Below are 72,089 nucleotides of genomic sequence, written 5' to 3' on the forward strand. Positions count from 1 at the left end.
ACTCACGTAACATTCTTTCTTCTTCTTTTTTTTTTTTTTTTTTACTTCTCTCTCCTCTCATCTCTTCTTTTGTTCCATTAACCTCCCTCTTCATTTCCTGTCTCTTCCCTTTACACTCCTCCCAAAATCTCCTCAGAGAAAACCATAACGTTCAGGCGTCCATGTATAAAAAAATTCTCAATCATTCTGTCTCATCCCCTTTCAAAATTATAACATCCAGGCACATGCACACGCCTCAGCTTCATCTTTCAGTCTTTCTTCTTATTATCATTCTTTCGTATGAAGCACACATTCCCTGACGATAACATTCCCAGCAGATCCAGTCCTCCGCCCTTCCAAACCCGTCTTTTCGAGCATACAGGAAGCAGAGAGACGCACATCTTAGCACTCCCCATGAGAGGGCAGATTCCACCCAAATTACTACGTGTGCTTGGGAATCAATCTTGGTATTATCATCATATAGATATACTTCGTGTCAACAACTGTGTGAGCAATTTTGCCAGCTGAGGACACCCAGCCAACCAAAATGGAAAAAAGACAGAGCTCGTACTGACCGATCTTTGGGTATGACTCACACTACACCAGAACAGAGGGGTCATAATCTCTCGGTTTACATCTCGTACCTATTTACTGAATGCTAGGTGAATAGCGGCTGCACATTAAGAGCCTCGCCCATTTGCCTTGCCGCGCCGGAGATTCGAACCCGGATCTTCTTGGTTGTGAGCCGAGCATGCGAACCACTACGCACTACGCAGTGTGTATGTCTGTGAGAGAGAGAGAGAGAGAGAGAGAGAGAGAGAGAGAGAGAGAGAGAGAGAGAGAGAGAGAGAGAGAGAGATTTACAGTGAATATAAGTAAAAATACGATTGCAATGTTCTTTTTGGGAGAAAAGGGGAGAAGGGGGAGGTGGACAATGAACTTATGAAGCAATACAAGTTATGCGAATAACGGCAACACTACAGCAGGGAAGCGACCTGAGAGGGACCAGCTAATGGGATGCATTAGTGATAAAACCGTAGGAGTCGTTGTCTGAAAATGAAGGAACGTGGGAATAAACAAATAGATAAATGAAAGGGATCTGAATTCATGGGTATGGGATTAGCTCTCACCGTTCTGATGTTTGATGGGCACCGTGTTCGCAATCCATTTACATGGCTGCGGAAAACTATCACTCATATCACGTAAGATTCACCAGATGTTACACAATTGGAAATTCATAAACATTTTTGTCTTAATACGTGATGTTGTGTCGCTTAGGCTAGATGAGTCCCAGGTGAGGAGAGTTTGTTCGTCCTCCCCCTGCTGAGGAATCCATATATTAGCATGCCGTGTGCACTGACATATTCCTCAAATGTGGTATCGGGGCTCATGTCCGTCACAAGCTGTTGGTCAATGGGAAAGTCACGGCTGCAAACACACACACACACACACACACACACACACACACACACACATATATATATATATATATATATATATATATATATATATATATATATATATATATATATATATATATATATATATATATATATATATATATATATATATATATATATATATATATATATATATATATACATATATATTCAAAACATGTCAAGCATATTTACCACAGTACTTATGCTCTTTTCTCGCACTCCCAATCAAGTGATTCATTGTAGATACAAGAGGCAGTTTGTCCATTACAGACATTATGAGAAACACAGATATGAAAACATTCCAGTCCAAATACAATGATTTTGATCTTGATGGTACAGGTGGCTTGGGATCGCTCTGGAGCCATGCCTTTGGATGGGTAGCTCCTGTAGAGGACAAAAAGATACAAGCAGTAAAAAAAAAAAAAAAAGTAGTATTCTCTTCGTTAATGATCCTTACACCTCGCTCGCCACATTCTCTCCAGATACTCCTTCACAGCCTCCATCATCCTTTCACTCATCTCTCTACACAGTCCCAGCAGCAACACCATTCATTCCCTTCCTGATTACAAACACCCTCGGCCTTGATCTTGATTTTGATTTTCATGCTATAGGTGGCTTAAGGTCGCTCCACAGCCAGGCCAGGCATTTGTATCAACAACTCGAAAAGAAAAGAAAAAAAAAAACGAAGACGGACACAATATTTCACATCACAGATTTCTTCATCTAGCACACATTTCTTCAGAAAATCCTTCACAGTTTCAATCATCCTATCATTCATCTCCCCACACAATCCCATTCCCATACTGTCTTCTCCACTCTGACATTCTATAATTCCCTCAGCATCACATGCATCATCTCATTCCTGTCTCTGGCATACCTCATACACTCCACCATCGCATGCTCCACCGTTTCATCTCCCATATCACACACCTGGCGCACATTACTGCGGGACTCTGACAATCTGAATCTCCTTGCATTCACATCCATACACTGTGCCTTTGCCTAAGATATCACCACCCAGGCTTCCTTCATACCATTTTCCATATAATGATGTCTCTTTCTTTCCAAAATACTCTTTTCTTCCATTTCATTCTTTCATTTATACATGTCCCACGCTCTTCACTTGTATCTCACTTTTCCGTTACCTTACACATCACTCGAAGTCTTTTCCATTTCTAATAGTCATACTCTGGTCACTCCCAACATGCCTCCCCTCAAACCGCGGAAAAAGCCCAACTAGTTTTCCAAGCCACTCTTTAATACCATCTTGACACACTTTCTCCCCATCTCTAACTCCTAACATTCCATAGATGTAGCTTTCTCACTAGTCATATTCCATTGTCCATTCTCTTTCATATAGCCTTGCAATCTTATAAGTAACACGAATATCACATATTACTGCTGCAGTCATGAAAATAACTCTGAAAATTGAAGATTTTTTGCCACAGAGTTAGTGAAATGTGACACGTTCTCCACGTAGACTTTTTAGTCTCCCTTGCCCTCCCCTGGAAGATAGCGCAGCTAATTGAAATTAGCTTGTATATTTTCCTCTATTCTTTATCACATGTAACTGATACTTCTACTATTTCAATTACTCCTACTACTACTACTATTACTACTGGAATTAATGTAAGGCATGTTTTGTACAGGGCATGCCACATGTAGGACCAATATTTCTCTCTGCATATAGAACCTCCATTTCATACAAATTAATTTCTATCAGATCTATAATTGCCTATGAATTATAAGGATATGAGAAAATAATCTGTTGCCTGTCAGTCAGTCAAGCTGCCTTTCTTTCTATCCCTCTTTCTATCTCTAGCTAGTGTAGCTGGCAAGTTTTGCTGTTTGGGCATTACAGTTTATGAGTGTCAGTAATCAATAGTGCACTGGTAGCCTTTTTCTTTCAAGAAATGCTTACTTGTTGAGTGAGTAAGCTCTTTTCTTGGCTGTGGATGAGAGAGAGAGAGAGAGAGAGAGAGAGAGAGAGAGAGAGAGAGAGAGAGAGAGAGAGAGAGAGAGAATTATGTGGAGTCCTGGCTGATTATATTCCCATTAAGGATGAACACCCAAGCCTTAGTTTTAGAGTGGTCCCACTATAATACTACTATTACTGTTACTACTATTATTACTTTAAGTACTTTTAGAGCTGTTGTTTCTCCAAATTCTCGAAAGCATTACTGTACACAGGGTGTTGAATATCAAATAAAATTTCAAAAATAGTTAATGCAACATTCCAAAGACAATAAGTACATATTTCCTGCATTTTAGCCATTTATTACTTATATGTAGTACACTAGTGCCTAAAATACTATGAACACATCACTACTGTAAAAGTGGTACTACACAAGATTGCATTGTTCATTAAGGAATAATTGCATTGATATTGAGGCACCTGGTGAGAATACCTGAATTGGGCATATGTAACATTAAAAGTTTCTGTAACTAACAAAAATATACAATAAGATTTCCTCTACTAAAATTAAAATAAAAGTGCACATATGAAAATAGCAAAGTACCATTTGTGTCACAAAATGGGCAGGATGATGTCAAGCTTCCAGTTGTGCGGGAGTGACCCATGCTCATGATAGGTTTGGCTCGGATTTTCGATTCAGAACAGGGCTCCCTTCACAAGCCGGCTTCCACTACAGGTAAGATGTGCTGTGATCTTTTCAATTACAAACAAGTTTCAAAAAATACTTTACTGACTGACAACAAAAGCTGAAAAGATCCTTCTCTACTTCAATAAATGCATTTGTCTTGGTTTTCATAAATGTATCATCTACACAAACTGTGTACCACGCTGCTTGTTGATCTGGTAACCCACTGGTCATGACAAGCTGAAAACTGAAGTAAGTACACATCTGATAGGTGAACTGAAATATTAATTGATGTAGATCTCAATGTTTCACTTGACGTTAGGATCTCTAAAAGGCTACAAAACATTTCTGCTGCCTTAAACCATGTCCTTAATTATCTACAATCAATAAAGTTATACAAAACTCGTTCAAAATGTGTCCAGAATTTCAGCAGTTGCAAAATAATGTAGTTCACACTCCAAACATAAGGATCATTGCCTCTGAGTTTGATTGTCACCACGAGGTTCCATTGAAAAATCACAAAGAAAATCTATAAAGTCAAGGACACAGGAAGTCAAACCAAAACTTATATGTACAACAAATCTTATGCAATCAAACACCTGTCCATTCTTTTTCTGCAGCCTTCAAAATATACCTTCATTCCCCACACTGACATGTAACAATGCCTGGCAACAAAACAAAACTTGCAAGTGTATTCTAACCTATTACACAAGATCTCACCATTCCAGTGTTAGAACAATACTTATGATACAGAATATTATGAGTGGAGTTATTTGACAGATGATTTTAAATTACCAACAAATTAATCAGATCCAACTTTGAGATCCACATGAAGATGATGAAAAGAAATGAGAAATACATAGATATGTTGTTTGTCTCTATGAATTCTGGACACTTAAGAATCAATGCTGTTATACTAATTTTAAAATAATCAAATATATCCATTTTTTCCATATATCACCAGCAGCCTCTCTATTATCCCTTCAGCTATTTTTTTGCAACTCCTCTACCTCTTCTGTTTCATTCTCCTATAAAAGTTTTGAATATTCACCACTACAACCATTCAACTATAACCATTTCATTAATAATTTAGTTTATAAAAACATTTCATATTCTTTCAAATGAAAATAAGAAAATCTATACCCTACACTGTCTGGATAAAGGTTAATATCATACATTTTTGCAAGTTTCTTCATATGTATGAACTTCCATTGTAAAGAGGAGCACTTTATTTTTTATAGTCATAACTCCATATTGTTATCTCCATGTGGAGAATTAGCCAAATGTTGGTCAACAACTCCCTTTTTCCAGACACACACACACACACACACACACACACACACACACACACACACACACACACACACACACACACACACACACACACACACACACACACACACACACACATCACCAGAAATGCCTACCTGCTAACACTGAGGGATGCTGCTCTCAGGTGCAAGTAAATTACCTACAGTAATAGAAAACACAAGTCATAACACTTAAGCAATTCATCTATTTGTGAAAGCTACCCATATTGTAACAAAAACAGTGGCATTGCAGGGGACACACTTCTTTAAAGTTAAGTTCTCTGTATCAACAAGTTGTACTTATTTTTCCAATATCATGTGAAAAAATTCACAAAAAATTTCCCAAATCTTAATCTTACATTTAAATAGACCAAATCCCAATTTTCAACACCTATTCTACATCAATATTTGTCAGAGAATTGACTGCTGATGAGTTGATGATGCTGGTTTCATGATACAGCATCAAAGTTAAAGACACATCCTACACCTTTTCCTTTCTTTGAACCTTATTCAGTAGACTCTCAAAATAAACAACATTAAAAACAGAGAAATATAAAGATCTGAATTATAAATGTATATATACTCTATATCATATGACTCCTATAAAGCTTCACTACATATGCCTTCCTGCCACACAGTAATGGATCATGTAATAATTGTGTAAGTGTAGGAATGCATGTATGTTTGCTGCATGTGCAGGAAAGATATGATAATCAGAGTTAAAAATAATATAGGTAGTAAATCAGAGATTTCTTATGACTGCACTTATCCCTCCTCAATGCAGTGCAGCATATGCTGAGAGACAGGAGTGTACAGTGTGACAGCCACCAGCTGGGTCATAACTGCTCACAAGGGACAAATAAAAATAAGGATTTTACCCTGTAAAAAGAATAAAATAAAATAATAATAATAAAAATAATAATAAAAAAATCAAAGTTAAAACCACTATCCTGTGTAGTCAAAACACATGGGAATAGCAAATTAAGCTGCTCCACCATCACTCACATAAAATTCTGAATATCAGTATTTTACTCTGAAATTCATTAAGCCTTAGGTTTTTTTTTTTAAACCACAGGATACATGGAAATTTAAATCATAAAGAGTGGAGATAGGCATTAAAATTGATCAGGAGAGGACTCAATCCTCCCTACACAACCACAAAAACATATGTAACATCTCCCTATCATATAAACTTATGAACTTAATCTGAGACTTGAGTGGTTGTCAAAGTCAAGCAGCCCCAAATTCTTCACAAGGTCCACAACAAGTCAGTTCTAACTTTGTGTTGTCATTATTTCTTGCCTACTGCTTCAAAGAGATTCTTCATGTCACTGAGTGCCTTCTCTATCTGACGGGCAAATCTCTTCGAGTCCTGGAAAAAACAAAATTGCACTGAAATACAAACAAGATAAATCCTAAGGTCCATACCTAATACCAGGCACTGTTCCTAACAATGCTACATATTAATTCCATATTATGTTAATCAATGGAACCTGAAGTCATGTTTCATACACTAGAAATAATGTAAAAGTAGTTGTGGTCATGACACACTTCATCACATCTATGTACAAAAATTGAAATGCAATTTAAAACCAGTAACTGAGTCCTCAGAGATGAATCCAATATATAAACAATTAGACAAAAAAAGATCACCAAGCAAACTTTTAGTACCCTCAACTGTTTGGCTATCACACTTTCATATCTTATTTTTTGCTTCCTAATTTTCCTTTTGGAAGAGGTCGCTGGATAATAATTCACTTCCTAATTTCCTTTTAAGGAATGTCTGATAGCTTTCCTAAATGCTTAGCACCCTGTGTTATGTTCCATTCCTTTCTGCAAACTGTGATTTGTGACATTTCTTCTGTGACTATCACATCTCTTCCTCTGGTACCATTATTTATAGAGTAGCATTAACAGCACCCAAGTGTAAGAGGATGTAAAAGTCGGGTTTATACTAAGAGCATGAATCCAACAATTCATTAGGAGATAACCAGCAGAGAAATGAACATTGAACAGATACATTCTATTATAAAATCTTTAAGATGAAAAAATTTTGCATCTTTCACACATTAACTTCAAAACAATAATGCAATAATACTCTCAATTTAAATTAACCACAATTAGTCACTAAAACTCACTGTGACAGGAGAGCTCTTCTTGCTTGACACGTGGAAGAAAATGGTGTCTTCCCCAGCAATGATGTATGACACTCCATAACCATCGTCTGCTACAGGACCAAAGCCTCCACCAGCACTGATGCACTTGGGGTTCTTGACAAGGTCCATCTTGCTGGTCTGACCATGGGGGGTCTGTGATGTGCTGAGGCGCCATGGCTCTGACAGCACCTCCTGTATCAACAACAAAGGTGTGAATGTTGAACAAAAGTATTTTCATATCAATATTCTTCTATTTCTCATTTAATTGGCCCCTTCAAAATGAAGACATATTTTGTATCCTCATAGCGCTTGTGACATATCCGAGGACATGCATACTCCATTATGACTGCCTTCTTATAAAATTATGTATTATTTTCCCTTGATACTGTAAGAGGTCTTTCAAAAAGTAGGTCACATATGATACAATGCTTACTTGACTTTCATCATTATTACAAAAGAGTATGATTTGCTTATACAGGAAATTTTCAATTTATGCACGGGATACATTCTTGAAGGGATCACTTAATGTAAAAATTGCATAAAGTGAACATGATTATTGAACTAAACTGTATAATGTTTGAGGTTTCACTGTGAACCAAAATAATTTTTCCCATAGGAATGAATGTAAAACAGATTAATCCGTTCCTAGAAGGCCTGCCTCTGAGAGAGTGACTCAACAAGCATACCACACTCTCTGCAGCACGTACCCTATATAAAATGTTTTTGTGCACCTCTAAGCTAGAATAAACGTTGGCTCAGCATTACTATAGTAACGGCATCTAACTGACAGTAAGATCTGATCTCCCTGACAATGTTTATCATGCACCACTAGCTGTACTGGCAGTGAAGCACCTCTGTTGTGCTGTGATCACCAATACCAGCAAAGCATCTTCACATCATGTTATTCTAAATAATCCACGTAATATGAAAATGAAACAACTAGATTTCTTACCTCATGTTATTCCAAAATCGCATATTCTAAACACACATAAATCGAGAAATCCCTGTACCAGGAAAGGCATCGATGCACCCAATGACAATAATTCTATTATTCTTTTATGGAACCAATATGTAAGTAAAGAACTTATCACGATTAGTTTACCATAAAACTTAACTACTTTCAGCTGCTTTCTGCAGATTTTCATTTTCCAGAAAATTGCTGAAAGCAGCCAAACCATTAGTTTTTTTCTTTAAAATTTGTGTGGGTATATTTCATAATGTATGTACCTAATATGAAAAACTATCATCATTCTTATTTCTGTTGAGAGAGAGAGAGAGAGAGAGAGAGAGAGAGAGAGAGAGAGAGAGAGAGAGAGAGAGAGAGAGAGAGAGAGAGAGAGAGAGAGAGAGAGAGAGAGAGAGAGAGAGAATGTATTTACCTAGTTGTATTGTACAGGGTTCAAGCAGGGCTCATAGTGTCCTGTCTCCATTTCTCCAATTATCCAATTTTTCCTTAAAGTTTTGCACATTATGTGCTGGAACAACTTCATTATTCAATGCATTCCACTTCACCGTTCTGTGCAGAAAGCTGTATTTTCCAACATCCTTCACACACTGTCTCGTCCTGATTTTTTTTACATGACCTCCTGTCCTTCCATCTTTTTCTGTCAACAGCACTAGGTCTTCCTTGTCTATCTTTTCAATGCCATTGACTATCTAGTACATTGTTATTTGGTCTCGTTCTCTTCTGTCTTGTAAGGTTGGTAGTCCCATTTCCTTCAACCGCTCTCCATAATGCTTGTAAGTGACACCTGTCTGTAATTTAATGGCTCAGTTGCCTTTCCCCCTTTAAATATTGGTATTACGTTGGCTCTTTTCCATTCTAGTGTAACTTTCCCTTCATTTAGTGAACTTGTATTTATATCCCAAATTGGATTCAGTAGTTGCTCTTAAAATTCTTTCAGCACCGAGCCTGAAACACCATCCAATCCCATTTCTTTTCTGACATCTGAATTATCCAATAATTTTCTAATATCTTCTTTGTGCACTATGATTTCCTGTGATCCTTGGCAATGTAATATCCTATTTGGTTCTGTAAGACCATCTACAGTGAACACCGTTCTGAAGTTCTCATTCATTATTTCACACATTTCCTTCTCTGTTTGGTATGTTTTCCTCCTTTAATTATTATTTCTATTCTTTCCTTGTTTTTCATTTTGAATTTGCCTCTTTACTACCTCTGAAAATTTTACTTTTTCCTCTTCTTGTTCTTGTTTCCATGTATTTCATAATTCCTTCAGCTTGTTTTCACTTTAATCCACCTTCAACCCTGTCCTCAATCCCATCCTGTACTTTTACATATAAGCTCCTTAAGGAGTTTTCGTAGTCTTGACATTTTGTTTCTTTATCTCCTGTATCTCCTCCTTTAATCCTTGATTGATTACATTAATCTTCTCAAATTTGACTAATCTCAATCTCAGTTCTGTGTTTTCAATTGTCAGTCTGTCCTGCTTGTCCATTACACTCAACATCACTTCCTTCAAGTATCTCAACTCTCTTTCTATGTTGAGCAAGCTCCTTATATTTCCTTTTTTGTCCCTAAATCCAGAAAATTCTTTATCCATATTGTCCTCAGTCAGTCTCCTGAGTCCTACAGGTGTTTCAATAAGTCGCAGATTTTCAATCGGTGGTGTTTGTTTTGAATGTGCCATACATTTGGCCACACCACTCAGTTCCGCTTCTCTCTCCATTTTCATCCATCTGTACAATCCAAAAACTTATTTATTATAGAGATAAGAGAACCCTAAGGCCCTCTACTCCCCTATACATACATCTAGTTGAGGCTCCAACGCCTGTTGTAGCTAGTTCCCTAGGAGCCATTCAGCATGTCCTCTTTGCGCGATGTGTGTGTGTGTGTGTGTGTAATTCACTGTTTGATCTGCTGCAGTCTCTGACGAGACAGCCAGACGTTACCCTACGGAACGAGCTCAGAGCTCATTATTTCCGATCTTGGGATAGGTCTGAGACCAGGCACACAACACACACCGGGACAACAAGGTCACAACTCCTCGATTTACATCCCGTACCTACTCACTGCTAGGTGAACAGGGGCTACGTGAAAGGAGACACACCCAAATATCTCCACCGGCCGGGAATTGAACCCGGCTCTCTGGCTTGTGAAGCCAGCGCCTAACCACTGAGCTACCGGGCCGTGTGTGTGTGTGTGTGTGTGTGTGTGTGTGTGTGTGTGTGTGTGTGTGTGTGTGTGTGTGTGTGTGTGTGTGTGTGTGTGTGTGTGTGTGTGTGTGTGTGTGTGTGTGTTTGTGTGTGTGTTTTTGTGTGTGTGTGTGTGTGTGTGTGTGTGTGTGTGTGTGTGTTTGTTTTTTTTTTTTTGTTTTTTTTGTTTGTATTTTTGTTTTATGTGTGTGTGTGTGTGTGTGTGTGTGTGTGTGTGTGTGTGTGTGTGTGTGTGTGTGTGTGTGTGTGTGTGTGTGTGTGTGTGTGTGTGTGTGTGTGTGTGTGTGTGTGTGTGTGTGTGTGTGTGTGTGTACCTAATTGTATTTACCTAATTGTAACATACGGAAAAGAGCTATGCTCGTGTTGTCCCGCTCCATATCTATTAATGTCCAGCTTTTTCTTAAAATCATGAATATTCCTTGCTGACCACTTCCACGCCTAAACTATTCCATGCTTCCACCCTTCTATGAGGGAAGCTATATTTTTCACATCTCTCCTATAAGTGGCCATTTTAGTTTTTTCCCATGCCCTCTCGACATTCTTCCATTCCACATACACAGATCTTCCCTATCCATTTTTTCCATGCCAATCATCACTCTGTATATTGCTATCAGGTCTCCCTTTCTTCTGTTTTCCAGGGTTGGAAGTTGCATTCTTTTCAGTCTGTCTTCATAAGTCAAATCTCTTAAGTCAGGCACCATTTTCGTTGCAGCCCTCTGTACTTTCTCTAGTTTCCTTATGTGTTTCTTTAAGTTCGAGCCCACTGTATTGTTGCATATTCAAGCCTCGGTCTTATCATTGCAGTAATTATTTTCTTCATCATTTCTTCATCTAGATATACGAACGCCACTCTTATGTTCCTCAATAAGTTCAATACTTCTCCAATTATTTTGTTTATATGTCTCTCTGGCGATAGGTCATTGGTAATTGTCACCCCAAGGTCTTTTTCTTCATGACTGGTTTTATGTCTTCATTTCCTATCTTGTACATACTCCTGATTCTTCTTTCACTCTTGCCAAACTCTATTTTCTTGCATTTTGTCGTGTTGAACTCCATTTGCCATGTACAGCTCCATTTCCATATTCTGTCCAAGTCTTCCTGGAGTAGTTCGCAATCTTTGTCACATCTCACTTTTCTTAACAATTTTGCATCGCCTGCAAATAGGCTCACATAACTGGACACCCCATCCACCATGTCATTTATGTAGACTGCGAACATTACTGGTGCCAACACTGATCCCTGTGGAACTCCACTCTCCACCAATCCCCATTCTGATGGTCTGTCCTTAATTATTGTTCTCATTTCTCTTCCTACCAAAAGTCTTCCATCCATTTTAGTAAACTGCCATGCACTCCTCCTACCATTTCAAGTTTCCAGATCAGTCTCTGGTGTGGTACCTTATCAAAGGCCTTTTTTAAATCCAGATATATTCCATCAGCCCAACCATCTCTTTCCTGTATTACATCTATCACCCTCGAATAGTAACATATCAGGTTTGTCGTGCATGAACGCCTTTTCCTAAAACCAAATTGACACTCACAAAGTATGTCATTTTTCTCCAAGAAGTCTGTCCATCTAGTCTTCACCACCCTCTCACACATCTTAGCTACCACACTTGTAAGTGACACTGGTCTATAGTTCAATGGGTCTCTTTGTTACCTGATTTATAGATTGGGACAATGTTAGCTCTTTTCCAGTCTTGGGGCACTACACCTTCCCTTAATGAGGCATCAATTACTTCACAAACTTTTTCTGCCAATTGCTCCCTGCATTCTCTTAAAATCCATCCTGATACCCCATCAGGTCCCACAGCTTTTCTCACTTCTAAACTCCCCATCATGTTCTTGATCTCCTCCACAGTTACTTGAAACTCCTTCATAATCCCTTTCTGTTCCATTACCAGTGGTTTGTCAAAAGCAGTCTCCTTTGTGAATACCTTCCGAAAGCATCCATTCATAGCCTCTGCCATTTCCTGGGATCTTCACTGTATACTCCATTTACTTCTAAACTTTCAATACTTTCTATTTTTGATGTTGTTGTTCACATGTCTGTAAAAAGCCTTGGTTGGTCTTTACATTTATCAATTATATCCTTTTCTTGTTTCTTTCTTTCTTCTCTTCTAATCAACACATATTCATTTCTTGCTCTTTTGTAACTTTCCCACTGCTTAATCCGTCTTTTCCTTCTCCACCTCTTCCATGCATCCTCTTTTCTTGTTCTAGCCTTTTCACATCTATCGTTAAACCAGTCCTGCTTTCCAACTTCTCTATGTTGTCTTATTGGTACAAATTTTTCTCACCTTCTTTGTATATTTTTATAAATTCCTTCCACTTTTCATTTGCTCCTTAGCACTCTTGAATTTCATCCAATTTGTCTCTTGAAAGAATTTCTTTAGGTTTCCAAAATCTGTCTTGGCATAATTCCATCTTCCCACTTTATATTCTTCATTTCTTCTAGATTTCTCTTCGTCTATCACCTTGAACTCCAAAACTGCATGATCACTCTTTGCTAAAGGGCACTCCACCCTCATCTCCTCAATGACCATTGGCTCTGTACTAAAGACCAAGTCCAGTCTTGACGATGCTCCCTCTCCTCCAAACCTAGTATCTTCTTTGACCCACTGAGTTAACACATTTTCCATTGCCAGTGTCAATAGTGTATTTCCCATGTTGTCTCTGATCCTTCCATTGACCAGTCCTCCCAACACACCTCTTTACAATTAAAATCTCCCATCATTATAGTTCGTTCACAGCCACCCAACATTTCTTCCAGACATGTTCCTGTATCACTTATCATTTCTTCATATTCCTGTACTGACCATGCATTTGTCTTAGGTGGTACGTACACCACTATGTAGTGCCTCTTTTTTCCTTCATTAGTTTCTGCTCTGATCTTTAGCACTTCTGCCTTTCCCATACCTTTTTCACTTGATCCACCTTTATATCTTTTTTAACCAGCAACATCACTCCTCCTCCCATCTTACCTACTCTATTTCTTTTCCAAACGTTATATTTCCCTTCTCCAACCTTCATCAGGTCTTCTCCCTCTCTCAGTTTTGTTTCAGTAAGACCCACAATATCTGGGTTCTTGTCCCTCAAGTAATCGTTGAGTTCTAAAATCCCGATATCACTCCATTTATGTTGGAATACATTACATTTCGCTCATATGTAAGTTTCTTTAGTCCTTTCTTGCTGTACTTTTCTGGGTTATGAACCACTTCCTCAGTCTCATATCCAAGATTCTCCAGAAAAACTCTTTCTTCTCCTCTTCTGTCCTCTCTTCATTTTTTTCAAAGCCTCCTTTCTCAACTCATTTAACATTTCTCTTTCCTTTTCACCGAGATCTCTTCTCAACCAAATCTTCCTTGTTGTTTCCTGCTGGGCTAGCCTCCATGACTTCTCCACCAATTCATCTACATCCTTTTGTGACTTAAGTTTGATTCTTATTGGCCTCATACCTTCTCTTGTGAACTTTCCAATTCTATGGAAGTCCTCTATTTCTTGTACTAGGTCTTTTCCTCCTCTTGCACCACATTAATGATATTATTTATCACCTTTTTATGTTTTTCTCTCTCCATTTTACTCGGTGTCTTATCCTCCTCCACACCAAATATCACCACACATCTCTTTTTGTCTACAGTTTCCCTCACCAATGTCTCATTTGACTTAATAACCTTCACCACTTTCTCAGCTATCTTCTCTTCTATGATCTGTTGATCTATAATTTCAGCAAGGCCCAAAGTTTTCTCCCTGACTCTTTGATTTCCTTTTCCAGACTTGCAACTTTGTAATTTACCTCCTTTCTTTCCACTTCCTGACTTTTTTCCATTCAGCCTGCTTCTCCATCACTTTTCCTAGAGATTCTCCACATTTTTCGCAATTCACTTTAATTAGCTTAACTTCCTTCAGTGCTGCAGTTTTGTGTGTTTGTGTGTGTGTGTGTGTGTGTGTTTTTTTTTTTTTTTTTTTGTGTTTTTTTTTTTGTGTGTGTTGTGTGTGTTGTGTGTGTGTGTTTTTTTTTTGTGTGTGTGTGTGTGTGTGTGTGTGTGTGTGTGTGTGTGTGTGTGTGTGTGTGTGTGTGTGTGTGTGTGTGTGTGTGTGTGTGTGTGTGTGTGTGTGTGTGTGTGTGTGTGTGTGTGTGTGTGTGTGTGTGTGTGTGTGTGTGTGTGTGTGTGTGTGTGTGTGTGTGTGTGTGTGTGTGTGTGTGTGTGTGTGTGTGTGTGTGTGTGTGTGTGTGTGTGTGTGTGTGTGTGTGTGTGTGTGTGTGTGTGTGTGTGTGTGTGTGTGTGTGTGTGTGTGTGTGTGTGAGGTATCCCTCTATCACTTCCCAACCCTGATACAGTGCTGCGGCCGTATTCTATTGGCCAGAGTGAAGACATTAAAATTTAATATAAAGTTAAAAGGCTATTTTTTTTTATCACAAATTTTTTTCGTTTTTTGTAAGAGTCATGGTGTTAAAAATTGAAAAAAAATTCAATTAAAAAATTCTATCTGATAACTGGGATATGTTCTTTTACTTAAAGAAGTACCGTTGTAAATAGTTTAGATATCATTTAGAGTTCTTGGAAATGAAGCAGAGATAATAATAATATTTTGCTTCAAAATAAAATCAAGACACTTAAAAATACTTTTTTGACTAATAATATTCTTTTGCTATTCCTCATTTAGCTATCAGTAACCTTAAGAGTAAAAATCTTTATAAAAAAAAAATTATTATTTATACAGGTATGGACCTGTGTTAGAAGTTCTAAAAATTTTAATTAAAACATTCTCCCTCATAACTTGGATATCTTCATTTGGCAATGCCTATTGGCCATGTGGCACTGCCACACTCCCAGGTCACTTCCTGCTGTCCATGGTCAGGTCAGGTCACTCCGAGACTGAGGTGGCAATAGCACAGAGGAATACAGCCAATGCACAAAGTACCAAGTTTGGCTGGTTCAACTATGGTATTTATTTCGTAACTTAAATTTAAAGGACTCAAAAACATTGAACTCACATTAAGGAAGGGGCTGTCTACCTCCAGGTACTTGGAGACAACATAAAGGCAAAAGAGGTGACGGTCAATACCCTTGCCACACATTGCATCACGATAGCCGGTCTGATGCTGATTGCAAGCCGTCTTCAGGAGCTCCACACGAGTTGTATTCTAAACAAAGAGGGGAAATAAATAAATAATTAATTTCAACACACACAGAAATAGCAAATAAATAAGGAAATTCATATTTTCTGCTTATTTTTGTTCTATTGTAGCAAACATTCAAGTTTCATATCCAAGAATATTAGTTTATCTTTTCAAACTAACCTCATTTGTGGAACCAAAACCAGTTTCACTATAGACACTCTGGGTGGTCAACAATTTCAAGACAACTCAAATGACTGATCAGCTTTTACAAAGTCTATCTATATAAAAGGCTAACAACATCTTGACAAATGGTGAAGCACACTCATGTAATCACACACACAATCATAATCACCTTCAGTTCTATGGAGAGACAACAGAACCTTACTGATCATGCTAGACAAATGTCACTTGAGCTGCATAACCACCATTATAAATTATTTACTCCAGTTGCACCATAATGTACTTAATATCTTTTCTGGATCAGACCAGATGTAGGTGAAATTCCTACTGAGACTTGTGAGAGTTAAAATTCTTATTAATAGGGTAAAAACACTTACTGGGATGGCCTTGTCCTCCATAGCCTTCACCCAAGCACATGACTCAATAGTACAGGGACGAACAGTCTCAGTGCGGCCATCACGGAAAAGACGCGTCATGCTTGCTTCGTAGGTCAGGTTGAATTTCCCAGCATCCTAATACATGAAAGAAAAATTAAAACAATATAAGAAATTAATTAACAAACCAGACAAATATGGAGTTTCTCAAAATCAAGATAAAATTATGGTGTTATCAAGCACTTACATCTTAAGCACAAGAAATATCTTCCTATATGTAGCAAAGACCCAAACATAATACTTTGCAGCTCTATGACAAAAGCCATGAATTTTAAATATGTGATAACACTATAGTTTTTTCTTTTTTACTTCTTCAGAAACTTTGAACTCAATAGCTCTTTCAGCCAAAATTTAATGTTCTCATGAAATGGACACTGATAATAAAAATGTCTTTTGTACATAAATAGTACAGGCATCCTAAGATGTATTTATGTCCAATGTTGCCAATGTCAAATCATTATGCTTGAATTAATCCATTCACAGCTCTAATAGGTGTTTCCTTTCTCCTGTCCTTTCCACTCAAGCTGACTCACCCGATAGTAGGCCAGCTGGAGAGCCATTTGAGTGTAGGCATCTGGTGAGAGGCGACACCCCTTCATGAAGCCCTTGCCATAAGCTGTGTGCATGTATAGGCGCAGGTCAACATCATTCAGGAGGGCATCTGCAACCTGGGAAAGAAAAGATAAGCTACATATCACTAGTTGATAAGAATGCTAGACTATCATAAAAATTACAAGCACTACTAAAGCATCATAAAATAAATCAAGTAGCTTGGCAAATAACAGTAAAATTCTAATATACAGTAGTACCATAGATTACGCCCATTCTAGTATACACACAAACAGGTTTACACCCTTTCTTGATGCCCAGAATTTGCATCAGCTTGCATCCATGAGCCTGACTTGTACCCGCGATACTGATGGCACCACACCATAATGTCCCTGCAAAAAGCCTGTCCCACCTAACCTCATGCTCACTCTGTACTATGGTCACACACTACTAACATTTCTTGGCCTGATTATTTGACCTGTGTGTCATACCATGTCTTCCATGGTTTATCTCTCATTCAGGCTCTTCAAAACTGAGATTCCCTCCAAAACATTTGAGAGACATCTGCCCACTGGATAGGTAATGGCCCTATAAAAACATCTCTGCTTTCCAGTCCTTCTATTGCTCATGTAGAAACTTTAATAAGTTCGACACACATGACCGTCCTGTCTTGAACCCAAATTGTCTGTTCAATGACTTCTTCCAGATGTTTAACCCATTTTTCTTTGACAACTATTTCACATAACTTTCCCATAACACTTGTAAGTGACACCTGTCTGTAATTTAATTATTAGCACTCCTCCTCCCCCTTTATCCTTCTTATCTCTTCTCCAGCTATTATATCCCTCCTCTTTAGCTAACACGAATCTCCTCTTTTAGATTTGTTTCAACGATGCACATTTTTTTCAAATAATCTCTAACCTCCAACACGCTAGCTAGCAACCCACCTATATTAGTACAAGTCACTCTTAATTTCTTGCCTCCTCCTTCTTCCATAGATACCACTTCTTTAGATCCTCAGTAGAAATTCTTTTTCCCAATCTCTGTCCTTTTTTCATTTTTTTTCCTTAGCTTAATTTCTTAGCACTGTTTCCTTTTCCCTCTCTTCCAGGTTCTTATCTCTTTTTATCCATATATCTTTACATTCAGTATCATTGGCCAGTTTCCCTTTCCTTGTCATAATTTCCTCCACCACCATCTCATTCTCACTTTCATCGGTCTCTTACCCCCTTCACTAAATCTTCCCAACCTAATCACTTCCTCCACTTCCTGGTCCAACTCCTGTGTGCTGTCCTGGACCTGTTTGATAATAGTTTTGGCCAATTCACTCTCTTCATGCTCTCTCATGAACTTGTTTGGATTCTTTTTTTCCTTTATCACAAAAATTAAGAAACATTTCCTCTTATCCACTGTATCTCTCACTAGATGTTCTTTCTTCTTAATTATTTGTATAACAGCGTCTTTTGACTTATCCTAAATCTGCCTCCTTACTACCTCTGAAAATTTTACTTTTCCTCTTCGTTTTCCTGTTTCCATGCATTTTGTAATTCCTCCAGCTTGTTTTAACCCATTCCATTTTCTACTCTGTCTTCAATCCCATCCTGCACTTTTTTCTGAAGGCTCCTTAAGGAGTCTTCGTAGTTGTGACATGTAGCCTTTAGTATATCATTTTGTTTCTTTATCTCCTGCATTTCCTCCTTCATCTCTAGATTCATTTCCCTTACTTTCTCACATTCCTCTAATCTAAGTTTTAGTTCAGTGGTTTCTGTTATCACTTTGTCCTGCTTGTCCATTAAACTCAACATCACCTCCTTCATGTATCTTGTCTCCCTTTCCACGTTTATCAGCCTCCTTCATCTCTAAATCCAGAAAAGTCCTTATCCATATTATCATCAGTCAATCTTCTCAGTTTAACAGGTGTTTTGATAAATGACTGATTTTCACAATATATCATACCTCTGGCTGCACCACCAAACTCTCTCTCTCCATTTTTTCCATCTATATGGTATCAAAATCTTATTTATTATGAAGACAGGAGAACCCTATGACCGCCTTACCCCCTCGTACATATGTCTAGGTTAGGCTCCAAAGCCTGCTGAAGTGCTTTCCCTGGCAGCTGCTTAGCAACTGGCTGAGGATTAGCAGATAACCATAGGTGAATGACAAACACACACACACACACACACACACACGAACACAGGCATAGACAACAAAGGAAAAAATACAAGCTAACTCTTATTAGTTCCTTTAGCTGCTTGGTCTTACCCTGAAGGAGGTGTCAATGGCCTGCAGACACTCTTGGTTCAGCTCCCACTTCAAACGGCTTGGTACTGGAGGGTTACAGGTTACTTTGCCCACACAATTACCGTCATCATCATATCTGAGGCAGAACAGGTAGTGAATGACAGACAGCTCAATGTGATACAGTAACTATCTATTGTTCTTATAAAACTTAAAGTAACTTTCATAAAATATAAGATTCTCAACAGATATTGATGGATACCTATTTTAAATATATTTTGTATCTGACGGTTAATATTTTTGTATAGCTAACTATCAGTTTAACATTCTACAAATCAAATCACCTGCAATTGTCTTAAAAAAATATTTCCTACAGTGTTGCACTTACTTTCTGTCAGTTCAAGAAAGCATGAAAAAAATAATGTGTTAGTAAAGATATCAAATAACAACATTTTATACCACCAGAGCAACCTGCAAACTGACTGGATGAAATCAGAACAGGGAGTTTTTGTGACTGACTTGGCATAAGCTTCGAGTATTTAAGTACAAGTCAAACAATGATTCACTTTAACTCACTTGATATCAATTGAAGAAATCAACATCCACACATACAATTTCCTATTAAATATGCATAGGCAATTTTTTTTAGTTCACTGACATGAATTAGGATATTGCAAGGCTCCAATTTTTTAAACACTAACTTCATGCCAGTTTTCTTTCTGCAACTGGAATTATAAGTAAAAAAATTAAAACTGTTTACTGGTGGCTTCATGTCTGTATACATGATCATCTTCAAGTGACAGGATTGGCAAAGCAATGAGTGATTTAAGAGAAAAAAATAAACCAGTCACATGACCTTAAAATTATATGAAAACGAAAGCAAACATTTGATTTATTTACCATTCCATAATTTCATGAAAGAACAAACTCCTGTTTCTCTGACTTCATCAAATCAAATTGCATAATCAATATATTTTTCTTTCACTCTGCTTCATTTTTATTTACTTTCTCTCAAGAGGATTAAATATAGAAGATAAAACATTACTTTACTAAAAAGTTATTTATAAGCAGCCAATGCGACAAACATCAGAATGAAGAAGAAGCATTCTTTTGTAATTACAGCAACAACCAAATCAGTCAAGCATTGTTTTTTTTTTTCTACATAACATGCTGAAACCCAAATTTCTACGGAAAAATATATTCAACATTAGCCATTGTATTATCATAACAGATGAGTCATGCCATAAAAATCCATGAATAAACACCACTTGCAACTGATGAAGAACAAACAAGTTCACCAATCCCAATATTAATAATAAACAAGGCATCCTGCATTACAACAGTTACTTGCCCCACCCTGGCCAACAATGAGAAACTGTGTATAGCACTGCTGTGGTAGCTAACCACCAAGCAAGATTCAATATAATTATGTTAATGGTTTGCCAAACTTTGGGTGTATCTTTCTCACTTACTTATTTTAGTGCAACAAATACCAATATTCAAGTTTTAATATATTTCCCACAATGGCTAATGTCTATTACTCAAAATCTATCTCATCAGCCTTTCACCATCACTCACAGTTCCACAATCTCGCATAGTGTCTTCTGTAACACTTCCATTGATCAAACTAAATGATACACCAGAGTTACATTCCATTCAAAACTCATCATATTTCACACTATATAGCTTTAAACTCACACATTATCTTCCCTAATTTTCATTTATCACTTTGAGTAAAACTCTACATATATATAATACTAAATTGCAATTTCATACATCATCTAAGATTAGAGTCCTCACATTACACAGGGTCAGTGAGTCATTGTCAAATACAACCTATCCTATGTCACTGCCTTCCAAAAATCAGGAAAATGCACATCCACATGTCACCCTGAGTCACAGCCCTTCATACCATTCTGGATTACAGCACCACACCACACTGGGTTATACCTCCACAAACCAGCTGCCTCTTAGCACCAAACACCATCCAGGGTCAAAGCCTACCACAAAGTATCAGGGTGGACTTTCACAAAGCATCCTAGATTGTAATCACATACTATCTTGGGTTACATACTACAAGCAAAAAACCACACTACTTGGCCATGCTCCTCCATACCCAAACTCAAAGATATCCTCGCCCATAATGTACTCCCACATGTGGCCCATGATGGGGGCATCAGCCCTGAGGAGACATCAAGAAGTTTTCTTGGGTAAGAATAAATTCTAAATAATTTGAAAAGGAAAAAGAACAACAATCCTCATACATTAGATACTTCTTGCCCAAGGAAAGTAATCTGTAAGAAGTGAAAAAAGCTGAGATGAAATTATTAAAATCTGTGACATATAACCTGTTACATTTACATTCTGACTAAACAATGGTGACCAACATAAAGCACAAGGAAATTAAAAGAAAAGGTCAGCTGAAGCAAAAAAATAATGTACTACATTCCTGTTGCATGCTGGTGTCAAGGCATAGAAAAGCAAGAGATAGCAACAGGGATACACTAGACAGAAGACATGAAGTACATGGCAGACAGACATATGGCCCCAGCATTAACATTCTAAAAATCAAGGAACAAAGAATGAGAAGAATGCAGATTCAGCAATATGCAAGAAAGATGTCAGGTGCCAAATGTTGTGCAGAAATTAAAGTGGCAGAGGCAGAGCACTGGCTGTACAGGCTGGTCCAGTGCTTTATTTCTGTCCTGGTATACTTGTCATCCATTCCTGGTGAAGCATGACAGTCGAAGCAAAAAAGAAGATGGACAATGCTATGGAAGGCACTCTCACCCTAGTGCTATGAGGTCCTCAGTAAGAACATATTCCCAGAGGTGAGACATGATGGCTGCATCAGCCCTGTAGGGAGGAAGAAAGTAGGGACAACTGGCATTAACAAAAGAATATACAGAGATGAATGTAACCACTGCCACTGTGCTCCATCCAGGACCTGTGTGACGGGAGGCAGTAGAAGCAGTACCAGGAGTAACAGCAGCAGGGAGGGATGGAAAATAAACTGCATATTGGCAACAACATAAACATCACCAAGAGCTACTAACACTCAAGTTTTATATAAAGTTCTTAGTGTAATATGTTAAAAATTGTGTGTGTGTATTTACCTAGTTGTTGTATTGTACAGAGTTTGAGCAGGGCTCATAGTGTCCTGTCTCCATATCTCCATTTATCTAGTTTTTCTTTAAAGTTAAGCACACTATGTGCTGTAACAATTCCATTATCCAATGCATTCCATTTTTCCATTGTTCTGTGTGAAAAACTGTATTTTCCAATATCTTTCACACACTGCCTCATCCTGATCTTCTTTTCATGTCCTCTTGTCCTTCCACCTTCTTTCATCAACAGCACCAGGTCTTCTTTGTCTATCTTTTCAATATCATTTACTATATTATACATTGTTATTAGGTCCCCGCATTCTCTTCTATCTTGTAAGGTTGGCAGTCCCATTTCCTTCAGTCGTTCTTCATATGTGAGGTCCTTTAATTCCGGTACCATCTTTGTAGCAATCTTCTGTATCCTTTCCAATTTTCTTATATCCTTTTTAGAGCTTGGCGACCATACCACTGCTGCATATTCCAGCCTTGGGCGTATCATGCTTGTGATGATTTTTTCATCATATCTTTATCCATGTAATGAAATGCCACTCTTATATTAGTCAACACCTTATATGATAGTCCAAATATCTTGCTTATGTGTCTATCAGGACTCAAATTTTCTTATATGATCACTCCAAGATCTTTTTCCTCTTTAGTCTTCATTATTTGCTCCTCTCCCGCCGTGGTACAGTGAAACCATGCGTGCTTTGGGGTCTCTCCAAGTGCATTCGAATCCTGTCCACGGTCCGAGTTTCCCTCACTCGAGGCAACGGTTTCCTAGCGGGTGGGCTTTCAGATAGGAGGCACCCCAAAAAGTATCCCCTTTAGCCCATAAATTCCCGTGAAAAGCCCACATGGTATAAAAAAAAAAGTTCCATACTGCTCTTCTCTTACTCTTTCCTAGTTCCATTATGTGCCATTTCTTGGCATTAAACTCCAATTTCCACTTCTTGCTCCATTCATAGATCTTGTTTAAATCTTCCTGCAACAGCAGATAGTCCTATCTAGTTTTGATAACTCTTAGTAACTTTGCATCATCAGCGAATAAATTTATATAACTATTTATCCCAATATGAATGTCGTTTACATAAACTTGAAAGATAATGGGAGCTAACACTGTGGCACTCTGCTAGTTACTTTACCCCAAGATGAGTATGTATCTCTAATCACAGTTCTCATTTCCCTATCCTTCAAATAATCTCTTGTCCATTCGAGCAAGGTTCCACGCAGTCCTCCTATGTACTCTAGTTTCCAAAGAAGTCTTCTGTGCAGGACTTTATCAAAAGCCTTTTTAATGTCCAGGTATACTATGTATACCCATCCATCTCTTGAGTAGAAGCTTAATAAGTCCTGAACCCAAATTGTCTGTTTGATATGATGTGTGTGTGTGTGTGTGTGTGTGTGTGTGTGTGTGTGTGTGTGTGTGTGTGTGTGTGTGTGTGTGTGTGTATTTACCTAGTTGTATTGTACAGGGTTCGAGCGGGACTCATAGTGTCCTGTCTCCATATCTCCATCTATCTAATTTTTCTTTAAAGTTATGCACACTACGTGCTGTAACAATTCTATTATCCAATGCATTCTATTTTTCCACCATTCTGTGTGGAAAACTGTATTTTCCAACATCCTTCACACACTGCCTCATCCTGATCTTCTTTTCATGTCCTCTTGTCCTTCCATCCTCTTCCGCCAACAGCACCAGGTCTTCTTTGTCTATCTTTTCAATATCATTTACTATTTTATACATTGTTATTAGGTCCCCTCGTTCTCTTCTATCTTGTAAGGTTGCAATCCCATTTCCTTTAGTCGTTCTTCATATGTGAGGTCCTTTGATTCCGGCACCATCTTTGTAGCAATCTTCTGTATCCTTTCCAGTTTTCATATATCTTTTTAGAACTCAGAGACCATACCACTGCTGTATATTCCAGCCTTGGGCGTATCATGCTTGTGATTTTTTTCTTCATATCTTTATCCATGTAATGAAATGCCACTCTTATATTAGTCAGCATCCTATATAATAGTCCAAATATCTTATTTATGTGTTTATCAGGGCTGTGTGTGTGTGTGTGTGTGTGTGTGTGTGTGTGTGTGTGTGTGTGTGTGTGTGTGTGTGTGTGTGTGTGTGTGTGTGTGTGTGTGTGTGTGTGTGTGTGTTTCACTGTTTGATCTCCAGCAGTCTCTAACGAAACAGCCACCAGACGTTACCCTACGGAACGAGCTCAGAGCTCATTATTTCCGATCTTCGGATAGGCCTGAGACCAGGCACACAACACACACCGGGACAACAAGGTCACAATTCCTCGATTTACATCCCGTATCTACTCACTGCTAGGTGAACAGGGGCTACATGTGAAAGGAGACACACCCAAATATCTCCACCTGGCTCGGGAATCGAACTCCGGTCCTCTCACAAGCCAGCGCTCTAACCACTGAGCTACCGGGTGTGTGTGTGTGTGTGTGTGTGTGTGTGTGTGTGTGTGTGTGTGTGTGTGTGTGTGTGTGTGTGTGTGTGTGTGTGTGTGTGTATGAGCACATGCATGCACATTATGTATTTATGTAGTCTTAGCTTTTAGACATAGTTGAATAGCACATGTCAAGAATGTTATCAAATTACTACTTCAAAAAAGGATACTAATAGCAAGGTAATGTTTCATGAATGATAGCTACAGGAATTCAGGAAAAAATAACCAAACAGAAGTTAGTTAAGACTGGAACAAACTGTATTATCTCTGACTGGACAAAGTACTGTTGCCATATAATAATTAAAAATAAAATAGCAGAAATGAAAGATTCAAGATAAAAAGCACTCAAAAGTTTGCACTTACCAGCTATGTTCTGCATTAAACCCAATCTGAAATGTAGAAGAAAGGAATGTAGCTTGCCATTTTATAACTAGTGAAAACCTGATCCCAAATGAACAATAGAATATTGATAAAAAATATATATCAAAATAAAAAATTGTTATCGTCTATTCTGCACTCAGGAATTATAGGATGTTTTATAACTATAAAGAAAGGTTCTCCTTTAAGTAAAGAATGCATCCCAATAATCAGGCAAAAACATTTAAAATCAAAATTTTCTTCTCTTTTTTAACACAGTTCCAGACCTGTACAAAAGATGAAAATATTAGATTGACAATGAAAAGAACTGATGATAAAATTAAAAAGAAAATCAAATCAGGTAATGCAGTAACCATGTATGCAGAATTAAGAATTACTTACCCGTCCATTTTTCATGACAATAACGTTGAAGGACTTATCATACCAGCGGTCATATCCCTTGCCATGCAGCATGGCACGTCCAAAGCGGTCCAGTTGTGTGGGATCATCAGGGCTGTAGTCATACTCATCCTCCTCCAGCACCACCACAAAGGCTGACTTTTCTGTGACACAGAAAATAAACACATAAACATGCATAAAAAACAGTAACATGCAACAAACATTTGAATTCAGAGGCTGTCTAACTTTACAAAGCATCCTCAGCACATATTCAAGTCTAATCTTGTCTGACACAACCATTCCTATTCCTCTCTTACACAAAAAGCTGGGGCTAAAAGATCTACATTTGCTCTACCCATACACTTCATCTTCACAAACTCCAGCCCTTTAATACTTTAATATACTGTTAAGGGGAGACATATATGTTAAAATACATGCATTTTCGTCACAAGTAGTATTTTGAAATTCCTGCGTCAAAAAATCAACCAACACTTCGCCAACATCCAGGTAGAAAAAGTTTTGTCTTCTGATTAATTTAAAGGGCTCTATGCGACATTTAAAGATCCAGCTGTCAGCCCCACACGTGTTTAAAGGTCCATCGCGAAGGAAAGGAAGGGTGTAAATATGTCATAATTTTTCTGTATTTTTCTATATTTTTTCTTATCTGGTGAGACATTGCATCTTATAGTCTTGCCATGAGGGAGCTTGTGACAGTCTAACACGGAGACAAAGCCAGTGATTAACAAGAGTTGAGAGGGAGAAGGTATATGACACCTTGTTCCATCACACACTTCCTTTCCTTGGATTTTGGACATTTCTTGGTTTGCTCATCATGCCAAAACTTTCTGCCTTACATAAGACGAAGAGGGAGGCCATGCTGAAGGCAAGCGTTTCCCGTAATGGGAAAAAAGACGAGGCATCAGTGAGTGGCAATACTGCTGATAAGCCGCCAGCCTCACTGCCTGCAGCACCAGCCATCTCCCCTTCCCGCCAGCCCACTGTCTCGAGTGCAGAGAAGAGGAAGATATTATCCCGTAGCATAGAAACACCTTGCCAAGGCTCTCAGAAAAAAGGACAAAATGATGAACAGGCCTTTAGCTAAGAAGATGAGAAACAAGAGGCTGCAATGAGAACTCTTCTACGCATCTGGGAGTTTCTGACGCGAGGATGGATTGCCGCAGCGCAGAATCTTTCATCACGTTTTACTCGAAAGTAAGTTTTTCAACTTTACATCATTATAACTTTGCTGTTTTTTAATCAATTAACTTCATTCTTTTTTTATAATGATCAGCATTAAATATTCTGTAATTTGTTTAGCCAAAATTTTGAGTTTATTTACCTTAGAATTTTAAATATTCCAGTTTTTTCCACTTTTAGTTGAAAAGAAGAATCTGCATGTTTACAATTTTTTTTTAAATAAATTACTTTCAAACAAAAAATCGTTCAAACCAAAAAATAAAGTAGCTCTTCTACTTCAATAAGACATATTTACAAGAACTTCAGAGAAATTATAATTGACTTTTAGTGGATAAGCTAGGAATACTAAATTTCATAGTTTCTAATTTTTTTTCTCCTTCTTCAACAGGTATCGCCATCATCTTTGGAGAGAAAGATACCAACACAGATGTACATTCACAATAAAATTTTCATGAGGATTAGAGGACTTTTAGTTACCATGGGTCAAAACACCGTAAAAACCCCTTAAACTTTATCCTCCCAAGCTACAGTGACATCATCCTCTTATACAGAAGGCAGCATTTATCTTACATTTTTTCTTCCATGACTAAGCTTTACTTGTATATGCAGTTTTTGTTCCCTGAATATAACCATTATCCAAGTACTTTCCAGCATATACACAGATACCTTAAATCAGGGCAGGTGATCATAACATGACATATGGCTTACTTACTCCTTGTCCAATCTAATGCAATCATAAAAGCTAATGCTAATGATTAATTTGCTAGGATATCACTTTTTCCACATGCCAGTTTTCCAATCAAATTTTAAGAAAAGCACGATTGGTATGGTATCTTTATAATGACAATGAAAAGTAATATGATCAATTCCTTACCAATGTCCTTCAGTGAGCTATAGTTGACACCTTTGTTGAAGAACTTGGTGCGTGCCTCAGCCCAGGGTGTGCGCTCTCCTGCAGTCAGAGCTCCAAGGGTGGCTTCTCCCTTTTCTGGGACACTTTCATCAGCTAAAATCCTGTCGAACTGCCTATAATCCAGAAAAGAAATGGTCATCTGCTGTCCAAGAATACCAATGACTTATCAACTTAGGAAAATTTGTACTAATGTAATAATATCAAACAACAAAAATCACATTAATATATAAACAATTGCATCATCAGCATACATCCACTTTAATTTTTCTTTACTAGATTTCAAGACTAAGAAAATGTTAGTAATAATGAACTAAAAGAATGCAGGATTAACATAAAGACATCCAAGTCATGTGCTCATTATGACAAAATCATTATGCAACAGTAACAAGAATAATATTACCTATCTACTAAATACCCTACTGAGGTCCCTTTAAATTAGCATTACCCCAAAAAATCTGATTTCATAAAAGAATAAGAGAAAAAGATAAAAGGAGAGGACTCCCAAGCCCTTCACTTCATCCATTTTAGTCATATTTTACAATGTGTAATATTCTTCTAACCAACCTAAGTGTACAAAGTCTGTGTCCAACCAAAGTGTCTTAATGAAAACTACTAACATCTGGAGTTCCTTGGGGTTCAGCAGCCGACCCTTGTAATAGCAAGGCATCTTGAAGAAGCGGCCAGCATGGTACACAATGATGTGTGTGGAATCACTGAAATGTACAATTTTATCTGTCTGCACCCCAGGTATGCGAGTGGTGTTGAAGGTCCGCTCATACTGGTATGAGCATAGTGGAACCATGTTTTGAGCCATTATCTGCAGGAGAGAAAAAAAAAACTTATTCAGCACAAAAATTACAATACATATCAAAGTAAAATCAGTGAATGTACTCATCACATAAAGTGTACAGTACATACACTTAATCAATATCATCAAGGCATCAAGGACAGCATGCAGTGATATGATTACAAAAGTCCTCACCGGCTGAAGCTGCTGCCTGTCTACAAGGCGACGGAAAAGGAAGGCAGCATGTGTCACGTTAGCTGCCCTAGCTGCCTGAAGGTGAGTGGGGTGCAGCAGGATAGCATCTGTGCCATAGAAGTTTGAATTGACCATGATGGGAGACCTTCCTCGTAGATATACAAACTCTTCCCACCAATCTGTTACATAATTGGTGGACCACCAAGACTTCAGCACCAAGTACCTATCAAATAAGAAAGACAAATCTTAGTTTCATCAATTCTTTGGTACAGTAAAACCTCCAGAAACAGAACAACATGAGGTGAAATGGCCAACAGTTTATACAAGTTTGATTTATTTGATATGACAAAATTTTCTAACCTCTGCAACTTTTTGCCGATACCAGCCTGGAAGTCCTTTGCCAAACCCTGCATGCGAACATAGTTGTCATCATCCATTAGCGGCCGCACACTGCGCAGGTACTGTAACACAAAACTTAAACAATTATATCAACTGCTTGTGACATTCTGAGTTTCTTAGAGCCTTCAAAGATTCTGCAATTATCTATTTCACAAAAATAAATAATTTCAAATCTCTAACACATTCAAGCTTTATTTTTTTCAAAAGTTCCACATTTTTTCTTTTTTTTTTTTTACAAAATGAGAAGGATGATAAAGAGGTCTACTTCAATTTTAGTAAAGCTATTCTGAAATACAAATAAGTCTTGGATTTGATCTTTCATGTCAGTTATTTAAACTATAGCTGCCTTCTCCCAAAATTAAAGATTCAGATAAATTTCTCAATGTTTCAAAACACTACTTTCCCTGGTAATAAAACTCACCCTGGACATAGTGAGGGAGAGGGATGGTAGTGGCAATCGGGGCAGGGATCCTTGATAGGAGTATAACATGGGCCGAGAGAACTTCGTGAGCAATTTAACAGCCAGGATCCAAAGTTTTGTAGCAATGCTCATCTTACCACCACGTCCACGACTCTCATACATCCATCCTAAAAATTAATGACGATCATTGACAACAATGTTGAGTATTTCTTTATGCATGCTTATCCCACACACACAAACACACATACGCAAAAAAAAAAAAAAAAAAAAAAAAAAAAAACATATTTAGAGATAAAGGAAGGCAATGAGAAAGTAAAGATGTTTGAATATGAATAATTAGAGCTCCCAAAGAGGTAGGATTATTTTATAAAAGGTGATTACAGCAGGGAATAAACAACAGCTGAAATAAAGACAAGATAAGTATAGAGATTAGAGACACGACTACACATGTACAGTAGAACCTTTGTAAACTGGAACTAGAAAGCTAACTAGAAAAATAACAAACGTATACATGCACACACAAACACATACAGTCACGTTCCTAGCTACACTATGTTGTAACATCTTTGTTTTTGTAAGGAATGCTACTTCTTCATAATACATCTCAGCAGCCCTGTCAACAGGTATGTTTTAATAAGTTTAATACATAATTCTACAATGAAAATATTATAATATATATCCTGTTGGTGATTTTTAAGAACAATACCACCTCAGGAAATATAGCTAAGTCATAAAGACAGTTATTCAGCTAAAAACTCACAAAAGGTATGAAAATTTAAACCAATGGTTGCAATGACAAAATTTTAACTGAATCCTTAGGCAGAATAATTTTTGACCAAAGCAAAGGAATATAAAGATCTTCTATTTCTATCATATATATCAGAAAAATGACATACAGATTTCAGGTAACAGTGAAATTTCCTAAAATTAATTTGGATATGAAGGAAAATATGAAATTTTCTAAAGAGCTATTAAATTCTCAATACTGGGATCAATTAAAATGAATCCATAATTATTGTAGGATCTGCCAAGTGTGGACCAGCCCTTTGTAGTCTCTTTCTTTCTCATGATCTTATGTAACCGTAACTATAAGAAAAAAGAAAACTAATACATCACAGTCTTACTGCTACCAAAACTTAGCATAATGAATTCATAAGCTCACCTTTGTACATATAGAGTAGTCTTAGGGAGTACTTCATGAACATAATAGCACCAAACCAGCAGCCACATGCAATGATGGAGCAGCAAGCCACACTTTGGGCTGGTTCCTCTCTGCACCAAATATAGACATACACATTACATATGATATCAACCACTGATAGATAAAAAGATAATATATTCACATAAATGATTTATGCATATATCTTTTTAACATAATGCATAATATACAATACAGATCCTCCCTGAAATACAATTGGGTTATGTTCCTGAAAATGCAATCATAGAACATAATTTCAAATAATAATAAACTTAAATGACTCTTCACTGCACATGACAAAACCATTACATTACTCACAACTTTACATGGTGCTTAAGTTTATCCATTAGACCAAGGGAGATGTCAAATCCAGAGACATATTGGTCCCGGGCAAGGTAGAGGGCATTGTAGCCTCCCACAGTGAGAGCCAGAGAAGAGATGGAGGCCGGGAACAGACCACATTGCACATTGTTCTGTTGGTACACAATGGGTGGAAAGGGCTTATGTATCTGGATAAAATGGTCTTATCAAGCAATTATCAGTTTTTTAATACTGAAAAAAGGAAAAGAAAAACTGCAAATTGATCATTCTTGTATGCAATACTAGCACTCCATAAGCAAGAATGCTATATAAAATACAGCAAAAGAAAAGAACAATGACAACAAGGCTCTCTCTCTCTTTCTCTCTAACATTTGATATTCAACGGAGTTTTCTCTCCATGAGCCTTATGATGCATGAGCGCTCTCTTCATTAGATTTTTTAAAGGATAGGAACTATTTTTCATTTTCTTCTTTTTTTCATTTATCTTTTAGAATACCTTATTGATTATTACCCAATGTTCTGTGAATTAGTTTTAAATGCAATCAATCTAACTTTGATGGCAAACAAAGAGGCGTAAAATGCCGCGTAATGCTCTTAGTAATATGATATGCATTACTCCAATTTGGAGAAATCAATCTCCTCAAATTTTACATCAGTGCCAGTGATTGACTAAGCAAAGAGGACTACATACCTGGTCAACATTCCTAAACATGGGGACACACATACAGTAAACAGAAAAGATCCACGCACCACAAAACGGTGGATGTTCCGGCGCCATGAACGTAAACCGGAGTGCCAGATGACATGCAGCACTTCCCGGTCATAATTGACATGAACACCTTCATGGGTGATGGCAAAGGAGAATGCAACTGCTGAGTGAGCCTCCGCCATCCCTGCTGCTGCTGCTGCCCACCCCACTCACAGTACTGTCCAGGGAACAATGCACTTATTAATATCTTGAGATTAGGACCTGAGCCTTTAGCCTAGTCTCTATACTGACAGATTTGATAAGAATGTTTTGTTGACAAACAGAAGAATTTCTCTGAGCTGCAAGTGAGAAAAGTTCCAAAGCAGTTATCAATCTCCAGTTAACTTGATCCAGTATTTGATTAGATTTTAGTGATTAATCTTATTTTTAAATAAAATCTTTAAAGTTGCTTGTGTATACAACCCTTCTCATTCTTCTTGCACAGTACAAAGTACAAAGGTGATGACTGATAAGATAATAAAACATATATAGTGTTGTCTTTTATCTATATAAATATTTTCAGATGGATGGAAAGTTAGAGAACTTAGTTGAAGAGTGAAAGTAAAGAGAAGGAAAGAATGGAATTCTTATAGGTTGCATGGTGTAAAAAGTAAGGAATATTCAAAGATAGTAAGGAAAGAAAGAGTTAAATATGAGCATAAAAGCAGATAGACAGCAAGTGTTTGTGAACAGAAGACTTGATAGAGAGGTAGAGAAAATAACAGTCAGACCAGTGGGGTAAAGCTGGAAATATACATGTACTACTATAATATTAAAATACCAAGGACATGCAGAGATAACATTGATACTTCTGACAAATTATCTTAATTGGAAGAAAAGGGAAGTATATGACTATGTAAGTGGAGAACAGTGGTTACTATGCCTCTACATCAAAGTAAAGGGAATAAAAATAAGTTTACTATGTATCTGAGAAAACAATTAACGGAAGTCTTAGACTGAAAGATTGATCGAAGTAACACAAGGGAAGGTTTGGAATGAGAAAGGACAGTTTAGAAGTAGTTGAAATAAGACTAAAACTTGGGAAAACATGAAAACTGTATGTAGCCATTGCAATACAGATGCTCCAAGGATGAAATTGATAAAGACATTAGTAAAGAAGAAATAGTTATTGAGGTATAAAAGACACACAAAAAAAGGTAATCTCTTGTTCCTCTTTCATTTAATGTAAGTAGATTTTCTTTATCTACTTTTTACATTACACTTCGCAATCTGCAAAAGTTTAAGGAGGAGGCAGTAGACACCTGCTGAAACGATAATTACCAGTGAGGTCTAATAGCACTGGTTCAAGGGGAGCTGTGAACTTATCAATTAAAGCCAGCTCTGACCTCACTGAACATTTCCCTTTGTGTCTCACAACACAAAGGGGCAGTCACAGCCTGCCCTCTAAAGATGACTTTCTTCCTTCACTCAACTCTACATGCATCTAGCTCCACATACATTCTTCACTCAAGATTTAGAATTGGAGAGAGAAAAAAAATCCTATACCAGCCATGGAGTCCTTTCCTTTTTTTTTTTTTTTTATACCATGTGGGCTTTTCACGGGAATTTATGGGCTAAAGGGGATACTTATTAAGGGTACCTCCTATTTCAAAGCCCACCCAATAGGAAACCATTGCCCTGAGTGAGGAAGCCCAACCTACACTCAGACCGTAGACAGGATTCGAACCCGTGCGCTTGGAGACCCCTTGGATCCCAAAGCACGCACGGATCCACTGTACCATGGCGGCGACACTTTTGACTTGTTTAGTGACCTGCACCTCAGTGAGCCTTTTTTTTCCACAATATCTTTTGCCCTTGGCTAATTCTCCATCATACTTATAAAAAAAAAAAAAAAAAAAAAAAAAAAAAAAAACTTCTCTTATCTCCTTTCCAAAATAGGAAGTCACACGGCAGCTAGTATCTCCTTGTATGGCAGATCTTGTAATTCTAGTATCATTTCAGTTGCTGCTCTGCATGCACTGCAACTTTCTTATGTGCTTTTTTTTTTAATGCAGTGACCAAATTACTGCTACATATCTAATGTGAATGTGTGTGTGTGTGTATATATATATATATATATATATATATATATATATATATATATATATATATATATATATATATATATATATATATATATATATATATATATATATATATATATATATATATATATATATATATATATATATATATATATATATCAGCACATAGCACCACACTGAAATTAGTATCATTTGCTAATACAAAATCTAGTAGTATCTCACAGCACCTCAAACAACATAACAAGTACACACACATTTCATGTATTTCACCTAAAAACAGCATCTTCCATAATGTAAGTCATGTCTAATAGACTACTAAAAACTGCAATAACTTTTTTTCTTCACCACACGAGTAAGGAGGAGGAGAAAGTGGGAAAACATCAGAACACATATTACACTCTCTGGCAACCTGTCCACCCAAGACCTACCAGAGCTGGCACAAGGCCAATCCAACCACCACCACACAGCACTAGCTACTCTCACAATCACCTGGCACTAAGGGGCATACACAGGCTGAGGCACTGCCAAGCTAGGGTCATCCCTGGCATATCAAACAACAAGCCAAGCCAAGTTCTGTTTATAGCCTCAGCTTGTGTAAAAGACAATTATGACTTAATATCCAACAAATTGTAAGAAATCTCAATTCAGTCTATAATTAGCTATGGGAATAAACAATAGAAAAACATAAAAAGATACAAGATTGCTTCATAAAGCATGTCCATCAACTGCCGCATCCACAACTTGAAATTAGCCATTTCCTGTAAATGGTAGCCTGTTCTCTATTTAAATCAGTGCAATGCGTGTCATGATTGTTAAGAAAATTATTTTATGGGACAAAAAAAAATCTATATGTATGTTTTTTTTAAGAAGAGGAAAAAGAAAATAAAAGAAAAAACTTATCATGGTAATCAAGATTCTCAATCATACTGCTTCTGATACTACATCACCAGTCCACTAGTTATATAGGTCAGATAAGGTTGACACCATAAAGACTGATGTGTATTGCATCGAAAGCTAATAAAAGAATACACACAAAATAACTAAAACTCCACTAAGCTCCCTTTCACCTACATTCAGGAACTATGATAAAATGTGAAAAAAATTAGCAATACCAGACATTAGTGCCCATGACTGAGAAAGCATACATGACAAGGTAGAAAGAATGTCATTTTTCATTTATATATCTGGAGGACTGAACTAAAACAGACTTTACACTTTAGTTGCATGGCCATCTAAATGAGTGAGCTTATAAGAAAAGTTTGGAGAACAACCATATAACAGATAATTACCTAGCAGTTATGGACATGGAGAAACATATACACAGGGAAGCAAACATTAACTGAGTTGGGAAATCTGCACTGTGAAAAGCAAAACCACTGAGCTATTTCCTGTTTGTTCTTCCCTAGTGTTGGTAAATGTTTGTTCACAACTTCCTACCTCTTAAACCATTGTACCCATCTTCTGGATAGAAAACTTTTTTTCTTCACTTCCTCGCCTCATACACACACACACACACAAACAGATAAGCATGCCATAATACTTGGTTTATAACAAACGACAGCAAAACCCAGAGCAATCATGATAACTACATTATGTTAATATCATCCTCAGTTTGCCCAAACACTACTTATTATGTCAGTTAAGCTCCACAACAAAATTATTGTAAGAGTTTAATGTTTGACAGGGTAAAAAAAAAAGACATGTTAGAGGTCCTGACATTTGTTAATTCAAAAATATACTTGAGCTCACATAATAATGTCATAATATATTATGTCAATGGATTCAAAGTGGTGTCATAACAATCTTCAATGGGCAGTGTTACTGTGCACAATACAGACACCACCCCTATCTTGATCTAAGTGTAACCTGCAGTCTCACACTCTACTTCTTTGCCTTCAGAACTCTCTAACTCTCTCTCTCTCTCTCTCTCTCTCTCTCTCTCTCTCTCTCTCTCCAAATTTCATATTTACTATATATCTCCCAAAAAATTATGCTAGATTTTTTATGATATGAAGATTAAAATAAACCAGTTGAATTACAAGAGAGAGAGAGAGAGAGAGAGAGAGAGAGAGAGAGAGAGAGAGAGAGAGAGAGAGAGAGAGAGAATGCTAGATTTTTTATGATATGAAGGTTAAAATAAACCAGTTGAATTACGAGAACGAGAGAGAGAGAGAGAGAGAGAGAGAGAGAGAGAGAGAGAGAGAGAGAGAGAGAGAGAGAGAGAGAGAGAGAGAGAAATGGGAGACAAGAAAGGAAAGAGGTATAGGGCAATAAAAAATATAGTTACAGCTCTAAATCCTGCTAAATAAAGATGTTGTAAACATTCCATTAATATTACCAACAACCTGATAGAAATAGAGTTAATCACTTTACTCCAAAATAGATTATGAAGTTTATCATGTTCAGAAAGCAAATGTAATAAAGGTATCTGAATGCCATAGGGATGACTGATCCCTTTACTTGACCTAAAAATGTGACCACAATGACACTCAGGGAGGGAAGGGAGGAAAGTGAATGTCCAACAGAGAGACCAGAGGTGAGGGAGATGAAGTGGAGATGTGGTCTTGGCAGTGTACTTTCTTACTTTCCTGAGAGACCATTTCTCATTAATGAAGTGTATACTGATTTTTGTATAATGTAAATATAAATACAATCTTAACTTTAATTTTTATGAAAATTTGTAAAAATAATCTTATCTTTTATGATGATACAGTATTTCTTGAAATCTGTTCCAGGCGAGCCTTACTAATATGACTGAAAAACATGACAGATTAGCTAACCCTGTAGCAAAAAAATACTTGTCAAAATAACTGTGAATGATCATCTACACATGGATATTCAATTGGTCACAGCAAAGATTTACATTACAGTTGTCTACTGGTCACCCAGCCAGCCATTCCGCAACGTATAATGTAAATATAAATACAATCTTAACTTTAATTTTTATGAAAATTTGTAAAAATAATCTTATTTTTTATGATGATACAGTATTTCTTGAAATCTGTTCCAGGCGAGCCTTACTAATATGTCCTAAAGAATGAGTTCATTGCTCATAGTGACCAATCTTTTGGTAGGACTGAGACCAATCACACATGTGTTGGATCACACATGTGCAATCTGTGTAATTAGTGCAAGTGGCAGGCATTTAAGATGGGAAAGCATTATTTGACCCCTAAATTCTTATGATGGATATGAAGGTTAAAATAACCAATTAAAGACTAGCAAAATTATAGAAAACAGTCCTTAACAGCTTCATCAGTTGGTTACATGATATCTACATTCTGCACCTGGTGGAGCCAAGGTATACCTATTCTTCTCTTTTGTCAACTCTTTAATAAGCTCCCAACATCACTTAAGACTACCAAGGAGATGTGGGTTCTGTTATTTGGGGAAACCAATTATTCTATCCAAAAATTTGTTTGACAGAATGAGTAAAAATTATTATTTCCACAAAAACTAATAGATTTCCCTTATTCTCACTAGAATCATAACCAAACCTTAGATTTTCATCCAAAAACATCAATGGTTCCAGCAATTTGATAATCAATGCAAAAGAGAAAAAGTAGTGGAGGTCCATTTTATGACATCATAAGTCCTCTTTTGGAGACAATTTTCTGCAGTGAGAGCTTGTTGGCTGAATTTTGTTGGGAAACAAGTGAAGATCTTGACATATTACACATCTTACAGTAGTCATCGAGATTGGCCTGTGATCAACGTCTTGTTGATTTATCCATACATTGTCTTAGTCTCAATACATACTGTTGTTTGTCCTTGCAGACCAAGGCTGACCACTGTGTCCTTCATCTTTATCCCCAACACTTCCTATTTCTTTGAATTTATCAATAAAACACCTGATTGGGAGTCTAGGGGGTACATTTCTTTAAGGAAAGTCCTTCCTGAATTGTGGCTGAGTGAGGACTACATATTGATGCAGTGGCATAGCTAAGGGCTGGCAGTCCATCCTGAGTGGCACTTTTTGGGGCAACACTTGGTATTACTGCAGTTTCACCACAATTAGCTACGTGTTTTTTACCCACCTCAAGAGATAGAGCTCCTGATTACGAGTAATTTGAACCCCATATATACTAGGTGCAACCTTTTTGATTGGCGACACAGATTTTTTTTTAATTTAAGCGTGTTTTGGTGATCAGCCGTGACACTAGCCTCCCGCATCAAACCCTGCCGCACACTTACGGTGTCATGCACTCGCAGCGGCTCGGCGGGCTCCATGACATACCATTGTCTCAGCATGCGCTTAACTGTTCACTCTGATTGGTTCTGTTCTTTGAAACTGAAGTGGCGGCCAATGAAAAAAAAAGCATAATTATTTCCACCAATCACGACGGCCCCTTAGGTTAGGTTAGGTTTAGTTAGGTTAGGTTGGGTTAGGTTAAGTTAGATTAGGTTTAGTTAGGTTAGTTTCTTTTCTGGACGAAACTAATTTTTTCTGGTAGATTTCGGCTTGTTTTTAATTAATTTACCAGTTGTTTTTTATGCAAATCATAATATGTTTTGGGGCTGTAAAAAAAAAATTGGTTGATTTGCGCCAAAAACAAGGTATTTTAATCAAAAGCAAGCAGAAATCTACCAGAAAAAAAATAGTTTCGTCCAGAAAAGGCAAGGTGGTGAAACTATGTAGGTTTACCCTAATCTGGTCTGTGAACTGGAAGACGAAGCAATAAGTCCAACCCCCTCGGTGATAATATCCCATCACATGAGTACAACTTGGAAGGATGCATCACCTAAAATCTTAAGCCTAAAGACAACATTTCAGAAGACCCTACCCAGGTATGTGCGAACCTCTGTCCTCAGGATCACTACCACACATCAAGTACGCCTAAAGGCACACAAGAGAAACTTTACACTGTGAACAGGATATTTAAGGATTGTCGTCAAGGAGTGGAGGAAGGAGAAAGTCCCGGCCCATCACAGTACTTTCACCACACTATACTTTCTCCCATTTCAAGAATTACGTTGCGAATCACACCTCAAGTGTATTATTGCTCTCACCACTCGATGCATTCACACTCACTCGATCACAGCCCACAGGAAACACACAATGAAAAGCATAAATACAATGAATTACCGAGAAGACAACAGAGCGCCTGCCTTCCCCCACTTCCAGCCCCAGAGTGTGACCCACAGCAGCAGCAGCAGCAGCCCCTCACTCTCCGGCTCTCGGCTACACACACACACACACACACACACACTGTCCCAACCTTTAAAACTCAGAATAACCTCGTTTCTGTTATACGTCGTGTAGTTTGACGTGGACCTTAAAATATTGAGTTGTCATGTTTGTTTATGTAGAGTTATTCTATTTCGGTCAAGACGTGTCATTTTGTACCTCACATGCACATTTGCGCAGGTTATTTTTATGTGCGTGTTAGCTTGTCAGGGCGTCCGGACACAATCGCTCTCATTCATGGATTCTTTTTATCAACAATGTAGGTGATTGTGAAAAATATCGCTAGCATTGTGTTGTACGTAAATCCACGAAACTTGCAGAGAGAGAGAGAGAGAGAGAGAGAGAGAGAGAGAGAGAGAGAGAGAGAGTTTTATCAATTTACTCACACAAGGGAGTTATGAAATTGGCAAACAGCTCATCTTGTGACAGCAGCAGGCGCCTCGTTTGGCACAAGAAAAATAACTTGACAGATTTGCATTGCACTGCACACGTGTACTACCTTAGGATATCACGCATCATCTATAAAGTGGCTAGATTCTTCACAAGATTCTGGGAGATTCTTATGGGGAAACTAGTCTATGCAGAAAAAGAACAATATAGCAGCAGCAGCCAGCACCACTAGTAATAGTAGAAGCAGTAGTAGCTAGTATAATAATAGTTGTTAGAAGGTAGCTAGTATTAGTAGTATTAGTAGTAGTAGTAGTAGTTGTTGTTGTTGTTGTTGTTGTTGTTGTAAAAGTATAAGTAGTAGTAGTAGTAGTAGTAGTAGTAGTAGTAGTAGTAGTAGTAGTTGTTGTTGTTGTTGTTGTTGTTGTTGTTGTTGTTGTTGTTGTTGTTGTTGTTGTTGTTGTTGTTGTTGTAGTAGTAGTAGTAGTAGTAGTAGTAGTAGTAGTAGTAGTAGTAGTAGTAGCCGTGGATAGCGTTAAAAGTTCATCTGCATCATTATTATTATTATCAGCAATGCTGACAACAAACACGAAATTACTACGCTGTTTCTGCATTGTAATCCTTGCCAGTCTTGTCGTCAAGGACACAGCAATTTCTTCCCTCGATCTTCCTTACCTTATGATCACAATAATTACCCATACTATATTTACTCAGGAAATACTATATACAATTAAGTTATCGGTGTGTGGTTTGTTATTAAGTTGTTAAGTAACTATGTCTATACTCGTTTGTAAAGTGAAGAGCTTAGAAATTCGGTGCATCATCGTTTGCAATCCTTTAATGTGCTTCGTCAAAATGACTCGGGAAAAGTCCGCCAACATTGAACCGTAGACTTTTTTCCCTCAATTTTTATAAGCAACATTTTTTTCCTTTCCTTTATTCTCGTGTGTGTGTGTGTGTGTGTGTGTGTGTGTGTGTGTAAAGTTTGACCAAGGTTATAAGCGAAAAAAAAAAAAAACATTCCCAAGAGATGAAAATAGAATTATTATAACAACACATGGGTAATAATGATAAGGAATGTTTGAAAAATGTTTGTACAATATGTATTGCATGATTATCGATGTTACCAAATAGTTGTATCAAAACGAAGAGCCGATCGAGACTGCACTAAAAAGGCTGCCATTATTTCATAAGGATTTCCACTGACCTTGATGCCTCGGGCTGTGTGCGTGAGAGACGTGATAAGGCGAACATAATGAGGAAGGATTGGATGCCACGATCCGAGCACTTTGCTTATCAATTGTGTTTCAAAGCACGTCATGTTGGGAGAGTCGTTCATTTACGTTTGATATTAATGTCATCTTTTAAAGAGAGAGAGAGAGAGAGAGAGAGAGAGAGAGAGAGAGAGAGATGTGTGTTTAGTGCATGTATTTTTTTTCTCTAAGTAACTGCTTAGTAAGTGGGGGTGGCAGATAAATAGAAAAATATAGGTAGGTGTCAGAGCATTGTTATAAAAGTGAGTGCGTATTAAGTATCCTAAGAACTCTCAAACTCAAAACTTTCTTTGAATCTGATCATGGAAAGTATTTTCTTAGTTGGGTTTGATAGACAAGACGGGATCTTTGTGGATAGCGCCTTTGCCCGATATCCTCTCATCTCTGGAAGCTTAAGACACGCATGCCACCAAAAGCTTCAGTTATGCAAGCGTTTGAAGCTATATGGATTCATCTACGACTTTGGTCTTTCTTATAACTGTGTTGCCATTGATCGGGATTAGAGGTCATAAATAGCATTGATGTTGAAATTGCGCACTACTCTCTCTCTCTCTCTCTCTCGTGGGCATTTTTTTTTCACTGGGTCTTTTCCAGTGAACTTTATTTTCATTGGGCCTTTTTTTTTAAGATGTCTTATTTGCAGTGGGTGTTTTTCCATTTTTTTTTCCAGTGGGCTATTTGCAACTGAGTCTTTTTTGTAGTATATATTTTTCTAATGGGCCTATTTTTTCAGTGGGTTTTTAATTGATTGGGCCTCTTTTCCAGTGGGTGTTTTTTCCAGTGAATATTCTTTACCAGTGGGTCTTTTTCCAGTGAGTCTTTTCCAGTGCTCTTTTTCCAGGTCTTTTTTCCAAAGTTTTTTTTTTTTGTCAGAGGTGTTTTTTTCCAGTGGGTGTTTTGTCCAATGGGCCTTTTATCCAGTAGGCTTTTTGAGTGGCTTCTTTTTTAAGTGGGTCTTTTCTCCAGTGGGCTGTTTTCAAGTGGGTCTTTATTCCAGTGAATCTTTTTACCTGTAAGCTTGTTTTCCAGTGATTTTTTTTTCAGGGGGTCTTTTTCTGAAGATAAATTCCAAATTTACCACTTTTTTTTTACTACTAGATCATAAAAAAAGGTGGTTTCAGTTATGTAAAGTACATTATAGTTTCCTCTCCTTGACAATGATCTTTGAGCATCCTATTCCAAGTGTAAAGTTTCTTATGTGTGCCTTTAGGGTGCTTAACAAGAGAATGAGACAAGTGGAGTGTCAAAGAATAAACTGTGTATGGAGAAGGGAAGACATGTAATTTTCTATAGTGACTACCTGCATTAGCACTGCCACCAACTAGGTAACTGAGAGTTGTAGTATAAAAACATTTTTGCTTCCTGATACCTAACATTAGGAGTGGTAAAATTATATAGGTAAAAAAGATTAAGGAAAAACTTACATGATTTTTACTTCTTTAAGTTCTTAGACAATAATACATAAACAAATTAAAGATGTAATTATATTGTTTTATACACAGCATCTCAGAAATAATTTCCTGCTGAACTTGACTTAGCTGTTTGAAAGTTTCTATTAATAGCGAGCATTGCTAAACAAAATTACATATGGTACACTATTTACACAATGCTATATGCAAAATATCAGAAACAATGAAAAATTGTACATTCCTGAGGCTAACACTACATGTTGTTTTTATTGCAATTCAGTCAAAGCACCAAATATCACACTTTTCATTTATCACAGTGCAAGGAATCATGCTTCTGAAACCACATAAATATTCATATAGTATTATTCTGTAGTTCAATATAATACTTTGGACTTGCATATGACAATATCTGCCAGATTGAAGTTCTTGAGCATTGCAATTTATCAAGGCCAGGTCTGTGTGTGTGTGTGTGTGTGTGTGTGTGTGTGTGTGTGTGTGTGTGTGTGTGTGTGTGTGTGTGTGTGTGTGTGTGAAAGTACAGCATATAAACACCCTCATATCTAGACTATTCCAGCAAGGCATACTCAAGTTTCTTGACGGCTTGCCACCCAAAAAATCAGCTTCATCATAATACCAAATGTAAAAAGCAGTGAACAAAGCAATAAATAATTCATAAAGAAAATATTATGTATATAATATACAGCATAGCAACATAATATCTAATATCCACCAAGGCAGTTTGTGTTCAATGAAAATTGTCTGTAATGGTATAGAAGTAAATCCCATGTGGCCTAGTGGCATACAGTCGAATATTTCAAATTTTTATTCTTATTAATGTAACAACAGTTAAAAGCTAAAGCACTATTCATTTTATGTGTAGGCTCTATATAAAACCACAACTATCACATTAAACAGCTTTTAGAATTCTAAATTTACAGTAAGTTCAAACCAAGGTCCCACTGTAGGCAACTCATGGCAATCTAAGAGTGACACGACAATGAGCAAGATAGCACCTATCTTTGAGGCTCAACTTCTCGCTGTACATACACATCAACATGTGGCGTAGGTGACGTAAGTGTTGCAGTTTTCAAAAACAATAAGATATTATGGGCGTGTGCTGTCCCCATGTTGGTAATAATAAGTGTGTCAAACACACATAAGAAAAACAAGGTAGATTTTATAGTCATAATTGGACGGGTGGCCATGGCAGAATCTGTTAGCACATTTCTAAAGTGGTCATGAACGAATTCTATATGAATAAGCACACACAACGTTACTCTTTAAAATACTGAACTAAGTTTCTTTTCATTCATGAGGTGAAGTTACTGTATATAGGTTTACCATTTCATTACATAAGTAATGGTATTGTATTTATCTCCTGGTATTTGATGCAGATGACTGCTTGCTATGGTCATGTTTAAAAGAGATGCATAAAATATTACATCCTAATATTCATGTTATATTCTGCACTCTTTATAGATACTGCTATGGATACACACACACACACACACACACACACACACATTCACATTCATATTCATATGCAGCAAGAGCTCACAGAATTATATGAAAGGAGTTAGAAATGGTAAAAAGATTTTAATGATGATAGATGTGGTGAAAAAGTTTGGCAGACACCTAATAAAATTGTAAAATAAATAAAAATATAATTCAAGTATCTGGAAAGAAAAGGACTTCAGATATAATGATAAAAAGTAGGCAATCACCAGAAGACCATATAAATGACAAAATAAGGGAAAGGTATCATCTAATTATTGACAAATATGAGAATAACATTTCAATACAAATGTAAGAAAGTTATTAGGAAAATAATCACATTTTTAAAACCAACATTCAAATATGCAACTCTAGTCTGAAAACCACATCCTCAAAAGTTTAAAAAGGCAGAGAGAATGTAAAGAGCAGTTACAAAATTGGTACAATGATTGAAAGATTTTAGCTATGAAGAAAACAAACAATCTCCTAACATAAGAGGAAGAGACAAAAACAAGATGACATGATCATGATGTAAAAATAGAAAAGATTGATATCAACATTTTTATGGTATCCTAACATCAAACAATTGAAGGGCATAACAGAAAATAGTATGAAAAAAGAGCAAAGAAAGATGAGGAAATATAGTTTTCATAACAGAGCAATAAGTCAATGGAATGCAGTGAATGATAAAGTTGAGTGCAAGAAGCATTCATAACTTTAAAGATAAATATGACAAACTAACTTTAAAAGCTGGAGCATTCATGTGTGACTCAATCCTGAAGAAACACAATTAGGTAAGAAAACACACACACACACACACACACACATGGCTCGGTAGCTCAGTGGTTAGAGCGCTGGCTTCACAAGCCAGATGACCAGGGTTCGATTCCCCGGCCGGGTGGAGATATTTGGGTGTGTCTCCTTTCACGTGTAGCCCCTGTTCACCTAGCAGTGAGTAGGTATGGGATGTAAATCGAGGAGTTGTGACCTTGTTGTCCCGGTGTGTGGTGTGTGCCTGGTCTCAGGCCTATTCGAAGATCGGAAACAATGAGCTCTGAGCTCGTTCCGTAGGGTAACGTCTGGCTGTCTTGTCAGAGACTGCAGCAGATCAAACAGTGAACACACACACATACATACATACACACACACACACACCATATAGTGTAGTAGTAGCAAGCTCTGCTCACAACTGAGAAAGCCCAAGTTTGAGTCCCAGATGCAGTGAGGCAAATAAGTAAGCCTCTTAAAGTGTAACTCTTACTCACCTAGCAGCAAGTAGGTACATGTGATGTAACCCAAGGGATTGTGGCCTCACTGTCCTGATGTGTGGTGTCACTGGTATATGAACGGTCGCAGCCCTATATAAAGATTGGTCACTATGAGCTCTGAGCTCTTTCCATAGGGGAACAGCAAATGACTGTAGGTGAATGATGTGCATGCACGCACACACACACACACACACACACACACACACACACACACACACACACACACACACTGGCTGGGTGACCAGCGGGCGACCGAGGTGAATTACACACACACACACACATGCAAAGAGGGCAAGACATTACTCAGAAGCCCGTTCATCTAAATAACAGGACAGTCTGGAAATCAGCTGGCCAGATACTGGGTGTTTATGGCATATATATATATATATATATATATATATATATATATATATATATATATATATATATATATATATATATATATATATATATATATATATATATATATATATACACACACACACACACACTTGGCCCTCAATTCAGCAGATTATAAGGGGGAAGGGTGGCCACTGCTTGAAAATAAAATACTTACATATGATGAATACCAGAGAGAGAGAGAGAGAGAGAGAGAGAGAGAGAGAGAGAGAGAGAGAGAGAGAGAGAGAGAGAGAGAGAGAGAGAGAGAGAGAGAGAGAGAGAGAATATATATATATATATATATATATATATATATATATATATATATATATATATATATATATATATATATATATATATATATATATATATATATATATATATAACCCAACCAAGTCCTGTACATAAGTACCATACTGTAATATAATAAGTTAAGTGAAATAATGGTTAAATTCCTACGTTTATGTTTTTCTTGTTTAGGAGGCATCTTGGTACAAACGAACACGAATTAAAGCAGCAATGGACAATGTATGTACATACATACATTCCTTGAGAGAAATATACAAACTGATGCGTGGGTGGCACTACTAGTGTTAACATAGAAGCTGCACCATCTTAATGCAGAAATATTCCATTAGACTTCATATCTGCCTCCCTTCAACTTATGAAACTTTTTTTCTTTAATGATTTTATGATATACATAGTATACATATTATTTTCTAATTCATTTTTTATAGGATTTAATACGTTTATTGTTACTTAAAGGTTTTTGACTTTTCTGAAGCTGCTGTCACACCAGACATATATACTCAGCAATGGAAAGGATGCCCATTTTCGTTTCATTGTCGGGTATTTGTCCATTGAGATTTTGTGGTCCGTTAAATCCGAAATCCGTCAAATCAGTGTCCATTAAATCAAGAGCCAAGTGTGTAGTATATCTATATCTATCTATCTATCTATCTATCTATCTATCTATCTATCTATCTATATATATATATATATATATATATATATATATATATATATATATATATATATATATATATATATATATATATATATATATATATATATATATATATATATATATATATATATGCTGCATATTCTTTATTAACCAACCTATTTGCTACTTTAAAATAAATGCACTGGTCAGAAAGTGACATATGAACACATTGCAGTAAACCTCATCTATAATCAAGGCACAAAAAAGTGACACACATTTTTATGTACATACATTAGTTTAAAATATAATACATATAGCAGTATTCAAATTAATCTTATTTGTCTTCATTTCAGTAACATTCATTTAAAAAATTATTTAAGTACATGCATATAAAGTGATACGATATTTTCTTTAGTAAAAATAGTGCAATTGGTAGATAATGTAATATAATGCAAATTCCTTTAGGATAAAGAAGAGTATCCCAAAATCAGCAATTCAGATCCAAAATTTAGGCTGAAAATGAAAATAAATAAATAAGAATTAAAAAAACATGGATGAACTAAAACTAACTATTGAAACATTTACTAAACCATAAAAAATAACACACTTCTGAGGGTGGGAAAAGTCTCCGGAAAAGAGAGTAACAAAAATATGTATGACATCATGTAGAACTGGCTGCATAATAATATATTCATAAAGTTAAGCACAATATCATTTTTGTCTTAAGACACAACTCATATTTTCTCTAAGTCACAACCTGAAATCCCAATCCACTGTTACAATCCAAGCTTCATGATCTGGGAGATATCTTCACAGAGTTTGGATTAAATATGCAACATTGATTCTACAAACAAATCAATTCCATTCAAGCTTTATAATCTGTTCCTTCTTTCACTCATTCATTTGCTTGATAACAATATCATATAACATTGTATAGCATGCCAAAGCTCTCAAGCATATGCCATCTACACTATGCTTGCCATCTTAATTTTCTATGAAACTATGTATGCACACTGTAAGACATTTGCATACATTATTTTGTACACTATTATGCAGTGAGTTTGATAAATATTTGGATGGACCATTCTAAATTCTACTGAACATTAACTGAACTTCAACCCCCCAACACTACCATTTTGTATGGAGTTTCTAATCTCAGCTATCTCCTATATGTGGTATGTCAACTAGGTAAGCAGACAGATGAACTTCAAATATTTCATATTTTCTTTTTCCATTGTCTAAGTTAAACTAATACTTTCAAATTCATTCAATGTAAATAATATCAATCATTTCATGAGATATTCTCTTAATATTTCTACATCTAGAGATTTTCATTCAAGTTTCATCCCATCAGATATTCTAAGACTTGTCCTAGTAAAAGATTACATAATTTCACTGGTGGCAGCATTCTGTCATTTCCTTATATCCCTTTTTATTTTGCTCTCCACCACTTCCTTGTATGTAGTACAATGCTATTTAATCCATTATCATACTATCATTTTTATGCAGTGCTTGGCCACTAATTCACATGATTATGTGCAATTAAGTCATCAGTTGAAAAAAAAATTATATATATATTCCCAATTCAACTAAAAAGCATGCCATAAATGGATTGGAGGAGGATGAGAGAAAAAATCTGAAACACTGAAAAAAAGAGGAAGTCAGACTTTTCAATGTTCAGTGGCAAAGACCACAGATGAATGAAAATACTAGATTGTTCTCATATCAAAATGATGCATAAAATGGATACAACAAAAGCACAAATTCTAGTAACAAAACCTGTAGCATAAGGCAAGAAAGTATTTCATAAACAGAATCTGCAATGCAGTAGATAAACCTGAAATCAGAAGTAGAATGTAAGGATGTGAACTTATAGCAAAATTCTTATTTTGAATAATATGATTCAATGAAAAGATATAATATACAACAATATACTACATCAGCATTCAATAAATGCACATATGTGATGGTAAGTATATCCAATACTGACTCATGTTGGGCTCAATCCAATTTCTAGGGTAGAAATAAAGACTTACCATAACAAGAATCTTGTATAAAGTACAGTAACTGATGATGAAAATGATGATGGATAGGGATAATGATGATAGTGGTTATGAAAATAACAGAAGAATTGATAGCATTAATGATAAAAATAGTGATGCAGATGATAATGATAATAATAACAATGATGATGATGATATCATGATGATAATAAAAATAATAATTATAATACTTACAGTAGCAACAACAACAACAATAATAATAATAATAATAATAATAATAATAATAATAATAATAATAATAATAATAATAATAATAATAATAATAATAATAATAACAACAACAATAACAGAAAATTAATAATAATGACAATAATATTAATGATAATTATTATCACTATAATCATCACTATCATCATAATAATAATAATAACAATAATAATGATAATAAAAAAATAATAATAATAATAATAATAATAATAATAATAATAAAAAAAAAGAAAAATCTACACTAACAATAACAGTAATAACAATGATGATAATAATTCTAATTTACATATCTATCTATAATTATTTTTTTTATCTCTAAAACTTCTTTCAGGGGAATCTCCATTTATTCCTGTTACTGCACACTCCAATTCAATGATTCTCAACCAGGGTTCCGTAGGAAATAAATATACTACAAATCATAGTGATCTGAATTTAAATAATTCATACTGCTTACTGCTTAAGAAATGTTCTTAGTATATATATACTGCACACACACGGGTGAGAGGAGATCTAATAACAATGTACAAGTTAGTGAACCATATGGAAAAGATAGATAGACAAGACCTGGTATCACTGATTGAAGATGAAGATAGATGACAAAGGTCAATGTTTGAAACATTAAAAAAGTTTAGTTTTCCACATAGGATGGTGGACATATGGAACAGCCTGAATGATGAAATTGTAACAGAAGAAAGTGTGCACAAATTTAAGGAAAATTTGGATAAATTAGCTATGGAGGCATCACTATGAACCCTCTCGAACTCTGTAATATACGAGCTAAATACAACTACACTATGTAAATACACAACAAAATATATAGTACACAAGATAGTAATTCCTTTAGGGTATAAAAGTTGAGAATCACTGCTCTGATCCCTACACTCTTCTCACACCACTTTCTTTCACACTGTCTTGCACTTTATCCCTCTGCTCTCCTTTCACTAGATATTTTTATATTGCACTTATTGCATCTATCACACTGTCTTAGTCATCTCCAGGTCAAAGGTAACAAAGGATGAAGTCACAGCTGACTATCTGTAAACAATAAATTACTTTTTCTTGTAATGAATCTATTTCTAGCTTTTCATTTCAAACCTCCAAGGGTGTGGTAAAAACAATTTCTGGTTGCTTGGAAAATAAACTCATGCATTCACTCATACATGCACACACAAGGGGATAGAGTTCCTAGTATTTTATTCCTGTCATAAAGCAAGAGGACAAGGTGGGCAAAGAAAAGAGAAAAAAAAAAGAAAAGTAAAAAAAGTATGAGCAGACTAATTCAGAAAAAAATAGCAAAAATATAAACTGACAAGGAAATTACACATGGATAAAAAAAAAAAAAAAAAAAAAAAAAAAAAAAAAATACATGATTAGAGAACACCTAAACAAGTATAAAGAGCCAAATTTTTTCAACAGATGCATAGATGGAAAGATAAAGTAAAGTTCACCTGAAAAGATGAGAATCCTACAGACAGAAGCAAAATACCTGAATAAAAATTCTCAGTAAGTGTTTGAAGTAAACAAGAATAAAGCTCACAAGGAGGAAGGAAAGAGATGAAAATAATATAAATCAGAAGGCTAGATATAATTTCAGGTTATAAAGGAATGTATACATAACTTGAGTGTAAATCAAAATCAGTAAAGTTTCTAAGCAGAAAAAAACTTTAAATGCATAATGCCTATTTGCAAAAACCATAGAAGAATCACAGATCCATATCTCAGTAAATTTTCTGAAAAGTAATTGAATAAAACAAATAACAGAAAATAGTGTAAAAAAGTAAAAAAATAAACAAATAAAAGAAAAAGTAATGGGAAAATTATTAAAATGCTCAAGAGGAAGGTCATGCATCACCAATGACTAAACAGGAATGGAATGGGTGATAGGATGCATAAAGTTAGACTTCAGAAAGCATTTCATTATGTCCCACATTGAAGACTATTATGAAAGTTCAGAAACTTGCAGTTGCAATACAAGGTACTTCAATATTGCCTAATCATCCTAATCATGAATGAACATCACAAACAAGCAAACACACAATGGAATAATCATCAAGCTTGGCTAAAACTTCTAATACATTCCTGAGCATTCATTCAAGTTTTATTTTTCCTAAGTAGGCATATCAGTTATAAGACAATAACATAATGTTGAGTAAATTAATAGACTAGCTGAAGTTCATATGGATGATCCTTCATTTCTAAACAAAGACAAGAAGAATACAGATTAAACAATAATTGAGTCAAATTGGAATATGTTGAAATTGTTTCTCATGTGGGAAAAAAAAAAAAAAAAAAAAAAAATAGGGAATAGTACAAAGAATAGCAAGCAATATGGTACCAGAGTCAGAATGCATAACTGAGGAGGAAACATTAAAAAAAAAAAATAATAATAATAAAAATAATAATAATAATCAGCCAATACGTACTTGAAGGAGGATGAGGAAATACATTGAATATGATCTATATATTAATGGACAAGTTGGAAGAACTACAGAAAAAAAAAGAATATCTGAGATAACAAAAGAAATTAAACATAAAACAAGGCAAGATAACTGAATAAGAAAAGTATGGCCTTCCTCAGAAATAGGACAGAACAAGACTTAAGAGAGGAGTACACTACAACAGCAGGAAAGACTGGATAAAAATAAACATGCAGACTGTTGAGCTACATAAGGATAGTTTAGCTCTGTTTGTTGCAACTAGATGAGTACAATTATGTAAATATACCACACAAAGGAGTAAAAGACTGTTGATCTACTCCTACTGGACTATGAGGACGTAGTTCTTTAGCTTAAGTTCTAGACCATTGTCTGTTATGCTGGAAAAGGAGAAAAATCCAAATTTGTTTCCATGTGACTGAGGATTCTTAACTCAAGCACTTGTTTCATCATTGTACCACTATCACCACTACTATCATCATCATTATCACCATTGTTATTATTATCAATAGTGTTATTATATATATTATCTTTATAATCACTATCATCATCATTTTCATAACAATTTCTAATGTTATAAAAATAAAAAAAATCATTATTATCATCATCATAACTTTCCATAAAGAAGTTCTCTACTTTCATATATATATATATATATATATATATATATATATATATATATATATATATATATATATATATATATATATATATATATATATATATATATATATATATATATATATATATATATATAGCTGAACAACAATAATAACAGTATATAACTCTTTTATACATTTTATACATTTCCCAAACATGTTGGGTAATATCCTATGAAAATGCAAAATGCAACAAATCCACATGGATGCAACAAGGAACCAGATACATCATCAGTTTAATATAAGGCCAAAACATTAAAGCTTAAAGGAATCTGGACCAGCAACTCACAACTCCTGCTATCTTAAACACATCTGCTAGTGTACTGAAATCTGAATTGTCATGTATGTATTGTCTCAGTTTTTAGGAAGTTTTGCACACAGCATGTATACATGTTTCTCAACAAAATTTCAAACTAAACTTCAGAGGTTTCTTACAAGTAGCAGAAATTTCATAGTTCTGAATATCTAGATCATTAAAAAGAGTCAAAAGCAAGTTAATATAAAGCAAATAATGGGTATCATAAGTAGATGAGAGGAATCATTAAAGTTGGATATATCAACAGCATTTTATACTATACATCACTCAGAGTAGTTGGTAATTTACCATGGTGACTTCTCCAGCTTTACCCTGATGAAATGTGTGGATGGCGAGACAGAAGAGACCACAGTACAGTGGTAAGTGCTCACTCACACCTCCTCTCTGGGACCAGCAAGACAAACCAAACTTTATCACTTCATCTACTATTCTGTCAAATACAAACAGGAAAATTTGTCCCTCGAATTTCTCAAAAAAAGTAAGCAATACATGCATGTTTTGCTTACATGTCTAACCTAATAAGTAGCATGCATAAAAGATACAAAAGTATACACAGCATCATTTATGTTCTTGATCATCTGTTTTATATGGAGTGACTTGTAAGATGAAGGAATACAATTACCTAATGTGCATGACATCACAAATAAGTCATGTTACCTTGATACTAACCTGCTACAAGTAATTTTAATACCATAAAATTCTAGCTTCACGTTGATGGGATGTGTGTGTGCTATGGCAGAAGAGATCACAGTAGAGTGGGCAGTGTTCACTCACTACTCCTCCCCAGCCCCAGCCAGATGGGATGGCAAGATGACTCAGCCCTTCATTAACTATTCCCCAGTGTCCTATTAAACAGAAATAGAAAAAAAAAAAACAGCTTAAAATTTTTTAATATTCCAGTCAGACTGAAAACTGCTTGTAACTGTTTCTATTCAAACTTATGCATTTTATGCTTTACAAACTTTATCATTAAAAAATTCTTTACCAACATATTACAACAGCACAAATATTCACATAATCTTTATCACATCTATCAAAATTTCCCATCTAAAAATTTTTCTGACACTCGTTTTATAGCTCTTCCTATACTGTTCATTTTCTTTTTATAAATATGCTTTTATTTTCTAAAGCTCCTAAATATTTGCCCATCAATGTCATATTCCATTTTCCCTTGCCCCACTTTTTTTTCTTTTTATATTTTTTATTTATTTACTTCTTTTTAGATTTTAAAATATTCTATTTAAAGGCCATATTCCCATCCAATATGAAATGTATATGGATTTTTAATGAGCAAAGTTATGACACAGTAATGTACTAAGGTACTCATTACCTTACCTGTATATAAAGTAGCAATGCAAGGATTCAGCCAAATGTTGTCATAATAATCTGATTCTTTAGTAGTGCCAGTCATAGTATCAGCTGGAACAATGTTTGTGTAGGAGGTTTCTCTTAATATATTGAAAGCTGGAAAAAAAGTATGCATAAGTATTTGTCAACATAACTTCTAGCTATTACTTTGATTCTTCACATGAACTGCAAGATCTTTTCATGAAAATTTTAAATCTATATTATAGCTACAATGAAAACTGAAATATGTTTCAAGTCTCTTATCATAAGAATCAAAGTTGAATGGTCATAATGAAAACCAAGAAGACAAGGAAATAAAAATGTGAATGATGTTGGGAGGTAATTAGTAAGTAAATAGTAGCATAAATAAATAAACAATAAATGACATTGTTGAACCTGTTAGCACTAACCAATGTCTTCTGGACTCATACTGAAGTCTCCCAACAGAATGATGTTTCTTTCTGTGACAAGCTTGTCTCTGAGAGCAGCTACAAGTGGGGCCAGCTGAGATACCATATGACTTGGACTCCCTTCCTCATCCTCTCCAGAGTCAGATAAGTTGCTTGTACCAGTACTTTGGGCTAGTTTGCTTCCATTTATATGAAGATTTATCACAACAAATTCAAAGTCATTAACCTGAAATATGCAAAAAAAAAATGTTTACTCTTTTTCCTTCACTTATTTGATCTGGACACCATTTCAAATTAAGTCACAGAAAAGAAAATTGATGAGGAAAAGTGGTTTTTTTTTATCAATAAAATAGCATAACCTAAATTAAATTTAATAAGGTGATTGAAGAAAAGTCAGTTAAGTTGGAGCTTAAGCTAAAATGATCAGCTACATGGAATCCCTGTCCTGAGCTTCAAACATGGCAGAGAAAGACTATGACTATATTCTAACCTTAAAGTAGCCGAGATATGGCTTTGTGGAGAAAGAGCTGCCATTATTTTCTTGAATACTAAGGATGGATGCAGACAATAACTGGAGACCATGTTGCACATTGTAGATGAAGGCTGCATACTCAGCTCCCTGTTTTGTTACAAAAACATTAGATATGTCTGAGCTAAGCTTTTCTAAATTAAGAGTATATCTTCATGATATGCAAGCTTTTAATCAATAAATACTAATCAAACTCACATCTGACATGTCACCAACAGGTTCTTCTGACACTTGCCACCTCCATTCACCTTTGGCTCCTGTCCACTCTCGAACACGCCTTAAGCTGCTATGATTCAGTTCACAACATATCTGAATGAAATAAATTGTTCTTGAATACTTTTTTCTTTTTTTCAAAATATTTTAGAGAAGAGGCATATCTACAGTCCTAAATCCCATGTCAAACAAGTAACCATGTGCTTCTTGACACTCACAACTTGTATGAAAGATATGGTTACAGAAGGGTGTGAAATTTTTATTTATTCAGAGAATACTACTGGATAAGTAATCTAAGAGCACAAAAAAGTTAAATATAAGATCTCCATTTGTCAATTAATAATTTCTAATGAGAACATTCATACCTTCTCAAGAACATCTTTGCTGCAAACTTCTTGTATGGCAATAAAGCTGAAGCCATTTTCCAAAATGGTGCGACACACAACTTCTAAAACTCCAAGGTTGCAAATCTAAAGAAGAGAATATGACACATCAAAATAAATCCAAATCAAGATGTAAGAACTTCTCCCTAGAAGTTACTTCTGTTTCATGAAACTTGGAGGCAGTAGAGAAGTATTTGACTGAAACTCTTGATAGTTCAAGAACAAAACCTGGATTAGCCACTCAAGAAAACCATCTGAATAGCATTAATGGGAGCTGTATTGATAATGCAGATGCCAAAATTACAAAGGAATTCCATATGCTCAGTAGTGTGAAAAAAATTACATAAAAGCATAAAGGCATAAATATCTACCTTTTCTTTTGTTAGTCGCTGCAAATTCCAAGTAGCAACTCTTATAGCTGGCTGGCCCTGATAGCTCCCAGTAAAGACTTCTTTCACTACTGGACGTTCAGATCTGAGTGCCAAGAAATTATTGCTATTTCCATTAATGTAAATCAATACAACAGATAGACATCTGCTTTAATGGAAGACAGTGTAGGAATCATAACACTAATGAGGAAAGACATCACTCTGATACTCTTTGTCACCTTTTACAAAATGCACACTGTATGGTAGCAGGTACTGCTACAAAACAGTTACAGAAAGTGTCATTCGGCCATCCCAACATTTATACTTAATAATAGCGCAGGAATATTAGCAACAATCATCAACATCGTCTTGAGCTAAAAAAATTATCATAGACAGCAGCTAATTTAGATATTAAGATTTTTCAGTAAATACATCACAAGACAAGAATGACAACAATGAAAATCTGTGTGAAAGATGTGGTATGGGTATGTATAACAGGAAGTGTGAAGGGATAGAAAGAGTAAAAAGAAATACAATTATTTTTTTCTGATGCATTGAAAGGAAATGAAAAGAAAAAAAAAAAAAGAAAAAAGTGAATGGGTAAAGAAAAAGAGATTATGGGCTTGCACAAGAGAGAAGTGGAAGATCCCTATACAAACCATGTTCATCTAATTAAAGACTGAAGCCCTGAATCTTTTGTTGTAGATGAAGCAAATAATATACAAACTGAAATAGTAACTACTGAAATATACATCTGAGTGATTTATCTTCAAATATACATACTTAAATTAAAAAAATACCTTAAGGAGAGAAGTTCAAAGATGTCTGTGCTGAAGTCAATAGGACTTCTCAAAGGCATCCGTTTTAAGTCCAGAGAGGGTTGCTCAATGTCTTCTCCATTATTATTGAGAGGTGCGGAGTATGTTCTGCGGTGACCTAAAGCAATAATCAGATATTAGTTTCTTCTGGTAGCATGCCAGTATGTTGAGAGAGAGAGAGAGAGAGAGAGAGAGAGAGAGAGAGAGAGAGAGAGAGAGAGAGAGAGAGAGAGAGAGAGAGAGAGAGAGAGAGAGAGAGAGAGAGAGAGAGAGCATATCCACTATATACTACAACTTAAATAGAAAGCAGTAAAAGAATTCACAATACAGCAGAATTTCTTAGACTATGAAAATAAGAATTTATCAAAGAAACATAAATAAATAAAAAACACTTTTGAGTTTCATAGTATCAAGTTTTATAATTCTTAAGTTTTGCACTGAGTCCTAAATCCTTATTAATCCAACTTTTGCACAATATCCCCTTAATTTTACTTTTTTGTTGTGTATAGGTCACTTCTTCCTACTACTGGCATTTCATAAACTGCTACAATACTAGTCATTCCTAATTGTATATAAGAGAGTGTCACACTACATAACAATGGTACAGGCACATAATAACAATATCAATGAGGTGTCACATTACTGTGGTGTTGCTGTATCCACTACACAGTATGTACAGCATCATACTACTGTGGCACCTCACTACCACACAATGATGTGAGGGAAAAAAAAGAAGAAAAAAAAAAAGTTACAGTGCAGATATGGTGGTGTGATACACCTATGCCACAGTATCATGTCTTATTTGAAGACAATGCACACACTTAAGCCAGGCGCACATTGAGACGCAGGTGACTCAGGCAACACAGCACAGAACAGGGCAGAAAACTGCATCTCACTATTCTAAATGTAAGTGCGTACATTGTCGCTCAGGGCAGCACAGTGTAGGTGCAGACTTGTTTTGGCCTGCAGTCTTTGAAACGCAGTTTTCTGCACACGTTTGGCGCAGGAAGTCACATCCTCAGTATCCACATGATGTCGTCCACTGAGGAACTTATTGAGGCTGTCCGCCAACACAAAGTCCTTTACGATACAACCCAACCTGATTACATGAAAGGGTCACTGAAAGACAAGATATGGGCTAAGATTGCATCCATTCTACAATTCAAAGATGGTGAGTATATTGTTGTATGGTAGCATACGTTGAAGTACAAGTAGCATATATAATACAACTGAGTTAATAGGCTTTCCGTTGATGTGTGTGTGTGTGTGTGTAATTCACCACCACCACGGTCGCCTGCTGGTCACCCAGCCAGTCTTCCCCATTACAGAGCGAGCTCAGAGCTCATAGATGGATCTTCGGGTAGGACTGAGACCACAACACACACTCCACACACCGGGAAAGCGAGGCCACAACCCCTCGAGTTACATCCTGTACCTATTTACTGCTAGGTGAACAGGGGCTACACATTAAGAGGCTTGCCCATTTGTCTCGCCGTGCCGGGACTCGAACCCGGCCCTCTCGATTGTGAGTTGAGCGTGCTAACCACTACATTATGCGGTGTGTGTGTGTGTGTAAGTCACCTCCTCCTCGGTCGCCTGCTGGTCACCCAGCCAGTCTTCCCCATTACGGAGCGAGCTCAGAGCTCATAGACCGATCTTTGGGTAGGACTGAGACCACATCAACACACAACACACACTGGGAAAGCGAGGCCACAACCCCTCAAGTTACATCCTGTATCTATTTACTGCTAGGTGAACAGGGTCCACACATTAAGAGGCTTGCTCATATGCCTCGCCGCTTACCGGGACTCGAACCCGGCCCTCTCGATTGTGAGTCGAGCGTGCTAACCACTACACTATGCGCGCGCGCGTGTGTGTGTGTGTGTGTGTTTTTCTCAGATAATCTTGATTATCTGAGATGATAGACTGCTTCTCAATGTTCGCACCACGCCTATGCTGCTGTGTGTTGCTCTGCCCTGCCCTGCCCTGCTCTGCGCTGCCCTGTGTCTCAATGTGCGCCCGGCCTTACAAAGTTCTGGGCCATGTGGCAATCCTCAAGTTTAGTATTATGCCTTTGGAAGCAAGTGCAAAAGTTGAGCGTACCATATTCACTTAAGAAAATTGTCCACTTTCTTCATGAACATTATTAAGTCTTCCTGCTCACCTGCCATTCTGCCATTAAGACTCCGTGAAGACATCTTGCTACAGCTTGCAACTGAGATCACATCACTGACTTGGGGAGAGGCTGGAGAAACACTACTGACAGTAAGATACATTCTCAGGATACTTAGAACACGTCCAGATATCCCTTTGACTTTAATTAAGTCATCAATGTTCTTGAAAGGACCTTTTCTTTCCCTAAAAACAAAGAGGAAAAAAAGTTATAATATCTCATAAATTCTTCCAATATCACCAAACTTTCTCTTAAAAAAAAAATAAATAAAATAAATAAATTAAAAAATTAAAATAAAAAAAATAAAAAAAATAAAAAATAAATAAAGAACATCCTTCAAACTTACACATTTGTTATCTAGTATGTGAAGCTTCTTACATGCTTATAAGTAATGTTTCATTTGTGGCCCAGTACACATGGTGGATTCCATCAGGAAACATGATACATAACTTTCACATTCTGAGCATTCTGAGATTTGCTGCCTTGTTTTAGTAAGCTTCTAAGCTTTACGATTGTGACTTTTAGGGTATATGTAAGTATAATTGAACCAGATGGCCATGCAAGTTGTTGATATCTTATGAATCACTATTGCTAAAAATATTATTCATACACATACCTGTATTCTACAATGTTAGCTGCCAACTCTTGATTCATTCCACGTATATTCATCAGATCAAAGATAGATGCAGCATTTACATTAATGGCTCGGATTGGTGATCCATGGACACTACGTCCACCTTGTGACTGCTGTGATCGCTGTGATCGTCCAGATCCATAGCTTGGTAGAGAGTCTATACTCTGTGTTCGAGATGATGAGCGACTGAAATATGAATATTTAACATATATAGACAATCATAATAATATAAAGTTGTATTTTTCTGCAGAGAAAGAGCAAAGCAAGTTATATTTCCCTAAAATGTATCATAAGGTGCAAATATTTAGTACAGTATAGTTCTTACATGGTCAGCAAATAACAATCTTTTGTCATGGCAGCACATGCTGTTCAGGGAGTGCATGGCCTCCCAGCTAGCATAAAAAACAGCCTGGGACAAATTGAGTTATTGGCATCTCAAGTGCATCTTTTCTCCTCAGTCTCAGCCATAGCAACAATGATCAATATCATTAACTAGAGTCAGTACTATGTCTTCAGTAAAACATAACCAGATTTTCTTCTTGGGTTGAAACACATTTTGTTCTGTTAATTTTATGATGCTTTCAATGATGATTATGAGGCAGACATGTCATGGTGACAGGATTCAATCATACATCTTCACATGTTAAATGTGACTGGTGTCAATGTAGCAAAGCATGTGAATAAGAAAACATGAAACTTCCAGAATCTGATATGAAAATTCATCAAGGCAGGCAGTGAGGAACAATTTTTTCACAGCTACAGTGGTGACTTCCCCATTGTGCCCCTTCAGCTGTCTTGCTGTAAAAGTCAGATTAGAGTCCAACTGTCTTCATAGAGAAGCAAGGAGCAGTGGGGATAAGATAAAGAAATGTCACCACTGTGGTTGTGAAAAGACAATTCCTCACTGCCTCCCTTGACAAATTAAAATTTTGCATTTGAAATTCATGTTTGAATGTATGTGTGTATGTGTGGGTGTGTGTGTAATTCACTGTTTGATCTGCTGCAGTCTCTGACGAGACAGCCAGACGTTACCCTACGGAACGAGCTCAGAGCTCATTGTTTCCGATCTTCGGATAGGCCTGAGACCAGGCACACACCACACACCGGGACAACAAGGTCACAACTCCTCGATTTACATCCCGTACCTACTCAATGCTAGGTGAACAGGGGCTACACGTGAAAGGAGACACACCCAAATATCTCCACCTGGCCGGGGAATCGAACCCCGGTCATCTGGCTTGTGAAGCCAGCGCTCTAACCACTGAGCTACCGGGCCGTGTGTGTGTGTGTGTGTGTGTGTGTGTGTGTGTGTGTGTGTGTGTGTGTGTGTGTGTGTGTGTGTGTGTGTGTGTGTGTGTTTTTCAGAACTGTTCAATGTTGGACCAAAATTTATTGTGAGGGAGGAAGACCACCACCTCACAAGCCTGAAGGACGTAAGCGCAGTGTGAGCCAGAGAACTCTAAACATTATTCGAAGACAGCTTTAGGCCAACCCTCGCATACACAGCAAGAAACTTAAGACCCTGCTTTGCTGGCTGGGATGAGTGAAAGGACTGTGCGGAGATATGTGAACTGCGACTTGGGATACCAGAGTTGCCGCGCAGTTTCAAAACTTGCCTCACACATGCTCACCATACCAATAGGCTTGCTTTTGTGTCTCAGCACAAAGATTGAAACTTAGATAAGTGGCATAGGGTACTTTGGTCAGATGAGGCAAGCTTTCAGGTTACAGACAACCAGAGAAACTGTGTGTACTGCAGACACAGTAGTAACTGTACGATCAACGCTACACAACACACACAGTAAAACACCCAGATTCTTTGATGGTGTGTGGTTGTTTTTCTTACTTTGGTCTTGGAAAATTAGTGTTTTTGCCTAAAAATGTTCGTATGAACCAAAATAACTACTTTGAGCTAATTCTGGATAAGTTACTTGAGTGTACAGTATGGAAAAGTGCAATGCTGATATCTTCATGCAAGATGGTGCACCGTGCCATACAGCAAAGTTAATTCTTGACTGGTTTGATTTCTGCAATGTCAGTCTTTTAAAACCTTGGCCCACAAATTCACCAGACCTTAACCCTATAGAAAATCTCTGGGCATACACAAAACTTAAAGTAAAGGAGAGAGATACCTCCTCCCTCCCACTATTCAGGACATATGGGACAATATTGATGCTCAGTATCTCCACCATCTGGGTGATTCACTTCCCAAGAGACTTGAAAAGGTCAAGAAGGCACGAGGGCACCCTATCAATGACTAGTTTAGATGAGTACCCTCACTAAAACATATTTTCTGTGTCATTAATATTCTTCAGAGGATGTCACAGGTACTGTGCCTTCTGCTCTGACCAGCAGTGTAATAGACGAGGTACAAGGGAGAGATGGATGGGTGGACACAATGTATCTAGATATTAAAAAGGCTTTTGACAGAGTATCACATAGAAGACTCTAGTGGAAAATAGAACACCGAGGAGGAATACAGGGAAGTATCTTAAGCTGGATGAGAAACTACATAACAGAAAGAGAAATGCGAACAGTGATAAGAGACATCCCATCAAGTTGGAGCACAGTAATTAGTGGCATACCACAGGGTTCAATACTGGCAATGATAATGTTCCAAGTATATATAAACGATATACAAGAGGGCTTAAGTAGCTACATAAATTTGTTTACAGATGCAAAACGCTTGAGAATGATAAGGAGCAAGGAAGACTGTATGGAATTACAGAGAGATATTGACAAGATCTGGGAATGGGAATACAAAATGGGAGAAGAGATTACAATGAAGAGAAAGGAAGAGAAAGACCTGGATGTGGTTATACAAGACACCCTGCCCACAGACACACATAAATGGGTTATTTACTTCAACATACAAGACATTAACCAAATTAACTATAAGGACAAGAGTATGATGAAAAAAGATCATAACCACTATGATAAAACTCAGACTTGAATATGCAGCAGTGGTGTGGTCACCGGTGAACGGTAAAAATGGCACAGGTAAAATGGCTCAGGTAAAAATGTCACTGGTAAAAATGGCTCAGGTAAAAATGGCACAGAAAAATGTAACTGGTAAAAATGGCACAGGTAAAAATGCCACCATCTAAAAAGTAGAAAAAAATGGCACAAAATCATAATTGAATTCAGAATTTTGAGAAAATATGTATGTTTCTTTGAGTTTCTTGAATTCTTGAGTTAGTGAGTTTAACTCAAACCATATTTCGAAACTTGAAGCATTAGTGTTTCATGAATTTGTCTCAAAGCAGGCTCATTGTTTATTTCTTGAATTCTTTAGTGAGTTTAACACAAACCATATTTCGATACTCGAAGCATTAGTGTTTCACGAATTTGTCTCGAAGCAAGTTCATTGTTTACTTTATGTATTTCACACTACACAGCCACAGACAAGTTGTAGAAGCAGTCAAGAACACATCTCAGATCTCAGTGGCTCTACCAAATTTTTAATCATGGAAGTTATACAGAGCAATAAAGGAAAAGAGAAGATCTGCTTCCAAGGATATATGTACACAAAACAGATTACAAGATCAACTACTATCAGATGGAGATGTGTTAAGAGAACATCTTTTTGTAAAGGCACCATGACCACTAGCCTTAATATGACTGATCCTGTACCAGCAAATGAACACAACCACGCTCCTGATCATGCAGCCATCTCAGCAACAAAATGTATTACGAACATGAAGAGAAAAGCAGTTGAAACAGAATATAAACCTAGCCAGATTTACAACAATAACCTGCATGACTTATCAGCTGAAGCAAAGGCAGCACTACCAAGTGAAGACATCATAAAGAGAACTTTGTGCAACCAAAGATCAAAACTCTATCCACCAGTACCAGAAAGCCTTAAGGATCTGAAACTTACTGGGGAATGGACAACTACTGCAGCTCTGCAGCTCCAGAACCAAAGCCTTTCTTGTTTTTCGACAATGGTCCAGACACTGAGAACTGTATCATTGCTTTTGGTTCTGATGAATCGTTGAGTCTACTTGCTTTGGCTGATACATGGCTAATGGATGGCAACTATGCAATGGCTCCACAAGGTTTTCTACAGCTTTATGTCATAAGGGTTCCAATCGGAAATACTGCAGTTTCTACTATTTTTGCTTGCCTGCAGAACAAAACACAACATACCTATGAAACATTCTTACATGCAGTGATGGATCATTGTCATAAGATTGAACTCTACCCAGACCCAACAACCATAATTGTTGACTTCGAGCAGGCGGTCATCCAAGCCATTAGCAATATTTTTGGGCCGGAAACACACACACAAGGCTGCTTCTATCACCTAACTCAAAGTACCTGGCAAAAAATACAGGACCTTGGTCTGACCACTCACTACAAAGACAGTGAGGATTTTCATCAGTTCTGTGGACAGATAGACTCACTGGCATTTCTACCAGTTGAAGATGTTACAGTGGGAATACAGCTACTGAAGGATAGATGTACTGAAGAGGCAGCTCCCCTGTTTGAGTACTTTGACCAAACATATGTTTCTGGTACATATGTTCAAAGAAGACGCCACCAGCAGTGGCGTATTCCACCAAGATTTCCTCCTGAACTTTGGAACATACATGAAGCTACCTTGAATGACTGTCCCAGGACCAACAACCTATGTGAAGGATGGAAAAAAAAATTTTACCAACTTATTGGCTACCAGCACCCGTCTATTTGGAAACTTATACGGGTGATCCAACAGGAAGAGGTAGCTGTGAGTGCAGTTATTGCAAAGGACTCAGTTGGTGAACCAACCAAAAAGAAAACAAAAAAAGATATATGTTGATCTACAACATCTCCAAAATCTGTGCAAAGATTACATAGAAGGAAGAAAAAACCTTGATCAAGTGTTGCATGGACTTGGTCACAACATAAGATTCTAAGCTCTTATTTTTTAAAGTTTAACAATTTAAGATTTTAAACTTCATTGTTTTAAGGTTTGACGTAAAAAAAAATTGTTCTTGTGTTTGAACGTTCAATGTTTCTAAATGACCTTTACCTCAATAAAACTTTTGTAGCTGTGCCATTTTTTCCTACTTTTTACATTGTGCCATTTTTACCTAAATTCGTAGTCACCACACATACAAAGAGATATTACGAAACTAGAAAGAATCCAAAGGACTGTTACAAAGATGGTGGAAGAAATAAAAAACCTTCCCTACAAAGCAAGACAGAAGGAAATGGAACTACCAACTATGAAGGATAGATGGAAGAGAGGAGATTTAATAATGATGTATAAGATAGTGAACCGTATGGAAAAGATAGACAGACAAAACCTGGTGTCACTGACTGAAGATGGAGATAGACGGACAAGAAGACACTCTAAGATCATAAAAAGCAAATATTTAAGGAACATTAAAAAGTTTAGTTTTCCACATAGGACAGTGGACATCTGGAAAAGATTGAGTGAAAAGATTGTGACAGCAGAAAGTGTGCATATATTTAAGGAAAAGTTGGATAAAATTGGATATGGAGACAGGTCATTATGAGCCATTTTTGAACCCTGTAATATACAACTAGGTAAACATAACTGAATAAATACACACACACACACACACACACACACACACACACACACACACACACACACACACACACACACACACACACACACACACACACACATACACACACACACACACACACTGCATGTAGACATCGTGCCGACCAGATGCATTGGAGCAGCTCACAGGGAAAAGCTATAACAGGAGCTGTAGACTGGCCTAGACGTATGTACAGGGGGAAAGGGTCCATAGGTTCTCCTCTCTCCATATTAAATAAGTTTTGGATTGTATATACGGAAAGAAGGACGAGAGAGAAATGGAACAGAGTAGTGCTGCCAGACGTATGACGGAATCAAATCATAAGCCATCATGTGGAAACCAACGGTACATTGAAACTCCTGTTGGACTAAGGAAACTAACTGATGATATTATGGACAAGGATTTTTCTGGATTCAGGGTAGTATTAGAAGGTTGATCAACATAAAAAGGGAAAAAAGGTATATGAAGGAAGTAATGTCAAGTCTAATGGACAAACAGGACAGAGTGACAACAAAAAACACAGAGCTGAAATTGAGATTGGTGGAAAGTGAGGGTCAGTGCAATCAATCAGGGATTAAGAGAAGAGATACAAGAAATAAAGAAACAAAATGATGTACTAAAAGCCACATGCCAAGACTAAGAAAGCTCCTTAAGGAGTTTACAGGTTAAAGTGCAAGATGGGATTGTGGACAGGGTAGAGGGTGGATTGGGTGACAACAAGCTGAAGGAACTATGAAATGAATGGAAGCAGGAATAGGAAGAGGAAAAAGTCAAATTTTCAGAGGTTGGAAAGAAAAAAGTTCAGGAAAACATGAAAGTCGCTGTAATTGAAGTAATTAAAGAGAAAGAAGACCTGGTGCAGGATACAGTGTCTAAGAAAAAAAGCTTTGTGATTTTTGGGATGAAGGAAAAGAAATATCCAAATAAATTCATGAGAGAACGTGGAGAGAGAATTGGCCAAAACTATTATCAAACAAGTACAAGACAGCACATAAGAACTAGACCAGGAGGTGGAGGAAGTAATCAGGCTAGGAAGATACAGTGAAGGATGTAGGAGAGCAATGAAAGTGAGAATGAGATCCCAAATGGTAGTAGAGGAAATTATGGCTAGGAAAGGGGAGCTGGCTGATGATACTGAACACAAGGATATATGGATAAAAAGAGATATGAATTTAGAGGAGAGGGAAAAGGAAAAAGTGCTAAGAAGTGAAGCTAAGGAAAAAAAAAAAAAAGGACAGAGATAGAGAAAAAGAATTTTTACTGGAGGGTTCTGAATATGAGATTAAAGAAGTGGTACCTATGGAAGAAAGAGGAAGTCATGGAGGAGGCAAGAAATTAAGAGTGACTTATACTAATATAGATGGGTTGTTATCAAGTATGTTGGAGGTTAGGGATTATTTGAAAGAGAAAAAGCTGGATGTAATGTGCATCATTGAAACAAAACTGAAAAAAGAGATCCATGTCAACTTTAAAGAGGAGGGATATAATAGCTGGAGGAGAGACAGGAAGGATAAAGGGGGAGGAGAAGTGCCAATAATGGTTCATGATAATATATGTGTGGAGGATGTGCAATATGGAGAGGACAAAGTGGAAGTAATAGGAGTAACAATCAAAACAGAGGAATTGAAGAAGAGAAAAATTATAGTTACATATGTGCCACCTAAGACTAATACATGGGGAACTGAAGAACATAAAGACATGTAAAGAGAGGTAATTAAGTGCCTAGATAACATGATAAGAAGAGATAGAAGAATACTTCTAGTTGGAGACTTTAACTGCAAAAAAGTAAACTGGAGAGAGATGGAAGTAATGGATAATGCTGGGCAGTGGAGTGAGGAAGTGTTACAGTTGACTATGATTAATGCAATGGATCAGTGGGTGGAGGAGTCAACAAGGTACAGGGGGGAAGAAGAACCATTGTTCCTTGACCTAGTATTCAGAGCCCCCCCTCCAATCATACAATACCTTAGTTCAATGGGAAGAAGTGATCATGTGACATTAGAGATGCAAATTCATGGGGAAGATGGGATAAGGTCCAGAGATGACTACAAAGGAGAAATCTTAATTCATGCACGATTTTGCTGATATTGAGTGGAGAAATATTATGTACAGAAAGGAAGTACAAGGGAAATATGACATTCTTATAGAAATATAATGAAGGAGTAAAGAAATTTGTATCTGTTTATAGAATTAAGTAAAAAATACATGCTTGGTACAATGCTAGATGCATACAAGCTAAAAAGCAAAAGATAAAGCTTGGAAGAAACTCATAAAACAGAGAAATGACTAGAACAGACAGCAATACAAGGATGCCAGAAATGAATATATTAGAGTAAGGAGAGAGGAAGAAAGAAACTTTGAGAAAGATGTGGTAAATAAAAGCAAAGACAAACCCAAACTTTTCTACAAGTTTATGAATGGCAAAACAAAGAACAAGGAACAATTGAAAAAATAATTAAAGAAGGAAGACATACCAAACAGAGAAGGAAATGTGTAAAATAATGAATGAGAGCTTCAAAATGGTGTTCACTACAGAAAAAGACTTCACAGAACCTAATAGGACACTGCATTGCCAAGGATTACATGAGATTGCAGTGCACAAAGAGGATATTGGAAGATTACTGGATAAGTTGGATGTCAGAAAAGCAATTGGGCCAGATGGTGTATCAGGTTGGGTGTTAAAACAATGTAAAGAGCAACTACTGGATCCAATTTGGGAAATAATTACAAGTTCAATAAATGAAGGGAAAGTTCCACTAGAATGGAAGAGAGCCAACATAATACTGATATTTAAAGGAGGAAAGGCAACTAAACCACTAAACTACGGACCAGTGTCACTTACAAGTGTCTTGGGGAAGTTGTGTGAAATAATTATCAAAGAAAAGTGGGTTATATTTCTAAAAGAGGAGCAAGTCATATCGAACAGACAATTTGGGTTTAGGACAGGAAGGTCATGTGTATAAAACTTATTAAGGTTCTACTCGAGAGTTATGCAGGACTTAAAAACAGAGATGGATGGGTGGACACAGTATACCTGGACATTAAAAAGGCTTTTGATAAAGTCCCACACGGAAGACTTCTTTGGAAACTAGAGAACATAGGAGGACTGCGTGAAACCTTGCTCAAATGGACAAGAGATTATTTGAAGGATAGGGAAATGAGAACTTTGATCAGAATAAAGTAACTAGCAGAGTGCCACAAGGGTCAGTGTTAGCTCCCATTATGTTTCAAGTTTATGTAAATGACATTCACATTGAGATAAATAGTTATATAAATTTATTCGCTGATGATGCAAAGTTGCTAAGAGTTATCAAAACAAGAGAGGAATGTCTGCTCTTGCAGGAAGATTTAACCCTTTCAGGGCGCAAATAGGTTTTTGGGTCATGTCTGTGAGACGCAAATTCGGCCGAAAAATCGAGGTTTACAAAAATGGAAAAAATCAATATTCTCATGCATAATAGAATGTTACACATCTACTGTAAAAAATTTAGGTCTCTATTCGTGCTGGAAAGTGGTGCAATAATGATGGGAAGTTGGCTTTCTGGTGGTATGTTGTGCGCTGTTGAGTATTGCCATCGTAGCGGGTGATTATTTTCTGCCGTAACTTGTGCAGGTGTTCTCACTAAATTACACAGAATTTTCCGCCTGATTAGAACTGCAGTTGCTCAGAACTGCTCCACAATGTGCTAGGGTAATTATTTTTCACACCTGTGCATACATTATGCCCACACAAATAATGTAAAATACGTTTTCAGAGTGTTTTCTTGATGTACATACTATCATGAGCGAGGATACGCTTGCCCATACATGGTAATATATGAAATGCGCAATATACTACCAATAAACAAATAATATCTGGCATATCTGCTCTCTAACAACAAGATTTGATCATTACTTTTGTTATTGCTGTAAATAAATGCACAAATAGCCACTAGTGATGTCGTAAAATAATAATAATTGTGAAAAAAGGGGCATCTGATACTCTACTGTGTGGATGCTATTGTGATGGCGCGTCCCATGAGTCGAGGGGGGATGGGAGAATGTCATCTGACAACTAGCAGCAGCCAGGAGGCGCGGTTTAATTCTGTGACTCATCAAATATGGGACCACGATCGTGGACAGGAGGCATTTCCCTCAAAGCCATGATCATGGTCCAGAGCACTGAAAGGGTTAAACAAGATCTATGAATGGAGCAAGAAGTGAAAATTGGAGTCTAATGCCAAGAAATGCCACATAATGGAACTAGGAAAGAGTAAGAGAAGACTGGTATGGAACTATTTGATGGGAAAGGAACAAATAATGAAGACTAAAGAGGAAAAAGATCTTGGAGTGATCATACAAGAAAATCTGAGCCCCAAAAAACACATAAGCAAGATATTTGGACTATCATATAAAATGTTGATTAATATAAGAGTGGCATTTCATTACATTGACAAAGATATGATGAAAAAAATCATCACAAGCATGATACGCCCAAGGCTGGAATATGCAGCAGTGGTATGGTCTCCGACCTCTGAAAAAGATATAAGAAAATTGGATAGGATACAGAAGATTGCTACAAAGATGGTGCCAGAATTAAAGGACCTCACATACGAAGAACGACTGAAGGAAATGGGACTGCCAACCTTACAAGATAGAAGAGAATGCGGGGACCTAATAACAATGTATAAGATGGTAAATAATATTGAAAAGATAGACAAAGAAGACTTGGTGCTGTTGATGGAAGAAGATGGAAGGACAAGAGGACATGAAAAGAAGATTAGGATGAGGCAGTGTGTGAAGGATATTGGAAAATACAGTGGTACTTCGACATACGATTGCCCTAACATACAATTTTTTTGATATACGACAAAAATTTATAAATAATTTACACCTTGAAATACGACGATATTTTTAAGATACGAATAGCCATCGGTAGGTGGCGCAGCGATCGCTCAGCTACCCGCATCCACCCGAACATTCAGCCCGCGTTGTGTATCGTTGTTCATCCTTTGTGCATGTATGTGTCTGTGCTCCTCAGTAGTGTGTATTTTTTATTAAGTTTTGTCAACTCAAGACCCCGTGATCATGGATCCCAAAAGTAAAAGTTTGGCGAGCAACACACAAAACAGCCTGTACTCACATACTGATTACACTTAGAAATTCAATAAACAATTGAGTACAAATGGTTTTCTCCCCACAAGCAATTCTTCCTCTTTGCAATGCAAAAAATCAGAAGTCTCTAGATGTCATGGTTACCAAAATATCACAGGTTGAATGAGGTAGTATCATTGCTTTATGTGGCCTTGCGTCTGATCGGGTTCAGCAGCCTTGGCTAGAGCGAGAGAAAACGGGCCCCTCCCTCCCTCCCTCCCTCCCTCTCTCTCTCTCTCTCTCTCTCTCTCTCTCTCTCTCTCTCTCTCTCTCTCTCTCTCTCTCTCTCTCTCTCTCTCTCTCCTGCTGTCACCTGTTCTGATACCACTCTCATTCAAAAGTTGTCTCCCTGAAACATGGTGAGAGACCTGAGGTATGGAAGCAAGGCTTGCAGGAGAGGTGACGGAATCAGACACAGTGAAATCACTCGCTCCCACCTTCCATCGTTGGTGACACAGTGACGTAGAGCATATGTTTACTCCTGCCCACAAGCAACTCTTCCTCTTTGCAATGCAAAAAACCAGAAGTCTCTAGATGTCATGGTTACCAAAATATCACAGGTTGAATGAGGTATTATCATCGGTTTATGTGGCCTTGCGTCCGATCAGGTTCAGCGGCCTTGGCTAGAGCACGAGAAAACGGGCTCCTTGTATCCTCTCCCTCTCTCTCTCCTGTTCTGATACCACTCATTCAAAAGTTGTCTCCCCATAACATGGCAAGAGACCCAAGGTATAGAAGTATGGCACGTGGGAGAGGTGGCGGAATCAGACACAATGAAATCACTGTCGATCACTCCTACCATTTATCGTTGGTGAAACAGTAAAGTAGAGCATATGTTTACTCCTGATGAGTGTTGCCAGCTCACAAGCAAAGAAAAAAAGGAAGAAAATAGCCATATATATAGCCGTAAAAAGCCTAAACGTCTATCGATGTGTCCCGAGTTTTGCAGGTTAAGTTGTTATTCTGAGCAATATAGTTAATTTATATCATGCATACAATAAACATTGTATTTATCTTATATTAAATCTATATTTGGTTGGTATTTAAAACATGTTAATTTTTTTTTTCTTTTTGGTGGGGGGTAAATTCATATCACAAGAATTAATTGTATTTCCTTTAATTTCTATGGGAAAAATTTATTTGATATACGATTTTTTTCATATACAACGATTGTCACAGAACGAATTAAAATCGTATGTCAAGGTACCACTGTACAGTTTTCCACACAGAATGGTGGAAAAATGGAATGCATTGGATAATGGAACTGTAGCAGCACATAGTGTGCATAACTTTAAAGAAAAACTAAATAAATGGAGATATGGAGACAGGACACTATGAGCCCGCTTGAACCCTGTACAATACTAGGTAAATACAACTGGCTAAATACACACACACAGTTTTACAGGGCCCAGGCCTTGTAAAACAACAAATAGGTAAATACACACACATTTCTATTTTATCATTAAAGAACAGTATAAATACATATGAAATACTGAACATGTTTTGCCAGCCTGGAACAAAATATATCTTCTTAGTTATATATCTTCTCAGTTAAAAAGTTATAATCAAATTTGTATTTGACAAAAAAGTTTTTTGATATTAATGACATGTGAAATGCAAGCAAGCACTGTACTTCACCATGAATACATATAATATCAGCTGACAGAGTAAGTCAGCATATTATAAAAGTGAAAGTGGATGACTAACCTTGAGGACATCCTCTTTACAGTGATGTCACTCTTAAATGATTGGAGGCGAGTTGCACCCACACCAGACACCAATGCCAGGTCTTCCACACGACGAAACCCTCCAATGGCTGTTCGGTATTCTACAATGTTTCTTGCTACAGAACGAGTCACTCCAGGCAGGATCATTAATTCTTCTTCAGCAGCAGTGTTAATATTCAACAAATTTTTCTAGAAATGATGCGAGAAGACAAGAAAGTGGTTGAAGAAGAAGGCTATATGATGGTTAACATAATGACATAGAGTTTCATGATATCTGACTTGGATTAGCTGACTTTAAACTGAATTAGCTGACCTCTATGAAACCCAGTTTTGTACATTTTGTCCTGAAATGGCCAGCCTTCTTTACATATAAGGAGATTAATACACCAAGTTGACTCATAAAAAGCAAGATAACTAATACAAAACTCTAACGTACCTTGTAGTCATAATCATACAAATTGAATGTCGCTGATAAATCTTTGGATTTATTTTTCTTAAATTTATTGGACCAAGAGCTTCGCCGTGAAAATTTATGGCCTGTTGCTCTCTTGATTGGAGACTCTTGAGGTGAGACATCTGTGCCATTCTCTGGCACTTACAAGAAAAGCAAAACAATAATATTAATACATTTGATATGTAGTATACACATATGCATACAGTCAGTGCAATTCAAAATGATGTAAATATTGAGCTCCTAGAGGAGAATAATTCAGCAAAGTGGTTTGCTTAAACCAGAGTCAAGTATTTTTTGGCAGGACAGTGCTCCTTAAGTCACCTCTGACAATCAGATAGACTTCATAGAGGACTGGAGAGGGAAGATTCCCGATATATCTCCCATTGAAGATCTCTGGGGACTTATGAGGACATGACTTTGTTGAGAGACACACCTATCATATCACAGCTAGTGAAAACTACTTGCACATTTTGGCGCCCACTCCCAATATGAGCACAAAGCTGATCCATCCTCCAACATCTACAGGAAGTGACTGATGCTTGATGGAGCTTCTCACTCAACAACTAATAAAGAT

General features: G+C 36.8%; 2 protein-coding genes across 7 annotated transcripts in view; both read right to left on the reverse strand.

The window, feature by feature from the left end:
* Positions 1-3,682: 3,682 nt before the first annotated feature.
* Positions 3,683-38,970, reverse strand: LOC123520589 (carnitine O-palmitoyltransferase 1, liver isoform-like). 4 transcript variants are annotated; one of them, XM_045283000.1, is made up of 19 exons: positions 38,825-38,970; positions 31,696-31,871; positions 30,943-31,097; positions 30,589-30,698; positions 29,427-29,593; positions 28,967-29,067; positions 28,607-28,829; positions 28,242-28,441; positions 27,586-27,737; positions 25,518-25,678; positions 25,122-25,147; positions 21,983-22,048; positions 20,198-20,200; positions 19,217-19,331; positions 16,936-17,070; positions 16,346-16,480; positions 15,663-15,812; positions 7,470-7,679; positions 3,683-6,703 (listed from the first exon to the last, which is right to left on the reverse strand). In XM_045283000.1, the coding sequence occupies exons 2-19, from the start codon at positions 31,834-31,836 to the stop codon at positions 6,623-6,625; spliced, it is 2,331 nt and encodes a 776-aa protein (XP_045138935.1). In that variant the 5' UTR covers positions 31,837-31,871; positions 38,825-38,970; the 3' UTR covers positions 3,683-6,622. The 4 variants fall into 4 exon arrangements, with proteins under 4 accessions (XP_045138935.1, XP_045138936.1, XP_045138938.1 ...); XM_045283001.1 differs by lacking the exon at positions 38,825-38,970 and adding an exon at positions 38,523-38,695; XM_045283003.1 differs by lacking the exons at positions 20,198-20,200; positions 21,983-22,048 and adding an exon at positions 21,309-21,374.
* Positions 38,971-51,554: 12,584 nt separating this feature from the next.
* LOC123520799 (endonuclease/exonuclease/phosphatase family domain-containing protein 1-like) overlaps positions 51,555-72,089 on the reverse strand; it is a 30,326-nt gene continuing 9,791 nt past the window's right edge. For 2 of the 3 annotated variants that reach the window (XM_045283409.1, XM_045283407.1), the window contains exons 4-16: positions 71,498-71,655; positions 71,042-71,250; positions 58,623-58,826; positions 57,998-58,191; positions 55,816-55,951; positions 55,019-55,121; positions 54,630-54,734; positions 54,250-54,360; positions 54,013-54,141; positions 53,523-53,748; positions 53,101-53,229; positions 52,435-52,610; positions 51,555-52,195 (exon numbers count right to left, since the gene is read on the reverse strand). In XM_045283409.1, coding sequence (XP_045139344.1) covers positions 52,450-52,610; positions 53,101-53,229; positions 53,523-53,748; positions 54,013-54,141; positions 54,250-54,360; positions 54,630-54,734; positions 55,019-55,121; positions 55,816-55,951; positions 57,998-58,191; positions 58,623-58,826; positions 71,042-71,250; positions 71,498-71,655 — 1,865 coding nt within the window. In that variant the 3' untranslated portion in view covers positions 51,555-52,195; positions 52,435-52,449. Of the gene's footprint in view, positions 52,196-52,311; positions 52,611-53,100; positions 53,230-53,522; positions 53,749-54,012; positions 54,142-54,249; positions 54,361-54,629; positions 54,735-55,018; positions 55,122-55,815; positions 55,952-57,997; positions 58,192-58,622; positions 58,827-71,041; positions 71,251-71,497; positions 71,656-72,089 lie in introns of those variants that run through there. The other variant, XM_045283408.1, reaches the window with a different exon arrangement.

The sequence above is a fragment of the Portunus trituberculatus genome, chromosome 47 (assembly GCF_017591435.1).
Source record: "Portunus trituberculatus isolate SZX2019 chromosome 47, ASM1759143v1, whole genome shotgun sequence".
In the NCBI taxonomy this organism is placed as follows: Eukaryota; Metazoa; Arthropoda; class Malacostraca; order Decapoda; family Portunidae; genus Portunus; species Portunus trituberculatus.

Excerpts from the sequence above, each read along its gene's own strand:
- LOC123520589 (XM_045283000.1), bottom strand. The coding sequence starts at position 31,836 with ATGGCGGAGGCTCACTCAGCAGTTGCATTCTCCTTTGCCATCACCCAT. Across the intron at positions 31,098-31,695 it reads GGAACATCCACCGTTTTGTG|AACAATGTGCAATGTGGTCT; the intron begins GTGCGTGGATCT and ends GTGTACCAACAG. Across the intron at positions 17,071-19,216 it reads CCATTGACACCTCCTTCAGG|GTTGCAGATGCCCTCCTGAA; the intron begins GTAAGACCAAGC and ends TTTCTTTCCCAG.